We start from the raw sequence: 70,574 nt of genomic DNA, 5'->3' as shown, positions 1-70,574 counted from the left end.
CTGGCAGACGCTGCTGGACCAGTTCTCAGTGAGATCCTGGTCTGGGATGCTGCTGTGTGACAGCCACGTGAGGATCAGCTCGGGCCCAAAAGGCAAGCGCTGGGTTTCTGGTACATATTCATGAACAAATCCTTCAAAAGGAGGTGGCAGCACGTTGTGGTTTCAAGTTATTGTGATTCATTCACTGTAATGTGATCTTTGTAACACGCACCGGACTGGGAACCAAACAGTGGGAGAAGAAATACATTTGCCTTGAGAAGAATTTCTTTAAATGTCCTAAAAAATATAAATGAATGGTCCTCAAGGAATGCCGGAGTGTGGCTGAGCTGCAGCATTACAGAAATTCAGCATTCCTGCAGTGTTGTCAGTGGTCTCTGTGATGGATCAGAGGCATCCATGGATTGATTTAAGATTAGTCCTTCCAACATTTTTAAGACTGAGCAGTGAAATGATTTTGTTGTCCTCATTCCTTAATTTGAGGCACTTAAAAAAAAAAAAAATACTGAACATGAACTTCCTAGAGACTTGATAATTGCTATGAATTTTGCATTGAGGGTGCTCCAGTATAATGAAGATGGTTGGAAAACCTGGAAAGAGGGAGAGAGGTTAGCTGAAGGAAACATCCTAATTGCATAAATCATTACTCCAGGGCAAAACGTAATGAGAATTTTTTAAAACATGAGCTGTCTGCACTAAGACATCTCTTTAACCTCGTGCCATCGTGTCACACCAATAATTGTTAATTTTAAATGAATTCCTCTTCCCCCTCCACGTCACTGATGCTTTTGATTATTCTGAAGAAATCACAACAATCCTCAGGATTGATTTCCCTATAAAAAACCTCTTCTTGGTCCCCTGGTGGGAGCAGGTGACACCTGAGGCCATGCAGATCTCAAAGGGCTGCTCTGGTGTGACTGTGAGGACTGATAGGTACCTTGTGGGATTAATCATTTGGTCACAGTCCATCCTAATTCTGCCATAATAAATACCAGTAGAAAACCCAAATGTTGGGGTTAAATCCCCCTATTGCACATCATCCCCCTCAGTGAGAGCCGTGGCTGTCAGATGCTCCTCTGAGGCCCTTGCCTGGCTCTGGACCACATCTGACCCCCAAGCAGGAATAAAAACCTCCCCCCCAGGACGTGGTGGGGGGAATTTCTGTGCAGTCACAGGTGAACAACTGGAGCAAGACTAAAGAAATGTTTTTATTCAGTAACGTTTGAAAGATAGATTGTGAGAGAGCCCTGGCTGGGGAGGCCCATTCATCCACTTGATGCCTCTGTGTGGTTACTCACTTTTACACAGGAAAAATCGTCTGCCACCTTCAGCTTTTCCCTCCCCACGGGGGAAAGGCAGATCCGCACTTAGCTCACTAAAATATGGCCAGCTTTGGGATTGCTCACGTCTTTACCCCCTGAGCTCGCATTCCTAACCTGCTCCTCCATTCCAGTGATGCCATCACTGGAATCTTGTTCCTTCCCCTGGGGGACGGGGCTTTTTCTCACTTCCAGCACACAAATGAAGCTCTTTGTCTTGTTGTTTTCGCTTTTATTCAACGAGTTGCAGGTTTGATGCAAATCCCATTAAGCTCCCGGTGTGTGTTGGATCATTTTCCTCTTGCAAAGCTGCTCTGCTTTTCCTTCTGTTCCCTGCTAGGGAGAGGTGAGAGCCTCCACCAGCTGCTGTCTGGGCTGGGTGTCGTGCTCCTAATGCTCCTTGTCTGCTCGCCAGCATCGTTTGCAGAGCTGGGATAATGCCAAGAGAGGAAAATTGTACTAAAAAAAAGGTGGTTTAACGTTTCTCCTGCATTTTAGTACCTGTAAATTAAAAACAACCAACCAACCAAAACAACCCAGAGCACTTTACCTGCGTGGCAGAGGATTATGGGGCTTAGTGCAATTATGGGGCTTTAACAAATGGTGCTTTTAATTGCCTTGTGCTCGTCTACCTGGCAGTGATTCAGACAAGGATGTTTCTTGTAATCAAACCTGCTCTGAAGCACAAACCAGGCACGTCTCCCTCCGGGGAGATCCCCACCAGGACCTCTCCGAGTGCTGGAGGAAGGGAGTGGACGTTTCCAGGCTCTGGATGCCCAGGAAGCCTCTTTGCACGGAGCTTTTGGGGTGGCACATCCCAAATGTTGCCTCTCGCTGGCTCCTGTGAGCTGCTGTGCTGGACCAGAACTGCTTCTGGCACAGCACTAAAGGGCAGCACCGGTTTTGTTGGAATTTGTGCCGGTTTTAACACGTCAGGGGCAGGAGAAGAGCCAAGACTCCACCACTTACTGATAAAAAATATAATGCTGGGAGGGTGGTGCTTAGAGGAAAGCCGGTGGGGTTTAGGTCTCACTTCAGTTCCTGCAAGTCCCGTTGCCTCTGGAATATCGGAGATGCTGATGGGTCTTCTCACAGCTCTTCCCAGCCCTGACTGTGTGACAGGGAAGCAGAGTTACAGGGAGGAATGTCAATCACAAATGTGACTTTTTGACTGGGTTGGTTGTTTTTCTAAAAATTCTTAATTTTCCCCAAAGCCACGAAGATTGATCAGCTCCACAATGCCAGGGGACATCAAACTGGATGCTCCCATTGGAACTGCAGTGGCTTCATCTCCCAAATTACTGCTTTTATCTTATTTTTTTTTTTAAGTAATTTCTGACTGATTCTAAAATTCTTGTCACTGAAAGACTGAGGAGTTGTGAGCAGCACTGTAATATTTGCTTTTATCTGTCATGTATATTTTCACTTGCTTGGAGTTAATTTGTCACATATTTCATAATTACTATTAGCCATCTGAAACCTTCTCTGATGCAACGCTCTGCCAGTGTGGCCATTTGCAGTTACTCACTTTCAATTAATCAGATTTTTAAATAAACCTGAAACCCTCTTTTGATCTTTTTCATATTTGCAGGACCTGCCTTTTAGCTTCACCACACTGGATTTTGGTACTTCATTCGTTTTGAGCAACCTTTTTGCCCAAATATCTTTCAAAATATTGCAAAGTCCACGTAGGCTGATTTAATTTTTACGTTTTGTATCTGTTAAATTCTATTATTGAACTGTTAGGGGTTTTTTCCCCCGTTCTTATATTTATCAGTAAAAATATTTCCCAGCTCAATTAATGCTTTGCATTAAGCTACAAGGAGCTATTTAGTTTCCATATGTGCAAGTTGTATTTTATTTAATATTGATTTCTTTTTTAATGTGTGGTTTGTGCTTCCTTAAAGCCTGGACTGCTTTTTTTTACTGGCTCAGTTATGAAAGGCTCCAAAAGTGCACCCAGAGTTGATTGCTTTGCCTTTCAGCCCTGCAGTGCAATTGTTTGTGTTCTGGAATGTTTGGGAAATCTCTCCCTGCCAGATAAGGACACATCAAAGCCTTAATAGTTTATTTTACAAGGATATTTTGGAGTCTTTCTAATCTGCTGGCATGATTGCTTATCTTCTGCACTGCCACTTGTTGAGTGAAAGGATAATCTTCCTTTTGGATTAGGTTGGGAATCTTAGAGCAAAAAGTGCCCATGTGAGAGCAGTTTATTGTTGCTCCTGGTGCTTCTGCTGAAGTTCAGGGAATTTACTGAGACCAGATCAGGTTTTCATCCTGCTTAGCATTAGCTCAAACTCCCTAAAAAGAGTCAGTAAAGTAAAATCAACACAATTATATAGAAAAAGTTCTCTGCCTTTCTTCTAGAAATGAAGGTACAAGCAAAAAATGACAGTGAATCCACGGCAAAATGTTTTCTGGGATTACTGAGGCTGTCTGGGCTGAGATGTCCATTAAGAAATGGGCAGGACTAAATCAAAACTCCACACACATATTCTGATTATGGTGACTAAAAGATGGTTCAAACCAAGCTGTTCTTCAGGGTCATGCTGTGATTCTGAAGTGAAAATGCCTAGAAATGTGATTTTTAAAACTTAATAAAAAACCAATTGGTGATGTTAAACAAAGTCAGATTTTCACATTTTCAGTCCATTTTTGAGAGGTGTCAACAACATCGGAATGTATTTAAAATGGACTTAGAGATTCCACTGGATATAAATTCTATTATTTCCTGGCAGTGGTTTCAAGGATTTGTTACAATGCAGTGGAGCCAAATTCCTTAATTTAAGTTGGATACAGGAAAAAAAGTTCCAGGAGAAAAGCCACAAAAGAACTTTATTCATCAAAATCACCAATTCCTCACACTTTTAAAGCAAGAGTGTCACAAAACCTTTAATAATAGCAATTGTAGGTTTGTGTTTTGCTCATGAAAATACCTAATTGCTAAACACATTTCCAATGACAATCTATGTAATTAGATTTGTAATTATACATTTTGTTTGGTGGCAAACAGTTTGAAACAAAGAAGAAAATGTGATGATGACATTAAATATTACCCAGAAATGCTTTTTAGCAACGCTGCCCAAAGGAGGCCTGATAGAAAGTGCTGATTCTCATCAGAGGAAATATAATTTGTTAAAGTTTGGTGTTCAGGAAGGGAAGTGCCCCAGAGTGTGAGGAGTGAGCAGACTGAGCAGGGATGACAGCAGTGCCTGTTCCAGGCCCAACGCTGCTCCAGTGCCATGGAAACAAGCACTCATCCATGATTTATTGCCATGACTCAATCCAAGCATCACTTCTGCTGTCCTGAACTGAACCACAGCTGGGAATTAGGGTTCACTGGAGCTGATCAGTCCCAGTGCCCCATCCATCTCGCCAGGCAGGTGAGATTAACCCTCCCAATTAACATTCCCAATTAACCAAGGAGACGTTTGAGCCTCTCACAGCAGCCTGGCTGTGCCATGGGGACTCAAACTGTCCCCAGGAGCCACAAACATCCATGTGTTCCATGAGATAAATTGCCCTATTTTCATCAAGTGATAACCACTATTGGCTTGTGTGTTGTTCCAGGATGTTCAGAAAAGTGGGAACAAGCTGCCAGAAAAGTGGATTAGGGGGTGACATCTCTCCACATCCAAGGGATTGCTGACCAGGAAATCCTGCTGGTGCCCAAAGGAGTGGCCCTGACAGCCTGAATGTCATTATTGATGTCCCCACCTTCTGCAGGAACATTTTTGCTCCTCTGTGAATTCCTGCAGTAAAAGATTAATTGTGGAGAAGAACTTGACATGGTGAGAGCCCACCTGGAATCCTGCATCCAGCCCTGGGGTCCCCAGGAAGGACCTGGAGCTGCTGGAGAGAGCCCAGAGGAGGCACCAGGACGAGCAGAGGGATGGAGCAGCTCTGCTGGGAGGAAAGGCTGGGAGAGCTGGGATTGTTCAGCCTGGAGAGAAGCTTTGGGGTGACCTCAGCGTGGCTTTGCAGTGCCTGAAGGAGCTGCAGGAGAGATGGAGAGAGAGTTTGGACAAGGGATGGAGGGACAGGACAATGGAGAATGGCTTCAAACTGGCAGAGGGCAGGGTTAGGTGGGATATTGGGAAGGAATTCCTCCCTGTTTGGAGACCACGAGGAAAACTCTTAAGACAAAGGACAGACCCACGTGTCCACGAGTGCAGGCTGGGCTGAAGGGACTCAAACTCTGCCAGTTCGGATTTACTGAGACTCCAGCCAAAAGTTACAACAAGCAGACACCAGTTCCTCCAGAAAAAACCCTCATAACTGCTGTTATTGATGGAGAGTGAAACCAGGGCTTTGGGATTACTCATCCATCACTCAGGGAAGGAGGCCTGGAACAGCCATGGCCTGAGCACTGCTCAAACACCATTCCATGAGTCAGGCCATTAATTTGTGATGCCACCACGGGAGTGCTTTGGTTTAGGTGCACAGTGAAGGCTCTCGATGAGTCAGGGCTGTGCCTTTCAGTGCTCGTGGTCAGAAATTCCCAAGAATTGCAGGAGAGGAATGAATCCCTCCCCTCATCTTCCTGAATGAAGGCAGAGGGGAGCCTGGCACCGCTTTAAGCACAATAAAACCCCCTGGAATCTGCTCTCACGGCTGCCAGGAGCTCCAGGCCCTGCTTGCTCTTTGCCTTGTTCACTGCAGTTTATACCTGTGTCTAAAACCTCCCAAATCCGCAGCAAAATGGGAAAATCCTGCACGTGGCAAAGCCTCCCTCCAAATGTAATAACCAGGCTCCCCCAGGACCCTGCAGAGGGAGGCGGCCAAACCCCACTGAAAATCCATTAAGAGCTGGGCTTCCTTGAGCCCTTCTGCAAAGCCCAAAGCACACAGGTGATTTCTGGAGCACAAAGCCATGCCCACGACTCCTGCAGTAGTGCCAGGAGCAGGGCTGCTGCCAGGTTTTCATTGCTGCCTCCAGCCCTGGCAGTCTGAAGGGACAGGTAATATTCTTACATCGAGATTAGCTGCAATTTAAAATTACTTCTCCCATTCCCACCTTTTGTTTTTTTTGGCAGTGGTTTGTGTTGAAAAAGGAAGCTCTGAGTGTAGAAATTCACAAGGACTTACTCTGAATGACCAAAATTTGAATTTCAATACCCTTGAGTAACCCTTAAGAGTCCCATAATAATGCTATTATGAGGTTTTAACACAATATTTAAGTTTCAGCAGATGTTTTGTTGTGGGTTATGGAGAACACAGGTTCAGTAATTCTTCAGCACTGCATTTTATAATAATTTCTAACCTTTTGCCTCAGTGCTTTTTGCCACCCAAATTCACTTTTATATTAATATTCATGTAACATTTAAACTGCTTTGTAAACTACTGATTGAAAAAATGTGAGCATAAAGTGAGATAGACATGTCTGGCCACAAATGATGACAGAGTGAAATCTGAATTAATGTAACATTTAACTATCAGTGAGGAAACAGAGGCACTGCTGGCAGGACTTGTTAATGTTGGGCAGGGCAGGTTTCTCAGGTTGTCCTTGTTGTTTTAGTTTAGGAATGAGTGGGGTTTGTATATTTTGTATATTTATTTTGTATATTTATAGCTGTGCCTCTCTCCCCTCTCTGCTCCTGCTGATCCGTGTGTGTCCCCCAGTCAGGACAATGATGAGCCCCCAGAGCCAGGCGAGCAAAGCCACCTGTGTTCATGAGGCCTCGTTTGAAATCATTTACATAAGAGACACAATTTGCAATATTTTCTGTGTAAATTGCAGGGAAATCAAGGATAATTGGGTGTTAAGTGGTTCTGCTCGGTTCCTCGGGGAAGGAGCTGCATGAGAAAAGTCTGCAAATCCCACCCCACTGCAGGCAGGTGCTCAATTCGTGGCAGCTTTGTTGGAAAACTTGATAAACTTTGGGTAATAATAAACAAATAATGTTATTGAGATGTTCCACAGTCAGAACCCCCGAGTTTGTGCATTGTTTTTGGGCGACCTGACACAAAACTGAAATCAGCTCTGGCAAACTTCTGTTTCCTGCACCACGTCCTGCAGAGGGAGGAAGACAAAATCCACCCTTCCCACCTTCCCACCAGCTCCAGGGCACTGGGAGAGCTTTGGCTTTTCCTACCCGCAGTCCTGGGGAACGCTCTTTGTTTTCAAACCAATTCCTTTTATTAAGGTGCCCAAATGCTCCTGCAAATTCAACCCTGCCCAAGGAAGTGTTAAAATCCAGCCCCCAAATCTACTGCTCCTGAGGCAGCACAGAGTAACAAACTGCCTTGTAAACTGCCACTGTTTGGTGTCTTTTCCAAATGCCATCTGCGAGGACTATAATTAGAATATCTCCTTTTCCCCAACTCATTTAACAGCAATAAAAAGATCAAAAAACAAAATTCCAAGCATAAATTTTCTGTAGACGTGCAGCATTAAATGCTTAAAGCAGCATGAGGCAGGAGAAGGATTTGCCTTACAGCTATTTTGTTAACACAGACATCAGATTAGCTCGACATTAGCTCAGGAATGAGTATTTAGGGCAAAACAATAGGTAAGAAATGTCACTGGAACCAACTGGTATTGGAATCTATAAATGTGTACATTGAAGTCCAATTTAGAAACAGCTCATGTTTAAATTTGTGATGTAAAGCAAAGAAGCTTCTACTTGAATTTTCAAGTAAAGCACTTGAACATTTGGGTTTCAACTGAAACTTAGCTAGTGCTTTTCTTGCAGGATAATAATGGCAAATTATTTAAATAATAATATGATGTACTTTATGTAATAATTTTGTGTAATAGCAACCAGCATCCTGTTCCAGCACTGATCACAGCCTGAGAGCTGGTAGGAACCCCAGATCTTTTTCTAGACAAGGTTACAAGGTTCAGATTCCTACAGAATGTCGTTTGAAATGTCAGACACCATTAAATACAAGTCCTGCCTTAAATATTTCCCTGGGTGCCATTAATACTCTCCCAGTTGGGTTCCTTTGTGAACATACAATAGGCAAAACATGAATTTATGGTAGGATTTCTACACATTTGGCTGCCAAATCTCCCAGCTTGACGTTGGCAATTCCAGCCCTGAGAGAATGGGAAAATGCTGGTTGATCCCAGAGATTTTGATGTTGCCATCAGCAGGGCCAGGTCCTGTTTGGAAGGATCCCTTGAGGAGTTATTCCAGGTGCTGTGGGGCAGTGAAATGCTCCTCCAGAGGCAGCACAGTGAAATCCCAACCCTCAGGCACACGGGAATGATCAGAACCCAGCCCTTGCTGAGGTCTGAGCCTCTGGCAGCGCTGCTTTGCCCGCTGCCGGCCCCACCAAGGCTGCGCTCACAGATTTTGGGACCAGCTCTGGGATCAATGTCCCTGTGCTGGCTCAGGCAGGAAATCCCAAGCAGGCAGTGGGGGAAATGCAATTTTCAGGCGCTATCAGCACAGGCTGATTCACCCCAGCGCTGCCACAGCCCCGGCTCAGAGCCGGGCTTTGATGCTCTGCGGGCTCTGATAAATCCCCTATAGGCACGGGGAGGATGGATGGTGACCCCCTGACCCTGTTTGATCCCCCAGCCCGCTCTGCAGATGCAGGAAGGTCCCTGGATGTGTCTGCAGGAGAGCAGTGATGCGAAAGCGCTTCAGTGCTTGAAACTGCCACCAAAACCACAAAGCAAGCGAAATAAACGTTGGGTTTTTCAACGCTGGATTCCCTTGGCTTGCACATTCACTCAGCACGTATTTATTTCCATTTTAGCATTCCCTGTGTTGACAGGAATTTTGTTAGGGACAAAATATTCCAATCAGAGCAGAGTTTCCAGTGAAATGATGCATTTCCTCGGCTGCCCCAGCCCTCCCTTCACTCTCTCACCTCTCTCCACCTTGCTCTCCGAAAGCAGAATTCTTGGGATGAAGCCTGCAGAGGGAAGGCAGTGGCAGCACTGTGCACAGTGACACGGTAGCCTGGTTAATAGATTATTTATTGGCATTAAATATTGATTATCAGTGGCTCCTGCTGGCAGGCACTTCCCTGCTTGCTGCACGAGGAGCTCTGCTGTTCCTGCTGTTAGGATGGGGTTTTTTTTGTAAGTTAAATGTTCAGTCTCATGAATTTTCATGTTTTGGCACTGACTGACATCTGCATAGTAATTCTGCCAGGGAGGTCTGCACGCATTCCACTAATGCAATTTTCTACCTGATGGATTTAAAAACCCCTGGAGCGAACGAGGATGTTTTAACCAAGGGTCCTGCCCTCACTCCACCAGGGAATGCTCGAATTTATGCCAAATTTTATGGGTTTTCCTAAATTCTGTGACCCAACACACAACTCCTCAGCCTGAAGCCTGACAGAGCTGGACATTGCCTGCCTCTTGGGAACAGATTGTGGATGATGTACAAAGGAAGAGGTACAGAAGGAGATGGAACAGCAGGGAAAAGTACCTGAGAAATCTTAATTTCAGAAGAATTCATTCACTCAAAATTAATTAGCACAATGACACGTTAGCGGGGAAGGAATTTCTGAGCAGTTCTGTGCTGTGGATCCAGCGTTTGCACCAGAGGAGAACAAGCCACAGTTATGAGGCAAAACTAATCAAATCTCTGCATTCTGAAAGAAAGAAATTCAGGATCAACTTCTCTTTTTTTGGCTTTTTCCAAAATTAAATGATCCAAGGCAGCACTTTGCAAAAGGCGAATAAGGGATTTCAGTGTCTGCAGTAACATGAGAGAACCCATCAGTTTTTATAAAGAATTACAGTCTCTTATTTCACTCATTATCTGTCACATTTCCTCACAGCCAGAACTCATCCAAATTCACAATTCCCACTGCAAAAATCAGAAGGAAATGTCAAAAATGTACCTCGCACCACAACAAAATTAGACACTGGAATGCCCAGCAGCTTTTCATGGAGATCCTGTGGTTGAAATATTGCATTCCAGTAACCCCAGAGCACTTGAAAAGGTCAGCACACTTCATGGTGATGTTATCATCTCCAAGCTCCTCTGGAATATCAAAATCATAGAGGAAAAATGTTGGCATCTTGACCTTATGGAGGCAAAATGGTAGGGGGGCATTTAATAAAAAAATATTGACGTGTGCTACAGATTTCCAGAAAATCATTTCAGGGGGATCAAGTGGGAAATTTTATTTATTTTTTTATTTTTTTTCAATCAGGAAATGCTTGACTAGTCCCAGGAAATAACTTCCATGGAAAATATTGCTTCCTGAAAATAAGCAGTTTTTTATCCTTTAACTTGGGAAGTCCCAGAGGTGTTTAGCAGATTTCAGCTGTGATGAAATAATACCCTGGGCACAGGGGATGAGGTGCTGCAGATATAATAAAATGAATGTAACTTCCTTTTAAAATGTCAGGATGGCATTTTGGGGAAAAACTGAGTTAAAATTTGTGACAGTGATTTGTGTTTGCAGGGGGCTAAAAGCAACGAGCTCATCGTAGGGCAGCACGAGAGTTCTGATGAGATTAAAATATAACAATAATCCAATTAAATTATTAACAACAGGCTGGTGCTTCAAAGTGACCCTTGGCTCTTATCTTCCCAAGAAATAATAGTGATAATATTGGCATTAAAAGGAGAAGGATTTCAGTGACAGCTTATTAAGGAGGTCTTTGACAGTTTAGAATGTAGATAAAGATAAATATAGTGCTGCACTTCCTTGTGGTGAGGGCTAATAGTCAACAGACCCAGGGAAAGGAAAGGACTCCTGTCAAACCAACCAGGGCACACACTTGCATATTAAAAAAGTGGGAAACAAGTTTTTTTCTGGAGATAGCACCAAGTGGAAAACCTGAACAATGAGATTTTCTGTCACATTCTTGGAGCATGTTGCCCACACAGAATTAAAGTGCCTTTTCTCTTTGAAGCGTGGCGTGTGTAAGGGATTTGTGCTGTTCAAAGGGAAGATGTAAGCAGACTCTAATATCCTAATTCATCAAAGAATAAGCACAGGCTTAAATCCACCTTGGCTTAGCCAAGCTCTCAGGAACGTGTTTACCTGCAGGAATATGCCAGTGACTAATGAAACCAGCAGTGAGTGTTTGCAGGTCCTGCCAGGGATTAGAAGAAACGTCCAAACTTGCTGAAAAGCCATCTAAAGTGGCTCTGTTATTTCTTCCCCGCTGCAAATGCCTTTGAAGCCCCGCTAAGACTCTCTGGTTTTGTTTATTGTTGTTATTATTTAATCCTGGGTTTAGAACTCACTTGATGCTTCCAGCATTAGTATTGAACAAAAGTGTGTTTCTTGGTAATTCCACAGCCTGGGCTTTGTCAGATGCAGCTGGTGTGTGTGGATTCCACGGAATGGTTTGGGCTGGAAGGGATCTTAAAGCTCATCCTGTTCCACCCCTGCCATGGGTGGGGACACCTCCCACTGTCCCAGGCTGCTCCAAGCCCCATCCAGCCTGGCCTTGGGCACTGCCAGGGATCCAGGGGCAGCCCCAGCTGCTCTGGGCACCCTGTGCCAGGGCCTCCCCACCCTCCCAGGGAACAATTCCTTCCCAAAATTCCATCTAAATGTCCTCTCTGTCAGTTTGAAGCCATTTGCCCTTGTCCTGTCCCTCCATCCCTTGACCAAACTCTCTCTCCATCTCTCCTGCAGCTCCTTCAGACACTGCAAGGCCACAGTGAGGTCACCCCAAAGCTTCTCTTCTCCAGGCTGAACAATCCCAACTCTTTCAGCCTTTCCTCATAGGAAAGCTGCTCCATCCCTCTGAACCTGTTGCCTCAAGGTCATATTACAGACTTAGAATATTTCTCTGATTTCTGATGTGTTTTGGTGCACGGGAGTGGAAGGTTCCTCTGTTTCTGACTGAAACATTATTTTATACATTCTGTAAAAAAGCTCTGTGAAAAGGAGCGGGAAGTGTAGATCCCAAAGTGAGGACTGCAGACTTGCCTCCTCCATCCTCAGCGAATCAGTCCTCCAGCTGGAGAGCCCTCCGAAATCCACTCTATCAATTAATATCTCGCAAAGCCTTGCAAAGCATAATCACCTCTTCAAGTGAGAGCTGCAAGCACCACGCTGCCACTGCATCATTCCTGGCTGCTCCCAAAATGAGGGAGCCACACATTCAAACCTTCTATCAGAGGTGGATTTGGCCTCGATAATCTTTTCCTACCTAAATGACTCCGTGATTCTGTGAACTAAATAAACACGGGCAATCTCTTCCCCACAGCCCTGTGCTCGGCCCAGCTGGGGGCTGCTCTCCTTTCTGTGCTCCGTGCTGCTTCCCTGCTCTGCCTTTCTTGCTGTCCCATTTGTAATTTCCACAGCAGGATAATTCCCAAAGTCACCTGTCTGGCTGACCACCTTGGGCTCCTGTGTCTGTGACTCTATACGAGATGTTACGCAGAGATGAGCCGTCCCCCTTGCCAGGACACGGTATTTATAGCATGGCACTAGCAGGTAACCCGTGTGGAGTCACCAGAGCCCCTCTCTCCTGATCTCTGGAGTACTTGGCAGTGTTTGCACATTCTTGGGAAAGGAGAACTTGGGAGCCACAGAAGGCAACCCCAGGGCCTGGTGCCAGGCAAGGCCTGTCCTTACTGCAACCACACGCTGCCCAGAAAACACAGCCCAGGCTCGTGTGACATTTCCTCGGCGTGAGGCACGGCCACAGGGCAGTAGCTCGGGTTACCCGTCCTTCGGAGGACATTCCGGAGAATCCTGGCTGCATTTCAGGCATCTGAAAGACTTCCAGGGAAAGCCACTTTCCTGGAGAAAAACCACAGGTCTGAGAGGCAGGTGGCCCCGCACGGTGGGGCCGATCACGGTGCTCTCGGCTGAGCCACCTGCAGATGGAGGGCGGGGTGCGGGATCGGGGCAGCGGGGGCTGGCGAGGATGCGGGGATGGAGCAGGCGGGGGTGGCACAGGGAGTGCGGACGGGGCTGTGGCAGCTCTGCCCCGGCCCGGGGCGCTCGGGCTTTGGTGCGGGAAGGTGCGGGGTGGAGCGGAGCGCCCCAGGGTGGCTCCGGGGGTGGTGCGGATCGTTCCGAGGGGCGGTGCGGGGCTGTGCAGGGCGCGGCGGGTTGTACCGAGGGGGGCTGCGGGGTGTACCGAGGGGTGCGGCTGTCCCTCCCGGGGCGGTGCGGGGCGTTCGGAGGGGCGGTGCGGGGTGTTGGGAGGGGCGGTGCGGGGTGTTGGGAGGGAGGTGCGGAGGGAGGTGCGGTGTCTCGGGTGGCGGTGCGAGGTGTTCGAAGGGGCGGTGCGGTCTCTCGGGGGCGGTGCGGTCCCTCCCTGGGCGGTGCGGGGTATTCGGAGGGAGGTGCGGGGTGTTGGGAGGGAGGTGCGGGGTGTTGGGAGGGAGGTGCGGTGTCTCGGGGGCGGTGCGGGGTGTTGGGAGGGAGGTGCGGTGTCTCGGGGGGCGGTGCGGGGTGTTGGGAGGGAGGTGCGGGTCTCGGGGGGCGGTGCGGTCCCTCCCCGGGCGATGCGGGGTATTCGGAGGGAGGTGCGGGGTGTTGGGAGGGAGGTGCGGAGGGAGGTGCGGTGTCTCGGGGGGCGGTGCGGTCCCTCCCCGGGCGGTGCTGTCGCTGCCGGGGCGCGGCTCCGGCGCTGCTCGGCCATGCGGACGGGCTGAGCGGCGCTGCCGCCGCCTGTCCCGGGCAAGGATGGCTTCCAATTTCAACGACATCGTGAAGCAGGGCTACGTGCGCATCCGGAGCCGGAGGCTGGGGGTGAGTGCCCGGGGGCGCTTGCCCCGGGGCTGGGCATTTTGCTCTTTTATTTATTTTTTTTTCCCCTGCTGCTCCTTTGTCTCTTTTTGCAAACTGAGCTCGGTGGGTGCATCCGCAGGGGAGCCAGGAAACAAAAAGATGGGGAGAGAGGAGTGAAGGCGCCTAAATATATAGTATGTATAGGTGTGTATGTATATATTTATTTTCTCCTCTCTCTCCCGCTGGGAGCCGGGGATGCTGCGCTGCCTCCACCTCCCGGCGCTGCCCTTCGCTCCGAGCGCAGCTCCGGGAGGGACCGGGGCTGGCGGTGGCCGTGCCCCGGGACTGGGGGTCCCGAGAGCTCCGGGCAGGGCTGAGCTGAGCGCTCTGGAGCCGCTCAGGTGCTGCGGTTCCTGCTGCCAGTTGGGGTTTAAGGTCTTGCCTGGGACGAGTGAGGGTTTGCGGTGTCTTCAGGGCTTTTAGCGTCGCTTGAGTTGCGCGAAATGAAAATTCGCCAAGCCCGCTTTGGCTGCTGGTGTAATTTTAAAGTTGTTTTCAGGTTGTTTTGCTGCCACGGCGTGTTCCCGGTTCCGGCTGTAGGTGCTGGATGTGCCGGGAGTGGCAGGGCAGTTCCCCGCAGTACCTGGGCTGGAATGAGCTCTGAAATTCCTGGGCTGTTCCCCCAGTCCAGGGGCTGCTGCTCCCCTGAGCCGTCCGGGGATGGGACTGGAGAGCTCCATGTCCCTTAGTGAGCCTGGCTCAGGGGGATGCACCTGGAGGGACGCTTTGCATGTATAAAACCTTATCATTTGTGTATCTCCCTCTCAGGACAGGAAAGAAACTGATTTATTGTGTTTATTCCAAACTGATGGGTTGGCAATTCAGAATTTGTTCGTTTTGGTGAAGTGTCTGTGGTCCTCTGAAAGCTTTTGCTGCCTCACTGCAGTTACAGCTCCCATCTCTTGCTGTATCCATGGGCAATGACTTCTCCACAGTTTTGGTAACTTCCATCTCTCCGGCTGTTTTGGAAACAGGAAAGCATTTAAAAGTCTTCCATCAGGCTGGATTTCTCATCCCTGCGCTTGCAGGCACAGTTCATCCTGTAATACTGTGTGATTCTGTGACAGATTGAGGTAATGTCATTCGGAGAGGACCTGTAGTAAATTTGGCACAACTGGTGTGTCATGATTCAGTTTCATTACTGAATATATATCAGTGTTCAGTTTGCTCCAGCATAAAGGATGAGTAAGATTAGACTGTGATACATTTTTCCGTACTGTAACAGTGAAGCTCAATGAACATGTGAATCAGGCTTATCTAACTCTGGAATAGTTGTAAATGCTGTCAGTGCTGGTGCCTTTCCTTTATAAAGGCTTTCCAGACCTCTCTGAGAGTGCTGGTGGTGAGGAAATGTTGGATGCCCTCTTAGGAGATGAGCCTGTGACAGCTGAGTGCAAAAATAGAGAAATGGAGAATGACACCGAGTCCATGGAAATGGAACAAATGTGAAATGTTTCCTTTGAAAGGACAGTTTGGATTTTGTTCCAGTTCCAAAGGTTTGTATCGTTATCAGTGGCTGGAAAGTACAGAAGGGGTGATGAAAAGTGCTTTTGTGAAGCAGTCCAAGCCGAGTCCCAGAGAGGTGCCATGGCTGAGGATAAGCCCTGAGCTGCCCTCAGCTCTGATTTTCCTGTCCTGACACCATTCCCGAGCTTGAGAGGGACCTTGGGAGGTGCTGGGGTCTGGCTGCTGCTGCTTTGGATTTGATGCTGGAGAGGTGACCTGGGCAAACCCTGCTCCATTTGTTGGGAATAACCAGCCTGAGCAGCAGCAAAGCTTTTCTCTCCTGGTAGTTTCCAGCTTGGAATGTTGGCCCAGGACTCGAGAGCAGATGTGGCTGCAGCTTCTTCCTGTAGCATTTTCTGTAAGCTGCTTACAGCCCAGCACCCTGACTGAGAGCAGAAATGGGTAACTATGATCAGTCTGAGTTCTTTAAAGGCTGGACTGGAGTGTGTCCCTGCTCCTTGGTGCACCTTCCTCCTGGCTGCAGGTGTGATGTGACACCTGGAGCTGGCTGAGCTCCTGGCTTGAGCAAGAGCTTGAATTCAATCTCACTGTGTGGCTGATGTGGGCTTGGCTCCTTCAGAGGCTGAAGGATTTATGCCAACAGGTTGTTTTCTGGTGGCTGTGCTGGGGAGGGCTGTGGGACACCCAGGAGCTGCAGGCAGGAAGGGAAAAAATACTTTAGATTATAAAATAGTAACTTTCAGACAACTTTCCCATGCTGTGAAAACATCAGGAAAGATGAGCCTACTCCAGCCCCGTGTAGGATTCCTGTTTAATTGAGAGGGATCTCAGCACTCCCTGTGTGACAGGATGTGAGTGGGAGTCACTGAAATACATTCCTGTATTCTGGTGGCACAGCTGTAATCTGAGCATTGTCTCTCCAGGCTGAATGCAGCTCCTGGCTTTGACTCTGTAACGCTGTGGTAATTCCATCTCTAAGGGAACTGGGAGCAGAGCTTGGAGCCACAAATTACCTCAAGAAATGACTTTCCTGAGTAACTGGGGTGCAGGTGCTACATTTGGAATGAAAGGGGTGCAGAGAAGCAGCTTGCTCAAATCCAAACCTCTTTTAAAAGGAACGTGACAATTCTGGAAGGCCCTACTTTGTAATTCCAAAATTGAATTTAGGCTAATTGGTTTTGCACCTGAACTCTTTCTGCGCACTTGAAACGTGGAAGTTTAATTGAGTATTATTTAATAGAATAGTTTCCATAGCAACATTTGTATCACATGTGTCTTCTGCAGAGCCAAATATATTCAGGAGAAAGCTCACTCTTCCCGATTCTTTCCATCCTTATAGGGAGAAAAATAATTCCCTCAGCCAATGGTGTCGGTCTGTTGTGTCATTAGCAGTGACACACAGGAGGCTGTGTGCTCGAAAACTGCTGACAGGGCACAAGCACAACCTTCCAGAGTTCTTTAAACCAGGAAAAAACCAGCTTTGCTTTGGGAGGAGGGATTCTGTCAGAGACCACCAGGACCTGTGTTTTGGGAAGGAGGACACCCGGTGCTTTGCAGTCACCTCTCAGCTGATTCAAGGCTTTATTTCTGTATGTGAAGCTTTATGGCCTCTCTCTGTCTGGAAAGGCTTTTTTGTGCTTAGGATTTTCAAATCACACCTCGTTCTGTGGTACAGGTGTGTCCTTTCTGAGGGGGAGCGCATCAGGGAGATGTTTCCCAAATGGAAAAGCCTGTTCCTGTCTTTCTGTTTTTGGGGTGGGTGGATGTGAACACACCTGAGCTTTGGCTTTAGGTTGGGCTGGCTCAGCTGAGTGCTCAAATACCAACTGAAAATCAAAACAGGAGCCAAGCTTTGAAACAGAGGGGTTTGTAGCACTGGTGAGCCTGAAGAGCTGTACAAGGGAAAAGGCACCTGAGGCTTTGTGGAGGGGAGGGAGGCTCTGCCAGTACTTGACTGACTGGAAAACATCAGCTTCCAGAAACGTTCTCACTGGTTTGCTTGGAAAAGAGGTGTTCCCTTCTTCCCAGCACAGGGTTTGGCTGTGCTGGCTTCCATTCCACGCTGCTGCTTTCCAGGTGGGATAGAACACCTTCCTGAGACAGCTTGGGATAAAACATGACTGTGCTTTGTGCCAGGCATTGTCTGCTCTGATCACACCTGGCTGCTGTGCAAGTGTTTCCATTGTATTTCCATTTTTCAGAAGCATCACTTTTAAACTCACGTGAGCTTCGTTCTGTGTGCTGTGGTGTGGCACAAGGTGGCTCAAAGCTCTGTGTGTGCATTGTTACTGAACAATCTTCCAGGAGAAATTCCAGGATGGACAGCAAATTTTAAACTTTTGTGGCTTAAAAGTGGTTGTGGGGCCATCTACAGCCATTTGTGCTCGGGTGTGCTCTTCCCTTGAGTTACAAGCTCCTCAAAGCTGCATCTGTCATGTCAATAACTCTTAAAATGTCTTTATTCCAGAAGACTTTTAATGTGAGAGTCTGTGCCATGATCCAGTATAAACCCGGGTTGAAGCAAGGAATGCATTGTGGATAAAAAATAAAAGGCACGGTTGTTTGCACACTTATTTATTTCATTAGAAACAGAACAAATGCAGCAGTTGTGCTGCTTTCTACTTCAGCCAGCTTTCAAACTGAAACTATTTCTGCTCCCTGCCTATTTTCAACATGTTAATTCAGGTTGTCTTCATTTCATGGTGGAGATGCAAGACTAAGACAACTTTGGCTCTCACAGATGGAGCAGCAGCCTTCCCAAGCCTTACAGGTTATACAAGCAGGATAGGAGATGCTGAAATAACTTGAATATTAAAATTCAGGTGAGCCTGTGTTCTGGAAGAGGACAAAATGTTTCCTTTTATAAAAGAGAGGGTTATTAAAATAAGAAAAGTAGAGGACAACAGATGCTGCCGAATCAATATACACAGATTGCTGCTGTTGCAGCAAAGAAACACTTAAACAGTCCTGGCAATCTGTTGTTTGTTAGAAAAGCCTTCGGAAGTATTGAGCTGTGTAAAACAAATCCCACCACTCACTGGACACACGGGATGTTTACAGCTCAGGACAATAATCCAAGCCCTGACTGATGGGTGGAGCTCTCAGAGGTGGGCATCACGAGCAGGCAGCCTGATTTATTTTCTGGCTGCCTCGATTTTATGAGGGTGTATCCTGCGGGTGCGGCTCTGGGAGGCTGCCCCACGAGCTTGCATTACTATCAAGGCATTGCAGGCTGTTAAAAACCCTCATTTGGGAGGATCCACTGACTTACGGAGCCGTGCGAACAGCCAAGTGTCTGTTCCTAAAAATGCAGAGACTCCTTGGTCTGTCTGCCAGGGAATAAAGCTCGTTGAGGGGAACTGAGGGGCAGAGTGGAATTCTTTTTAGCTGGGAAGGAAGTGCTGCTGCCAGGTTTTTGTCTCAGGAGGTCCCTTCCACCTTGAGGTCTGTTTAACAACAGTTCTAATTAAATCCCCAGCCTGCCCTGGGGGCTCTCTGCAGCCCCCTCTGAGTTATGCAGGGAATGATCAGCCTCAGCTGGCTGCTGCAGAGGGCCCTCCATGGAAATCGGGGCTGGCTCCAGAAGGATCTGAGCACCCAAGGTGAGGTTAGCGGGGTTTCAGTGCAGTTCTGGTGTTTGTCCCTGGCGGGTTCCTGAGGACAGATCAGCCCTCCTCCTGCAGGGGTTCAGTCGTGGCTTGTCCAGCCTCTGGAACACTCCTGCAGCCCTGCCTGGGGAGAAGTCAGTCCTCTGATGGGGTCAGATTTGTGCAGGGGAGTCTTCAATTATGGCTTTGACCACCTTTGCTGAGGATGGAGAAACTTGTGCCCCTCCATGTAGCAGCAGGGCTGTTTGAAGGGCCAAAGGTGAGCTCAGCCCAGAGCCCTTTCCTTCCAGCTGCTGCCTTTGCAGGGCCCTTTCCAGGCTGTGCTGGGTGCATGGGACAGGGATTGAGCCTGTCCTGCTCAGGATTGCCCTGGGCACTCCAGGGGAGCATCCCTTTGTGTGGTGTTCTGGACATGGTTTAACACTGATCTGAGCCAGCTTAGCCAGATTCAGTGAAATCCCACTCACTGTGAGGTTTGGGAAGGCAAAATTAACGGTGGCTGTGTCTCCTGTGGGAGATGTGACTGCTGGAATTACAGCAGTGGAATTGTTCCCTCTTTAGCATGACCCTCGTTGAGGACAGAAATTGGATCTGTGTGGGTCAGGTTTCTGTGCTGGATGGGCCTGACTGGCCCAAAACCTCTTAATCACATCAGGGGGAAAGAATGTGGTGTCAGGGGTGTCCTCCAGCACAGAATTAGGGCACTCCTGGCCAGCCCCTGGCAGGGATTTGTAGTAATTCAGTCTTCAGCTGGTGACAGGAGGGAGCTGGGACTGCCACAACTCTGCAGCCAGTTGTTTGTTCCTGGGAAATGCTGAAGTGCTCAAATATTTCTGGATTGATTAAAAAACTCAGTGAAAAAAAATAATTCTTAGGTTTCTGGACTGCCTGCTTCTCATTTTGATCAGTGATTTATTGACATTAAAATTTCACCTAAAATGAGGAGCATGGGACGCTTTCCTGTGTTTGAGTGTTGGGTGAGGAGTTCCCTGTTGGACACTGGCCACGTGCAGGACTGCACTGGGAAGATCCAGCAATTTTGTCCTGTAGGTTGTTCTTCAGGAGGCAGAGCATCAGTGCTGACTGCACACCCTTGTTTTAGATGGGAAAACTTCTGCCTCCTGCTTAGAAATTCAGAGAAACTTTGGCATAAAGCTCAGGACTTGTCCACTTCAGGAGACACATTTGATTGTGGAAAGCTGCAGAGCAATTCAAGCTCTCAGGGTCTGCTGTGCTTGATTTTAATTAAACTGAGTCCTGTGGCAGCTTCATTGAGGAGATCAGTGTTGAACATTGCCAGTGACATGTACTTTGACAAGTTCTGCGTCGCTCTGTTTCTGTGAAACCCTGTGGGAGGAGAGGTAGAGTGGGGAAGAGACAATCTGCAGGACTAGAACCATATGGTGGAAGAGATTTGGTGCTTGAGTACATGTGCCAGAGAGTTAATGTGGGGATTTTAGAGCATGAGCTGTGAAAACGGGAAAGAAGGATGATGTAAGGCTGGGGGAAGGAGAAGGAAGAGTTGCCTGTATCTACATTTGAAGCAGCTTTATTAATAAAACTCTGCTCACCTATGCAGATCCTTTCAGTCTGGAAGTTGGAGACAAGGAAAAACTGAGCAGATTTCTCAGGCACCGACTTCAACCTGTGAGATATTAAGCCCACTGGAAATTCAGAGTTTCAGCAAGCTGCGAGATAAGGTGTTAGAATATATTCACAGATATTAAGGTTTCTTACTGCTCAGAAGTTGTCAGCGGCAGCGGGGATGGGATCCAGAACATTCCTTGGGAAGTTGGAGCTTTCTCCTTGGGCTGGTGAGGGGAGGGATCCCAGAAAATGCCAGTCAAGCCTCGTGCAGCTCCAGCTGGGTACTGGGGCTGAAGCAAGACCCCTGTGGGTTCCCTGTGGCACAAAGTTAATGGGATGAGAGCCCAGTGTCTTTATGGGGTCAGCTCTGGGATTGGGGTTGGAGAAAGGTTTGTCATTTGGGTGCTGTCACCTTGTGTCACCCCTTTTTTTGGGGGAGCAGGGTGCTCAGCCCGGCTCTGGGTGAGGTAAAAGGAAGTTTTGCAGCTCCCATGGTGGAATTACGTTTTGTTTCTTTTAGTATTTGACTTGTGGGAACAGCTTGGAGAAATAAGGGTCTTAATTTGTTCCCAAAGAACCCCACCAAAATCCAAAAAGGACAAACCTCAGAACTATTCCTGTTTTTCTCCCCAGAAGATTATACAGATCATGATTTGGAGTATGATTTCCTGGTTTGATACTGGCCCATTTTAGGAGGAGGAATGGCTTTTCTTGTGCTTTCCAGCCTGTTTTCTGATAAATTACCTTCTGTGTTCTTCTTTGGAAGATGGGCTCAGTTTGTGAAGTAAAACAATCAATTCCAAATTTTTTCCTGAACTGAGTTAACTAGTGAACAAGCGGCTCTTACCCATTTGCTATCTTATTCTAAGGATGTTTTATTGTAACAAGTTTAATGCAAATCTGACCACATCACCCTTTTCCCTTTATCCCAAGTACTTCCCTGACCTGCTGGTTGCAGATCTTGGCTCTCTCCTTTTCCCTGTTTGCTTTTCCTTCGGTAGAAAAATCAGTGATTTCTGGAGGTGTCAGCACCAGCCCTGCAAGGATGTGTCAGGGATGATTGTAAAGGCAGTGAAAGAGAAAGGAAACCCAATTAAAACAGGTGAGATTTACTCTTTGGTGATTCTGATGTCTTTTCATAGTCAGTTCCTTTCCCAGTGTGGAGGAAATTCTCCTGCTGCTGTGCATGGGCATTGCCCTGGGGTGAGATCAGGGATAAATAACATTTTACAGTGGCTGTGGAAACACTTGAAAGAAAGTAACAGATGCAAGGGCTGCTCCTGAGACTGACATCTTAATTTGAGACTGACATCTTAATTTGGTGTTTGTGTAGCTTTAGGAATGCCGTGGAAGATGATGGACTGTTCCATTATCTTTTTGTCTGACTTCATCAAGTGCTGTCAAATACCAGCGAGAGTTCAAGCTGTTGAAATGATTATTGGTGGGTTTTTTTTTGCTTTACTGATAATAATGTCACTTGTTTCAATTCAGAAGATCAACAGGGTAAAATGAGTGGTGTTTCTCCCCAGTAATGTCAATGGAGGAGGTTAAATTGTCCCTTCACTTGCCAAGGAGTGTTTGTCTGGTGAATTATCAATGAATGCCCTGTGTTTGGCAACGGGAAATTTCCTGTGAATGTCTCCAGGAAGGTGAGGGGGGATGTTTGGTGATGTTCCGAATTGACTCGTCCTGTGGAGAGGAAGACTCCTGGCACGGTGCTGTGGTAAAATACAAGTGGCTCTTCCCTGTTAAATGGAGAAGTGCAAATTAAGACTGTTCTGCTAAGCTTTTATAGACATTTTTAATGCAGCTTTCTCGAGGTTGGATCTACCTAAATGTGAATGAACTCCTGAACTCTGTCTTTAATTAGTGCTACACAGCTGGGATGTGAGAAATTCACACGAGCTGGGTTTGTCCATTTGAACTAATGTGGAGATCAGCCTGGAAAAGTGCAGGGGAGCTGCAGGAGCTGGTGGAAAAGGGAATTCTACCAGGGAAATATGGGCTCTGGAATCCTCATTTTATTCAGTGTTTCTTTAAGTCAATATTAGTCCATTCCTCCAACTCGAAGGAAAAAAAAAACCAAATAAACAGGAGCTGCCTGTCCCTCCTTGTGCCTCTGGGGGCTGAGCAGAGGGGCAGGATCACTCCAGATGTGCTGGGGAGAGGGGCAGGATCCTTCCCTGAGCAGGCACTGAAGTGTTTGGGAAGGGAAATCCATTCTGAGTGCCAGGAATTTTCCCTGGAGCAGCTTTGAAGGCAGGCCCAGCCCATTCAGCAGTTCGGGAAAACTCCTTCCCTTGTTTTCTGCAGCTCTCAGGTGCTCCTTCCCCCGATTTCATGGGCTGCAAGTCCCTCACTCCTCCCAAAACACTGCGTTTGGTGAAGTCCAGCCTGCAGTGACTCGCTGGGAGCACGATTTGCTCTTTCATTTTAATCTTTCACTTTGATTTTAAAGCTGCTCCCCAGCAGCCCGGGGAGTGACCTGTGGCTGCAGAGCTCTGATGCCAGGAGTGAAGGGGAAATGTGGAAGGAATGAGATAAATTTACCTTGTGCTGGGACAGTGCCACGGACTCACCTCCACACCTGGAGCTGTCTGCAGGGATGGCATGAGCTGTATTTATTACACAAAAACCTCTGCTGCCTCCTGGAGCTTGCAGGTGAAGAATTGGTGAATGGCAGGGGATGACGGCAGGCCAGGGATGGGAAGTTATTCCGGTTATCCCATCTGTGAGTGAGGGGCTTGCAGGGCATTTGTCACCCTCAAGCAGCTCCTAACAAGCATCATGAACTGAGTTTTGCAGGTGGGCAGCAGGTCTGGCTGAGCTGCTCAAGGATGGAGGAGCTGCAGCCCTTCTCCCGTGTCTGCCTTTGGATGCTGGCAGCTTAGTGCTGGAAAAATCACTTTACTGACAGAAAGGCTCCATTCATGTGCAACTTCTGCCCTTTTTTTTTTGGTCTCCTTAGGTGTAATCTTAAAATTACAAGTCCAGCTCTGAAATGCAGCTTCTGCAAATGATTGTGTGCTCTGGGGGGTGAAAACCTGAGTTTGTGAGTGAGCCCAAGTGTGGAGCAGATCCCAGCTGTGCCTGCTGGGAGAGCATCCTGCTGCCCTGGCTTCAGCAGGAGTGTCCTTGTCAGAGCTGTGACTCTCACCCAGAGCAGCCTCTTGCATCCCATGTCCTAATTAATGAGCTCCGTGAGCTGCTAATGAGCTGTGTCAATGCCCTTTGCCCCCCATAGCCAGTGGAATTCCAGTGACCAAATCAGGTACTCTGCGACACAAAGGAGTAATTCCAAACCCTAACTCACTATAAACTGTTCTGCAGCTCCCTAATCCTAAAAGGTGCTGATTCCCGGGATTGTGCCGTAGCCTGGCCCAGCAGGATGGCACATCCAGCTGCAAATCCAGCTGCTGGCAGCACGAGCTGCCTGCACAGAGCCCGGCTTTAACCTCCAGAGAAGCCTTCACTATTTCTTCTCCCTGGTTACAGTCCCAGGCTGATTCTCTCCTATCCAGTTTCATGCCCAGAATTAACTGTGCCCGTGTACAAAGCTTAGCAGATGTTCAAGGAGCTGAATCTGATACTTAGCTCCAGCCTGGCTGCTTTTTTTCAGCTGTCACTGGCAAGGGAGGGTTTCTGCTGGAAATGCTTCTTGGCTCTTCTTTTGGAGTGGCTCTTCTCTCCCCTGATGGCCTTAAGCAGCCCTGAATTATAACCTTGTCTGTGTATGATTTATAAAAACCCCAACGAGCCAGCAGACCTGTACTTTGAAGGCTGTAGGTCCATAAAAAACCAGCCTGGAAGTGGAAGGATATTTCAGATAATGCTCTCTCTAATGATACCATGTCCAACTCATCAGTTTTGCAGGGAGAGCAGACTCAAGTCTTGCTTTTAATGTCTTTTAGGTTGCATTTAAGCAGCACATCCCAGTGTGCAGTGAGTAGAGGAGGGAGAGAAATGACTCCTTTACAGAACACTTGTGATATTCCTGTGGGATAAGCAAGGTCTAAACCCCAGCCCTGCTCAAAGACATTTTCCATTATCAGCTCTCACTGTCCAGCTCCAGGTGCCCCCCTCCTGGGTGTCCCTGCCCCTCGAGGTCCTCAGTGCTGCTTCAGATGGCTCCCCTGCCCTGTCTGAACCACAGAGTCCTTGCAAAGCCCTCCAAAGATCGTGTGCCAGAGGGATTTTACTGGTGCACTGCTTCATCACCTGGCCAGGATCTGTAATTAAGGAGCTGCTGAACTCCAGAATTGCAGCTGCTGGGTCCATCAGCAGTTTGAAGGGGATGTTGCTGCTTTATTGACATTTGCAGTGATTCACTGGAAGAGGCTCTTGGAAGCTCCCAGGTGTCCCTTGAACATTGTTTTACTATCTAATCCTCCATCAGGCTGGAATATCTCAGCACTTGCTCCCTGCCCTTCAGTGAGCCCGGTGCCTCTGGGATCTGTGCCAGCAGCAGTTTGGGGGAGCATTTCCCCCTTTGTCCGAGCCAAGGACTGATGGCCAGTTTGGAGCAAAATCTGTCAGTGCTGCTTGTGTTTCCCTGTCCCAGAGCACAGCGTGGACACCCAGCAAAGCAGAGAATCCATCCCTGGCTTGTCAGCAGATCCTGGGTGAGCTCTTTTGCCGTCTGCACTCAGATGTTGCTCCCCAGCTCCCTGCGTGGCTCAGACAACGTGTCACAGACTTCCAGCTGCTCAGGGGGGTTTGGCAGTGAATCTTCTCTGTGGAATCAATCCTGTGTAGTCCTGAAGGACCCAAATAAATGAAGATGTAGAACAAAGCTGCTTTCTGATTACTGTGTCAAGTGGGAATGTGTCTGTGGGCTCAAATCCAGCTCTTGGGTGTTTGAAGCTAAGGTTGGAGGAATGGCTTTGAGCCTGAACCATTTACAAAAATCCCACTTCTGGTTGATGTAATTCCAGTCGGGAGGGGAGAGTTTTTGAAGAGAAAAGACTGATTAAAATGCCTGATGTTTCAGAGCAATAGGAATCTGTTGTGACTTGCATTAACACGAGTTAAAGGTGCACAGGTTCCTAAAGATCTGCCAGGCACTTCTGTGTGCACTGGCCTTGCAGCAAGTCCTGGCCAGTGCCAAAGCTGGGGTTTGTAACTTGAAAAAACCTTTGCAATCCTGAGCAACATTGTGCATTCTGAATGCAATCAGAGACAAGATTACAGCCTCATTCCCTATTAGCAGCTGTGGATGACTCTCATGTCAAATATTGTTGGTGGAGATGCAGCCTGAATGAGGGGAAAGAGTGAGGTTTATTCTTCCCCAAATGTGTTCTCGGGGGGGAAGGAAAAATTGAGATTTTCTTTAGTGCCCAGGAGAAGGAAATAGCTGGATGCAAACCAGCCTTGATTGATGCAGTCACTATGGGCTGATGGCAGGGAATATGGCTCACTCAGAACACATGGAATGGGTATTCTGGGACAGGGAAATCGTCTTGTTGCCAAGAGCGTGGATGGCTTTGCAGACAACACGTGGGCAACTCTGCTGCTGATTTTACACAGCCACTGATCCACTCTCCAGGGATCATTTAAGTCCTGCCGAGCACAATTCCAGTTAGAGACGTTCACAGCCATGGGATTCCATCCAGTGATCCATCTATTTGTAATTGTTCCATGCTTATTTTGTGGCGTTTCAGGCTGAAATAGAGCTGAACAAGCTGCCAGTGTGGGGGGACATGGGCATGGGCTGGAAAAGGAGAGAGGCAAGCCGTAATTTAATGGAGGAAATAATTCCAATAAAATAGTTTGTGAGCTCATGGAGAGGTTGTGGTGCCTTTTCTAGGGTCACACAGTCCCATTCAGATGAGAGATAAACCAGACCTCTTGGTACCCAGAGCTCTTTACTCGAAAGCAGCTCTCCAGTTTTCCATGGGGGACAGCTTCCTGATGGGGATCTGCTGCCTCAGACACGTCTGGGGAGGGGAGGGGATGGAATAAAGGAGCTGCAATCTGTCTCTCTTGGCACGGCTTCATTTTTCTAGAAGCACAGCAAAATTCTAGATCCTGTCCCCTCACAAATTTCCTTTGAAATGACAACAATTTCGGGGCTCATCTCCCACCTTTTGACTCAGAAGTGACAAATTAAAGCCTTTTTTTCATGAATAGAAGAATGGAAATCCAAACCCTGGTGGGCTGCCTGTGTGAAGAGCTCCCTTTGGAACGACCTTGGACCTGGAATTCCAGCCCTGCCAAAATCCAACAAAACGCTCAAATCATTTTCCATCTGCAGCCTTCAGGGTGAGCTTCCTACCAGCCTTGGGTAAAGTGGCTGCATTTTTTTCCTCCAAAAGGTAAAAAAAAAGGGAAATTTCAGGAGAGACTGAGGAATTTCTCAGGCATTGTGCCATGCCTTTGCTGTTTTGTGTGTTTCTAGAGGTTACTGGAGTCACCAAAGGCAAATCCCTGGCAATATTCCAGGGTTTCTGGAAGGGATCCCAAGCTGCAGGAGAGAACGTGCAGCTCCTGCTCTGGAAAAAAGCAGAGTTTGTGTTTATGTGATGGCGAGTTCAGTGTCCCCGTAAATGCAGCTCATCGGAATGCTTTGTTTCAGGGCAAAGTGCAGAAAAACATTCCTTCTGGATCCCTGTGAAATAACAAACAAACAAGGGTGGGATTGTTTGTTTTGGTAGTCAAGTAGCTGTGCTTTCGGGCAGTGTGGTGGAGGCCACATATCTCAGTTTTTAAAACAGCCAGGTTTAAACCCCGGCCTTTGAGATCAGAGAAACAACCTTCCCCCCTCCAATTTCTACATATTTGGCCATTTTCAGATGGCTTTTTAGCGTGGTTCCTGAGGAAAAATAGTGAGGGCTGGGGCAAAGAAATTCAGATTTTAGCTTCTAAATTAAAATACTTTGTTTCTAATCATGTGGAATATTCTATTCCATTCTTACTGTGTGGAATAATCTGTGTTTCATGTACAAAGCAGAGCATTTTAGGCACTTGGAAATCCAGCCCTTGGTGATCTTTTGCTCAGCTGAGGAGGTGAGGACTGCCAGGTCTCTCTCCCACCCTCATTTCCAGGATGCTCCAGGGTTTGGGTCATCATGTAAGACATCAACCCCTGGTTTCAGTTTCCCTCTCTGCCTGAGAATATTCTCAAACCCCGAAGCTGAGAAATCAGAAGAATTTTTTCACTTTCCTCAGCCAGATCCATCCCTGGAAGTGTCCCAGGCCAGGTTGGATGGGCTTGGAGCACCCTGGGATAGGGAAGGCTGTCCCTGCCCGTGGCAGGGGGGATGGGTTGGTCCAGTTCCAGCTGAGCTCAGGTTTGCTGAGGTCTCTTTCCAGCCCCAAGGAGGGATGGGCATTCCTGGGCATTCCTGCCTGCTTGGGAAGCTCCGAGGGGCAGGAATCCCGATCCTCACATTGCATCATTCCTTTGAAGTCACTTCAGTTGTGGTAATGATTTATATCAGATCATCTCTGGAGCCAAAAATAGAACTGGCTTGATGTGACCTTGGCCGTGCAGAGCCTCTCTGGGAGTCGGGTGATCCACTTCACAAACAGCCGGGATAGTCCCCTGGAATTTCATGTTGTTACCTGCTCCGTGGCCTCCTTCAAGCTGAACTTTTCAGGAGAGGCCGTAAGGAATAGATGCTGATTTTTGATACTTGAATTAAATCCTGAGTTGGACTTTCTCAGAAGATCTCAGAGGGAGACCTTGGTGGGTTTCAGGTGCTGTGCAAATGCCAGCTATTCCTGCTCTCCCCGCACATCAGCCCCCGATTTGCTGTTTGGATTCCCTAATCACTGTCAGCGCAGGTAATTACAGCACCACTTCCAGCTAATTCCTATTCACGGAGCAGCAGGGAAAGTGTTGGCTTGGGGGATGAGTGAGCTCAGTGTTTCTGATGGAATCAGCACCTGGGAGCATTTGGGGCTGGTGCTTCGTGCTGCTGGCAAGCAGCTGTGGCAACACAAGCAGCTCGTGCAGTCCATGCCTTCAGCCTGAAGTGCTGACACGTCTCAGGCACAGCCCTGACCGTGGTGGCACCAAAGACCTCGTTCCTTGCTCTGTGGTGGAGCTCAAAACAGGGTCTGGGATTCACTCTTTGTCCTGGGCACGGCACTGACAATTTTTCAGTGCTCCCAGGAGGGTGCTGCCAAATTATTGGTGGAATCATGGAGTGGTTTGATGGGAAGGGAGCTTTAAATCCCACTATTTTTATTGCTTTATTGCTGGAGATTCAGGGTTTCCTGCAGTTTATGCTCCCTAAAGGTGATGCTGGGTGAGTTTTATGTACTTGGAGAGCACAGAGGTGGGACAGTGCTGACAGTGCCCATTCCTGGTATCTCCACCATCCCATTTTTGAAGGTTTTAAGCAGTGAGGGTGTGTCTATTCTTCTGAGTCTGTTTGTAAGTACAACAGCAAACGATTACTGAAGGGTTCTTCCCTTCTTTGGGCTTCTAATGGCTGAAGTTAGAACTACAGGGTTTTGAAAAGCAAAAGGGCTGAATACTCAAACTTTGGACAGTCTCTTTTGGGTGGGATTTTGGAGATTATTTTTCGTTATCAGGTGGGAAGAGATGATGTTGGCCCAGCAAACCAAATTCTCAGAAGGCAAATGTACAAAGTCTCTCCCAGCAGAAGTAGGTGCATATTTAAATTGTGGCTTTGGTGTGAGCTGTAACTGTGGTCAGTGATTTCTGAGCAATCCAAATCAAACCCTTGCATTAAACAGAACAGGCTGAGTGCCCAAAAAGCTGGAAAATGGGAAGAAAATCCTGATCAGTTCAGCTGGTGCCTGGCATGGGAGCAGCCTGGCCTTGAACTAAATGCTCCTGCAGCCACGTGGGCCAGGAGTGTGAGAGTCCGTGTGTGAGATGGGGTGGGAAAAATGATACAGCTGGGAGAAACAGCTAAAAACTGGTGAAAGAAGCACAGCCAGTCAGTTAACAACCCTTTGTGGGTTCAGCAAGGGAGTTACAGCTGCTTTTCATGAACATGAAGAGTTTTTTGACCCAGCAGGGGTCAGAGGATAGAGCTGTTTTCCTGTTGGGAGCTGCCTTAGTGGGGCAGTGGGATGTTGTGATGGGTCCCATCACTGCTCACCCCACTGAATCTGTGCTGTGAGTGCCTTGCTGATGGCTGGTCTGATTATTTTTTTCTTTGCTTTTGAAATCACACTAATTTCGGTGGCAGTTTTGATTTATTTCGAAGCTACCAGGTGTTACTTTGGAATTACTGATGAAGTGTGGGCTGTGAACAGTTGGCAAGGCTTGTAATTCCTGCCTTCTCTGCAGGCAGTCTGAGCTCAGCTGAGAGCTGTGGCTCTGAATGCAGGAGCACGGCAGAGAGTGCACCAGAATTAAGGGATGGCTGGGAAGATTGCAGGGAATTGTGGCAGGAGCTGGAGAGATGAAGTGGCTTCGTGCTGTGGTTGGAAAGGTGTTTTAAAAACCACTCTGCACAGAGCCTGCCCCAAATGACTTGAATTTAAATTCAATTAGACCCTGGGAGCAAAATGACAGAATGGTGCTGGGTTCTGCAGTTAAATAATCTGCTTTTTCCCTTGTCAGTAATTCAGTTCCTGCTCCCTTGTGTTACCCTTATTCACAGCTGATGCAGTGTGTCACCTCTCACTCAAGAGTTGCTGGCTGGATCCAAAGGAACAGGATGTAGCTCCCCAACAGCTTGGGCTTGTGCTCCCTCTGAACTTCTGAGAGTCCACAGCTGATTGGGGATTTAACTTCTCTGTGAGTACTGGTGATATTCAGGCCACTGAAGATGCCAAGTTTATTCTTCTGTGTCTCTAGATTTACCAGAGGTGCTGGTTAGTGTTCAAGAAAGCTTCAAGCAAAGGGCCAAAGAGGCTGGAGAAGTTCTCAGATGAACGAGCTGCTTACTTCAGATGCTACCACAAGGTAAGGCACAAGGTTCTCTCAAACTGTTTCTATCTGATGCAATATCAAGAATAAAATCCAAAGTTTTGTCTATTAGTTGGCCTGAAAATTGAAACTTTTTTAACTCTTAGGGTCCTAAAGCTGTTTGTGTGTGCTTTCATTCAGTGGAGGCAGAGTAAACATTCTTTGTAGCAAACATCTTGCTGAGTGAGTGGAGAAGGACTTTATTTTTAAAGCATTTGGCCTTTCCTCAACCCTTTAAAATCACATCTGAAATACTTCCCAGTGGCTCCTGCTCTTCGTGTTTACAGTAACATGGAACACGGGACATTCCCAGGAACATGGGAATTCAAAAAGCACTTGGAGGTTCCCATTTTCCTGGGAATTTGCCTCTGTGGGAAGACAGGAGCCAGCTCCAGACGTGAAGGACAGCATGGACCTGGTGTGAAAACCTCTGCTGAATTCACTGGTGTTACAAGAATGAGGATTTTCCCTTCAGCCACTGCTCTGGAGTGATGTGCACGTTTCATATTCACCTGAGAATTTCCGTGTGTCGTTCTCCTGGGCGTGGAGGTGGAAATGAGAAACCTTTTAATTCATAATAATTGTTAGCAAAAACTGAAGGTTAGCAGTGATGGGCATGAATTCCCAGGAGCTTGAAGCTGCTCTGCACTCATTTGGACAGACTTTTAAGAGGAAATCCTGAGGGAATCCTGTCTCTGAATCCTGTCTACGTGCCATGGAACCTGTAATCGATTGGTCATAGAACCCGTGGCTATTTCTAATAAGTCAGGCCCAGAAATAGTTAATTGATGTTTATATTAAGCAAGTTGCAGAAGTAATGAGGGTTTTTTTCCCCTTTTTTGGGAGAGGGCTGCACAGAGCCCTCTGTAAGAAATGTGTGAGAACTTCCAGCTCTGTGTGAAACACTGCATTTATGTTATTATATCTGTCAATTATTGATGCAATAATCAATAATTTGTTGTCTTGTCCACTAAATTAATGCAATATATGAGCAGCACCTTGGGTAATGGATATGAAATCCAAGAGGAGCCTAAATGAGACTGGAATTTCTCCTCTTTCACAAAATTCCATAGGTCAGCACCTGTTTGCAGGTGTTTTACCCACCAGCAGCCTGGACCTGCAGACTCAAGCACCATGGAAAGCCTCACTAGCTGGGAGGGATTTTCACTTTTAGGCCAAGCTTAGTCTCTACTTAACAGTTACTTCATTTCAAGCTATTGCTTCTCCTTTAAATTCTGGGTATCTCTGGTAGCTGATTTGACAGGAATGAGTGATGATCAAACTCCAGAAACCGTCACTGGGGACTTACACACAAATTTTGTGTGGTTTTTATCAGAACTTTGCCCATCACATGGAAAGGACCTCAAAGGTCATCCAGTTCTACCTTGGGGACACCTTCCCCTGTCCCAGGTTGCTCCAAGCCCTGTCCAGCCTGGCCTTGGCCACTTCCAGGGATGGCTCTGGCTGATGGGAAGTGGAAAAATTGCTGACTTTCTGGGGTTCATTTGGATTTTGAGAATATTCTCAGGCAGAGAGGGAACTGAAACCAAGGATGTTGAGTAAGGCTCTTCTCTGGTTTAGAGTTGTCAGCTCTCCAAGCTGACAGGTCCCATTTATTTTTAACAAACCTCACTGAGAGGGAGCTAATGAATATTAAATGACATTTCTGGGCAAAATGTACTCATTTACAAAGAGCACAGGTGGATAAAAAAGAGGGTTTTTTTTAAAATGAGCCTTGTAAAATGTGTGAAATTCAAACGTGGCAAATGATGGAGATTCTGAAAGTATTAAATATGAGCTGCTGGAAGAAGTGAAAAAAGAGCATGTCCCTGCTGCTCTGTGTTAGGCTGTAGTTGAATGATTCTTAGGAAAACTAGAGTTAATTATTGATAAAAACACCCAACAAAGAATATGGCAGAGACTTCAACACTCACTGCATGTCACCTGCTTTTTATTTATAATATTGGTGGGATTTTGGTGCTGAAGCCATTGTGCAGAGGTCTGGGGTGGTCACTGCTGTCGTGCAAGGGTTGGTGGTGTGGAGAGGCTCTGCTGTGATAATTCTGGTGCTGTCACTTGGGGACAGGAGAAGTTAATCCTGCAAAAAAACCCCCAAAACCCAGGCAGACCTGTGAAGGTGTCAAGTGTGCCACGAGCCTGTGCTAGTGAAGGGTTCAGGGTGGCAGATGAGAGCAAAACCTCACCTGCACATCCCCAGGGTCTCAGGAACACACTGTCAGCAGGATGCAGTTTGTTGGGTTTTTACTGGAGTATTAAGGATTCTACTGGCACATCACGAAGTCAAAAGAAATAAGAATTTTTTCCTTAAAGTCAACTCCTACCTGGGCTCTGGAGTGATTCTCAAATGCTGCTGAAAGCAGCTAAAAAAACTGAGGAGCCCTCACTCAGCCCATCAGTCTCGGGAGAGGTTTAATCCATCATAAAACTGTAAAGGGTAGAAAAGGAAAATGATGAATGGAGCTAATTTCTCAACAGCCCCTGCCTCCTTCACTCAAGTGTTTCCTTCTGAGGCTTTCCTTTTTCCTGGGATGCATTGAACTGCTGTGTTCCTTTGATTTGTTGGTGCAAAGGGGCTGACAGGGCCCTGGTTGTGGTGGCACCGTGGTGGCACCAGTCCCTGGGGCTGAGGCTGGGCAGCAGCTCCTTTCTTTGCCCATCTGAATTTTGGGTCCCCAGCAGTGCCTTGGTGGTGCTCCTGTTATTTTGGAGAGTCCCATTTGTTTGCATTTGAATGTGTCCCTGTCTGCAGCTCTGCACCAGGGCCTGAGCTTGGACATCCTCACCACGGGAAGAGCAAACCAGAAATAAATACTTTTTTTGGTCTAATATTAACCTTAAATCCTTACTAGTCCTGCTCTGCTTTTTAAAAGTGGAAAGGTCACAGTGTCCTAAAATAAAGGTCATGTGAGAACAGTCATCTGTAGCTGATGGAGTAAACTGGGGATTTGCACACACAAAGCAAATTTCCCACTTAATTCCTTTGGTCCCACAAGGGAGGGAAAATAATTAGGATCCAGGCTACAAGGTCTACACAGAGAGTTGCTTTCCAGGTGACTGTCTGATTTTCACTTGTTAAACGTAAATAAGCAGCCACAAATTGCCACATGCTTGAACAAAATACTACTGGAGGAAGGAAGAAATTCTGATTTCTTTTGACTTTGTGATGTGCCAGAAGAATCCTTAATATTCCAATAAAACCCCAGCTAATTGCACCCTGCTGACAGGAATACACCGAGTCCTCGAGGGGTTCTAAGTTTTAATCCCATTGTGTTAATCTTGCCTTGAAACAGCAGAAGTAATTTAAACAGTCTTCCTGTCTGGTTATGGAATAATCCATTTGGAAAATTGGACTGTGGAACTTGTAATTGTTTTCCAGGCAAAACTGTATCACAGCAAATGAAATGTTTCAAGTCTGACCACTCTGCTAATAACGAGCTGTTAAACATTTATTTTAATGAATGCTATCACTTATCTGTGAGCGAGGCGTCAGGTTCAAGGCTTTCAGAGAATTAAAGGAACTTCTCAGGGTGTTTTGGTGTCTCCACTAAAATTCCACCTAGTGGGGCTTGTGGAATATTTGTGAGGAAGAGAAGAGAAGAAGAAGAGAGAAAAGACAAGAGAGAAGAGAGAAAAAGAGAAGAGAAAAAGAGAAGAGATAGAAGAAGGGAAGGGAAGGGAAGGGGAGTGGAACTGAATGGGCTTTAAGGTCCCTTCCAACCCAAACCCTTCCATGATTCCATACAAAATTTAATCTGTTATTTTTACTTAGCAGGTTAGAGATGTGCAGGCAGCTCTTACCAGCAGGAGCGAGCAATAACATTTTCCGTTAAATGCTCCCCTGGGGTTTCCTGGGGAATATTTGATTTGTTCTCATCACGGGGCAATTTTCAGTGAGCTAAGACAGAGCCATGAATCCTTAATTAAGATGAAACCCCAAAGTGCTTGGGAACCATTGAGTGTGGCAGTTGTGGAGGCAATAAATATAACCCCTGGTGTTATGCTCTGAAATGCTCCCCATATTTGAGAATTATGCACTAATTCAAACAATAGTTGGAATGCTGAGGATCATTTTTTAGGAAACTGCTTTTTGGGCATGTTTTTGATGGGAATGGGAGAAGTGGAAGAATTTTGGCTGAGTGGATCTGTCAGGCTGAAGCTCTGCTCGTTCTGTCAGCTGGGAAATGACTGATTGATTAATCCCTGGTCCTGGTTCAGAACTCTCTCACCACACAGCTCTGCAAGTATTTTAGTTTTTAATCTAATCAAATGCATTTCAGTTATATGGATTGTCATCTTAATCCAAAGGAGGCTCAAAAAGGAAAAGGAGGGGGGAAATATGCAAAGGGAGGTCTTTAAACCTTAACAAAATACCATTCTTCTTGTCATTTCTCTGCTAATACAGTCTTAGGTCTGATATTTGTGGTTTACCCCTCAGTTTAGAATTACTTTGCTAAGTGTACGTTAGTTCCTGATTTCAGATAAATAAAACATACACGGATTAAACTACCCATGAAAACACTCGTTTTGCAAGAGCCTGGCAGGAGGAGAGCTATTTTAAAACGCAAAAAAATTAAAAAAAAAAAAAGGAGAAATAAACCAAACTTCAGCCTCAGTATTTGCAGGTGTTTGGTGCCTGCTCCTGGCCGGGTTCCAGGAGCGTGGGGGTGTTTGCAGGCTGCCGCCCCGGCAGTGTGAATTCCAGGAGGATGTGCCAGACAATTGGGACCATCTGTTGTGCCAGGGGAGCAACAGGGAGGCTGCTCAGCTGCCTGGGCTGAGCAGGGCATGTGCTGGGTGGCACAGCAGGTCAGGGATCCTGATTTTTTCCAGAGGACTGCTCCCCTGGGAGCGCAGGTGCGAGGTGGAGCGCTGGCAGCAGGAATTGCTCCTTGGATAAAGCTCTGGATCATGCCAGGAGGGACCACTGCCTGAGTGGAGAATACCCCTGGAGCTGGGAGAGGTGGAGGCAGCCTCAGCCTCGATGGCAGCTCAGATGCCGTCAGGTGAAGACTTGGAGGCCCCGCTCTGTGAAGAGCCGCCAGGTGCTTGTGGGGTGTTGTTTTCCAGACACGGAAATCGGGTGCCACGAGATTGTGCCCAGGATGGAAGGAGTGGAAGCTGGAAAGTTGGATTCCAGCCACTCTTCCGCAGGGAATCATTGGTGCCCCTGAGTTCGGAGAGTCCCAGAGTGCCAGATTGTCCATCTGTGTGTGCTGCTGAGCACCCTGAGCCGTGTCACAGCACCCTCAGGACTCCTCTGCCCGCAGGCAGGCCCTGGGATATCCAGCAGGGACGCTCAGACAGGAGCTTCCCATTAGCAAAATTCCAAGTCAGCCTAAATCCTTCATTGCCAAAATGTAAGTTCTGCTGACTCAGAACTTACATTCCACCCAGGGCTGGAATTCATTAGCACATTCCCTTGCAGGAAATGCAAGTGTGCTCGGCCTAAATGTCAAGGTGGTTGCTGTCCTGGATGGGGAAAATCTGGTTTTCTTTCCCCTTGCATTCGAATCCTTTCTTGGCGTCTGAGGAAAATACCTTGGAGTGGAACTTGGCAGCTGTTTGTGCTTGACCTGCCGTGTCCCAGGGAATGGGTCATGACAGGTCTGTATTTAGCAGTGAGTTGGGGTCTCTGGGGGATGTGCTCCCATCACAGCATTTCCTGGAAGAGGGTTAAAAAAAACCTTTGTGCAAAATGAAGCCCAATTATCAAGTCTCAGTTTTGACACTTCTCAAAATCTTCAACCTGGAGGCTGGAGAAACCTGAGTTCCAAATTTGGCAGCTCTGCTGGAGGTTCCCCATGGGATGATCCTTCCATTATATCCTTCTGCTGCTGCCCATGGGAGGAGGTTCTGGACATTGGCTGTTATTTATAATTTTTGGGGAGATGTTGCCCATGAACTGCCTTTTGTTCCTCCCATTCACAGTAGGAAAAGCTTCTCCAGGGTCGTGCTTGGAAGTGTGATTAATTTAAATAAAGAATTCCCCCTCAGCCAAATTTCGGAGCATTACTCATGGGTTGTGAGGGTGAAAAGTGCATGTTAGAAATATGAAATCACTGTGTCATGGATTTACTAAAGCTGTGTACAAGGTAATACCTTTTTTTTTTTTTTTGGGGTATAAAAGCTATTTTTCCAATTATTTTTGGCAGCCAAGCAACAGAACTCTGTGTTTACAGTCTGAATCTTTAATGCTAAAACACTTTCTGATAATGAAAACTGTGATTTTATTTTTGTTTGGTTTTTTTTAAGTGGACCATTCTAACAAATCCTCAACTTTCCATCAAAAAAAACCAAAAAAACGTAGAGAGCAGCTTTTCACCATTGTTTTTCCCTCCCTGCTGAAAGCTGTGCTGGAACTGGGAGTGCTGGAACTCCACTTGGGTGAATCCTTTAGATTTCCATCTCTCCTCTCTCTGGTTCTGCTGCACCAGGTTGGTCTTTCTCATGCCTTTCGTGTGAATATTGCTCAGACTGGAGGGAGCTTTGGTTCCACCTTTTTCTTGGCTAAAATTCCCATTGGGATGGTGATGTCTGGAGGTGAAAGAAGTGGAGGACGTGGCTGCTGCATCTCCCAGGGCTTTCCCATGGAATTTCCGAGGTGATTCCTGGCAAGGCGGCATTTCCTCAAGAGCCATCACGGAGGTTCAGAGCCTGTTGATGCTGTCCCACCTTTTTCTCCCTCCTTTCCCTTCTCACCTCCCCTTGCCCAGTCAAGAACGGACAGATCTCTTCCCAAGCTCCTCATTAAAATCCCAAATTGTGCTTTTCCAGGTCACAGAGCTCAATAATGTGAAGAATATCTCGAGGCTGCCAAAAAGCACAAAGAAACACGCTGTGGGCATTTATTTCAGTGATGACACCTCCAAAACCTTTGCCTGTGAGTCAGGTGGGTGAAACAGTGACGCTCCTTAGAAAAGCTCAGAGCATTATTGTGAAATTATAAATATGATGTACCTACACAGAGATTTTCTGGGCATTTATACAGAGCTTGAGGCAGATGAGTGGTGCAAGGTGCTGCAGATGGAGTGCCTGGGAACACGAATCAATGACATTAGCCTTGGAGAGCCTGACTTGTTGGCATCTGGAGTAGAGAGGGAGCAGAGTGGTAGGTACAGAAATATTGACCTTTTGAATTGTTAATTGCTTTATTTTCAAGCCTTTTGGACTGTATGTACAGATATTGGAAATAAAGAGGAGCAAAACTGTTTTTCCAAGCCCTCCTTCCTGGTTTGGGGGGGTTGGTTTTGGTTGTTCAGGGGTTTATTTTCGGCTTTTAGTTTCAGTTGCTGCCAGTGATAATAAATAAGTTAACTGGAATTATTTTGGAGTAGCACTTCTCTTTCTCAGATGAGTTAGTTGCTCTTGGAGATGGGAACTATTTGTTGTGTGGGTTTTTTTGTGTGATGTCAGTGACTGAGGCTCTGTAAAGAGAATAATAAATAACAGTAATTGCATGCAAAACCTGACTCCGTGGCTACTCCACTTTCCTATGCAAATGAGCTCATTACCTGCACAAGCAATGTATTTATTCATGCACACAATGTTATGAGCTGTTTGCAAATATCAGGATTATGCTGGCACAGCTCTCCTCAGGCTCTGAGTGCACACACAAATATTTGATGCCCTTTGGGTGCAGCATCTGACTGCCCCAAACGTGGAGTTTGTTGAGTTATTGGAAGGAATTCTTTGTGTGGGAATGAGCAGTTCTAAGTGGAAATAAGATCTTGTGTTAGAGATGGAAAATAGGAAATTCCTTGAATGACTTCCACGTTTGCTGGGCAGGGATTTTAGACTAACCTTTTGTTTTTCTCCCAGAGAGATTCAATGTGTATTTGATGCCATCCCCTAATTTAGATGTGCATGGGGAATGTACCTTGCAGATAACATTTGAGAATATCTGTCTTTGGGACATCCAGAATCCCAGAGTCAAACTCGTCTCTTGGCCATTAAGTGCCCTCCGGCGCTACGGGCGGGACCCAGCCTGGTTCACCTTCGAGGCAGGGAGGTAGGTGGGACTTTGTTCTCTTGCTTTGCCTTCCTGGGGGTACTTGGACCATTTCCAAAGGGTTTCCAAGGATAAGGGAGCTGATCTTCAGCCAGAGGCCAGTCTGGACCCATTCATACAAAAAAACTCCAATTAAAATATAGAAACAAATATAAACCCCCAAAAAACCCCAATTAAAACAGTGAAATATAAACTAAAAAAAAAAAAATCCTCTGTTAAAAATACTGAAACAAGTATAAACCTAAATAAAACCCCTCTCCATCCCAGCTGAATGGAAGCAGTTGCCAAAGTGCCTGAAGGGTGTGGGAGAGCTGAGGTATCCCCAGGGATGCCGGGTGGAGGCTGACAGTGTTCTATGGTACTGTATGGAGTTATTCTTAAACAAAGCAGTCAGTGAGCCAGGGGTTTGGATGGAAAGATCTGGGAAGAAGAGGTGAGCATCGTTCCAGAGTTCGTACAAGGTTTGGGCGCAGAGTTACGGAGTTTTCTCAGGAGAAGTGGAGTTGGATGTCGAGGGCAGTGGGTGCCAAGTTGTTTCCCAAAAGCAAATGAAAGGAATGAAGGGACTCCTGTTTTGCATGGATCTTTTTGACAAACGGGTTTATAAGAAAGCTGAATGGAATTCCTTGGTTTAGAGGCGTTGCTCCTCCAGCTCAGTGGTAACAAGCTTTGGGTGAAGCTGGAGCAATATTGAACTGAGCCATCAAACCCTTGTGAGGAGATACTGGAGGCATTATTTGAGATAAGCACATTAGAGAATTACAGCAGTGAAGGGGAAGCAAATCACACAATTAACTTACCTGGAAAGGGAGGAGGCACTCAAGTTTCCATCCTCCATCTTAGTGCAGGATTTAGCCCTCCTGGGGAGGGGAAAGGGACACGTTTTCCTTTGGCTGATCATGCATTAGCCATGACAGGACAATGCATTTGGGACTCTGAGGATTTGTATTTGTTGTTTCAAGGGGAAGACAAAAGTCTGCAAAACTCATTAAAAGTCCAAAGGGGGGAGACAAATCAATGCTGCCTGGCACAGATTCCAGATAGAGCCTAAAGAGAAAAAATCTGGGTCTTGTGCAGGCACTCTCCAGAGCTTTCACACTTGTGATGGAACAGCTGAGTCTGTTTGGAGACAACAACACAAACATGGCCTGGAACAGTAAATGGCACGAGGGCTGCACAGAACCACAGGCAGAGAGGTGGAAATAACTTTGTTCCCTCTTCAGCCACCTTTGTTTCCTCACTCCTCGTGCAATGGCACTTTTAGAGCAGCACAGGAAGGTGTTGCTGGTTCGTGGTGACCTGGAAACTTCCATCTCCCACGTGGATGCCCTGTGCTCTTGCCTTGGCAGGATGTGTGACACGGGAGAAGGGCTGTTCATCTTTCAGACCAGGGAGGGGGAAGCCATCTACCAGAAGGTTCACTCGGCTGCCCTGGCCATAGCAGAGCAACACGAGCGGCTGCTGCAGAGCGTGAAGAACTCCATGGTATGGGCCTTGTTGGGATGGGGATGGGGATTGGGATTCCACACTGGTCATCACCCAAAGTTGTGCTGCTTCAGGGGGATTCTGATTATTATTATTATTAAATTCTGCTTGATTATAAAATTTAGGGCAATATGTATAACTGGAGTTCCTGTTCAAGGATAACAACAACAGGGAAAGAGAGTCCTCAATGTCTGTGGGTGCAAAGTTATCGATAAATGTGAATTAATACAGAGAAAATCAGCTCCTGTCAGTGCACAGTCTCATTAATTTCCTTTGATTAATCAGCACCATGAATTTGTTTGGAAGCATTTCTCATCAGTCTGCTTGCAAAATGTGGCTCCTGCTCAGTTTTCCATTTGCTAAGTGGTGTCTGTGCTCCGAGGATGGTTTGGGAAGAATCAGACAGGTTCCCTGGGAAGAGCTTGACACTTTGCTTGATTCTTTCAGAAACATGAGAAGAGCTCACCTGCAGCCAGCAGTGCTGCTGGTTTGCCCTTTTCCAGTAAAAGATCATCTAACACCATCTTTGCTGGGTTTTACTTTCTTCTTTAAAACCAAGAACCTCTTAGTTCTAGTTAATGAAGGGAGCTCTTGTTCAAAAATATCTAAATTTGTCTTCAGTGGAGACAGATGGATAGATGAGACAAGAACTCAACAGTGACTAAATTAAGCAGATTAAAATTAACCTAGGCTAGGTCAGCATAACTTCAGTAACATTTGTAGCCCAGCAAGGTCAGAAGGGATGGAGGAACCTGTTGAGGGAACAATTTCATGTTCAGAAAGCAGGGATCAGTTCTGAAACGACAGTGAATAGGTCTACAGGCAATTCCAAGTTCGTTGGCTTTGCATTTCTGGAATAACGTCTTTAATAGATGATGTAAAATTTCCATCTCACAAGTGCCCATAGACTCAGCAGATGCAAAGTTGCTGTAGATTTCAATAGGCAGCAGCTGCACAACCTCTAAAAAAGCTTTTTCACAAACACTGTGTCCCACCACGACCCCTAAATCTAATTTTGTAGACCCTGCAGTGCCAAGGGAGGGGATAACAGCATATTCCAGCTGAACTGAAAGTCTTGGAGCTCAGTAGCAGAATACAATTGTTTCAGCTGAGTCCATATGTCCTGGATATGAGTTCCCCACATCTGTCACAGAAATGTTGAAATACTCAGTAGGGCTCTGTGTCTTCTCTGGGGCCCAAGCATTTTCAGGTTTAGAAGCTCAGGCTGAGCTCTGTTGTATCAGGTGGCTTTTTCTGCTGATCACAGAATATTTGCCAAGAACCTCTTTGTTCAGATTGATTGATTTCCCCTGTATTTTTCTGCTGCTTTTGAACACCTCACCGAGGGCTTCATTCCAGATCTTTGCCCTTTTTTCTAAGCTGTCTGTATTGTTTCTGTCTCCAAGAATTCCTTACCCTGTGTAAATTTTTGTATTAGTGAAGCTTGAGCTGTTACCTACAGAAAGGGCAAGTAAAGGAAGAAGGTAGGAGATGTGGTGGTGAGAAATGAAATCCAGTGAGTGTTTTCTCTTTGCTCCTGGCATCCTGACCACTGCCACATCCATGGGGGGATTACCCAGGGCTGAGGGGAAGGTTTGATTAAACCACCTGAGGGCTCCTGTGCAGGGAAAAGGAGAAAAGAAAGGGAAAAAGGGAGTTGAATATCCCATGGTGATGGACTGGAGCAAAGCTGCCAAGGAGTGCTCTGACGTGTCTGGCACCTCCTGGGCTGGAGCCTCAGCCTGGCTGTGCTGCTGAGGAGCTGAAAGAGAGCTCTGAGCACGTCTGGGACACTTCCACAACTTATTTTCAGTGAATCCACAGCTCCTCCCTTTTCTCTTTGAAAGGGAAGAGCGAGCTGCCTTTGTTTAGTGACTGTAAATCCACTCTGGTCATTGGTGGCTCTTCTCCTCCAGGTTTCTCTCCTTTCACTTTCACATTGCCAGAGAATGGAAAGCAAAGACCTGTTCAGGTTTGATTTTGAAACCAAACCTAAGAAATCTTCAATCATCTTTCTTTTCTTTCCTTTTGGAGCCATGGTCACAACCAATCTGAGAGAATTTCAGTGTGCAGGGGCTCATTTTCCATGTCAGTGCCAGGTGCTGCTGTGGGATGCAGCCAGGGCGAGTTGTGCCTCCTCCTTCTGCTGCCACAGAGACACGAGAGGCTAATTGTGCAAATGAAATCAATCACCATTAAAGCCTCCTGTGCTCGCAGTCTGAGGTGCTTTGATGAAATGTTGTGTATTCAGGACAGAACATGCTAATTTTTGTCCTCAGCTGTGGTTTTTTTCAGCTTTCTCCCCTGCTGATCAAGTTCAGGAGGGGCATCTCCTCTGGGCCTTCTCTGTGGCACTGTTCAGCTTTGCTCTGGCTGTGTCTCTGGGGTTTTTCCCCCAACACAGCCTGTTGGTTTTTGCTCTCCTGCTGACAGCAGAACCATTCTCAAACTGCCCCAGCTCGCTGTCCAGCTCCCCAATAAATGAAACCTCCAAAAAACGATACCTGCAGCTGAGCATGCCCTCCCCACGGTGCTCTGCTGATTGGCACTCCCTGGAAAAGATGCCATGGTTTGTTTCCATGGTGCTGAGGTGTGTGGTGACACTGCAGAGGGCTGGAGCTCTCTGATCAGTGTGGTGTAGGTGGGACCTTGCCTGGGGCAGTGATTCACATCCAGCTGATGTGGAGGTGGCTCCTGTCAGAGCAGGACTTGAGCTGGCTTTGGTTTGCTTTAGTTTTAAACTAAAGTTTTTTTATTAAACCAAATTCCAGTTCTTTAGCTTCCCGTCACAGGTGTCCCTGCACAGAGAGGAGGCTGAAGGTACCTCTGAATAACTTGGAAATGTCTCCTTCCTTCTCTATGTTTGCTATTGGGTTTTGCTCCAAAATACACTGATTTTCTTGTAAAAGGTTCTTTCACCTCTGGTTTTGTGAAACCAAAATTCAAAACTTACTCTTTTGTAAAAAGCTGTCTTCATAAATTAGAAAAGTCTAGGGAAGCTTTGGTATGTTTGAACTGATGTTTCCCTGAGCTTTGGGAGGAGAGTTTTAGCTGCACTGTGAAGCTGATGATAAAATCCAAATACTTCTATCAGCTTGTACCTTATTGAATTAATGGAAGCAAAAGTGCCTTAAAGTAGTCAGCTCTCATGTGTTAAGTGCAATGTCGATAACCAGGGGCTGTGATTATGTAAGGAAAGGGAGCTGAGGGCCCTGCACGAGGGGGCAGTGTGGGATGGGGCTCCCAGCAGGGCAGTGCAGCCCCTGTGCTCTCCTCCCAGCGCGTCTGGCTGTGTTCCTGCAGGGAATCTGGATGGAGGATGCAGTTCTCCTGCTGCACTCCTGTGCCATCAGCTGGCACCTTCCTGGGCTCTAGGGGAGGGAGGTGAATAGAAAATGCTTCAGAATTAATGAGAACAACTTGTGAAACACTCCCAGTGAGGTTCTCCGTGTGCCGAGCGGGATCTGGCTCTGGGAAGTTGCAGGTGTAGCCGGGCAGCCCCTCTGGTGGCAGGGGAGGATCCCAGCACTGCCCTGCCTGCTGCTCACCCCCGCTTTCTGTTTCAGCTGCTTGAGTTAGGACTGCCCTCGGGGGCAGCAGGGCTTGCCCAGGAGCAGGGCAGCACCAAGGTGAGCTGGAGCAGCAGCAGTGGGACCTAACCCAGAGCTGTGTGCCCTCCTAACCCAGAGCAGTGTGCCCTCCTGTCCCAGAGCTGTGTGCCCTCCTGTCCCAGAGCAGTGTGCCCTCCTAACCCAGAGCTGTGTGCCCTCCTGTCCCAGAGCAGTGTGCCCTCCTGTCCCAGAGCTGTGTGCCCTCCTAACCCAGAGCTGTGTGCCCTCCTGTCCCAGAGCTGTGTGCCCTCCTGTCCCAGAGCTGTGTGCCCTCCTAACCCAGAGCAGTGTGCCCTCCTGTCCCAGAGCTGTGTGCCCTCCTGTCCCAGAGCAGTGTGCCCTCCTGTCCCAGAGCTGTGTGCCCTCCTAACCCAGAGCAGTGTGCCCTCCTAACCCAGAGCTGTGTGCCCTCCTGTCCCAGAGCTGTTTGCCCTCCTAACGCAGAGCTCTGTGCCCATGCAGACTAACCCGGGCAGGGGGGAGTTCTGGCTGCTTCAGTACCAGTTCTTGCAGTGGTTGTGCTGTCCCAGACAGTGTTCCAGCCTGTCCCTGACTTGCTGTCCTGCCTTGCAGCTGCAGCTGAAGATGAGCGAGCGGGCGGTGTCGCTGGGCACCGTGGTGCCCCTGCCCCGCAGCGCCTACTGGCACCACATCACCCGGCAGCACAGCACCGGGCAGCTCCTCGGCCTGCCAGGTAAGGGGCACTGCCCTGCCACCTCCCCAGAGGGTGGCACTCAGCCTCGGTGGGGACAAGGGCATGTCCTGTTTGGGATGGACAGCTCGGCACAGGGGGTGTGCCGGCGTGGTGTAACCCTAACCCTAACAACCAGGAAAAAAAGCCTTAAAGGAGATATTTTTCCTGGTTCTTTCTTTCCGACACTAGATGGGGCAGGCAGCACGCGGAAAGCTCCATCCGGGGGAGGGATGGAGGATGAAAGCAGCGCTTCCATGCCTGGTCAGAGCTGTTCCATGGATGAGGGCATGGGAGGCGGAGCTGCTGGTGGCACAGTCTGTGCACTGGCCTTACTGTGCCCTTCCACGGAGCCCTTTATTAAACCAGGGCTGAATTCAGGAATTCAGCATGGAGCTGGCATGAGATAAATTGGCTGTGTGGGTACAAACCACTTGTTTTATATTTAGAAAAATATCTTGCTTGTTAGACTGGGAAAAAAAGGATCTAAAAGAGCATTTTTACATTCTAAATGAAAGTCAGAACTTTGAAAAAAATAATTTGCTTTGTACAAGTTTCTGTTCTGAAGGTAAAGAAAACCTGTGTGGATATTTCTGAGCTGGAGCAGCAGATTGAGCAGGGATAGATTTAATTAAGTAATCTCTAGCTCCCATATTCCCGTGTGTCAGACACTGACTGAGGTGCCTGTGTGTAACTGGGGTTGTTCTGTTTTTTCCATCTGGCTCTCCATGAAGACGTTTCCAGCCCAGTGAAGCTCCACCGCACGGACACTTTTCCAGCCTACAGGGCAGAGCATCGATAAAGATCTGGGAAGAACTTTACAAACTCTTTGTCTTCTGACCAACTGCCCCAGTGGATGAGTGGTGATGACAAGCAAGGATGGAAACGCAGAGCAGTTCAGGTTGGACGAAAAATTCTTGCAATACAAAGGATTTTTTAAACTTTGCCCAAAGCGGAAACTCTTCCGTGGATATTGGAGAGAGGAACCAAACCACCAAACCCTCTGGTGTATCTTTTATATCTTACAGCTGGACAGAGGAGAAATCACTCCCTAAACGCTTCCCACTGGTTTTGTATGATAGGATTGTTGTAAATATGTGAGACTCCTGCTGTAGTGTGGTTATTTTGTCTCCTGGCAGCTGTGTGTTCACCGCTGTGTCACCCTGGTTTGTGGCAATGCTTCTCTTTAGTTATTCCCATTATTGTTACCCTGTTTCTGATCTCTGGAATGGTGGCCAGTTTGAAGCAGCTCTTGGATACAATTTTTCCTGTTTGAAGACTTGATTGATTTCTTTTAAAAGAATCTCCTCTTTCCTGTATTTATTTCCATCTCTGTAAACATTGAAAATAAATAAAAAAGTCCCACTTAGTTTGTGGTGCAGTGTTTTTTGTCATTCAATTAGCACAAGCTAATTTTCTTCTAGGACAGAATCATGGTCTGGGGCTTTGAGTTAAAAACAGAAAAAGGTAAATGTTGGATTTCCACGTGCAGGAGTGTTGTAGGAACAGAGCTGGAGGGGAGGGAGGCTCTCAGGGAAGCCAAACCCTGGCTGTGGTGAAGGTAAATGTGTTTCTGAAGGAAATAAAATCAATCTGCCATCGCTGTGGAAGGTACCCCACAGTGCAAAGATAAGCATAATTTATTGTAAATAAGGATTATGTTCATTCCGGAGCTGAACTGCTCACACAAACAGGGATTGAAAGGCATGTTGTGACTAATAGCCCTTTATCTTCCAGGTTTACTCCTGCTAATGTATTCCCTCCCGAGCTGGCAGCAGCTGTTGTTTCATCAGGGATATGACAGTTCAGTAAATGCTTTTATTCACCTTTCACTCATGCAGTGATTGATAGAACGCAGCTATCTCTGGCTGAACACTCCTATTACAAAGAAGACCAAAAAAAGCCACTCTAACCTTGGCCTTTAAATGAAGAGTGGTTAAATCAACCAGCTCTGAGATGATTCTTTCCAGTGAAACTGCCTGGGAAGGCTGGGAAAGCAGCCTGGAATCCACGTTGCTTTGAGTTATGGGGGGTGTATGACACAGGATCGAGGAGCTGCTTTGGTTTAATTTTTGGTACCAGCACACTGAGTTATCTTTGCATCACTGCTGCCTCAGAAGGCCAAAGGAATGAGGGAATTTGCTGCTCCTGGAGTGAATGGCTTTTTGGCAAGGGCTGCCTGTGTTTGGAGCTGGCTGCCAGGTGCTGTCCATGGATCCTTGAGAACTCCTGGTCTCTGTTTTCTGCCCTACACATGGACCCTCCACAATAACAGCCCCTCACAAAGGGGTTTTGAGCTTGGGCTCTGTGTAAAAAGGAGAATAAAAAACAATTTACAGACTGGTTTCAATTGCTCCACCAAATTCCAGCACAGCCTTTTTTATATCCTTCAGCCTTGTTCTTTCTTGAACACCTCATGGAAATGCCAAACCCCTGGACCCTTTCATCCCACAAAATCCATGCTGCAGGTCAGAATAGTGGAGACAGAAGGTTATGTGTTAGGGGAAGGAGAAAAAGGGATCAGAGAGGAGGTGTGGAGCTGCTCACCCCACTTTTCAGATCCATGCTAAGAAGTTATTCCAGTTTTTGAGCAGGTCTGAACCAGCAAACTGGAATAGCACAGTGGGTAGAGGGAGAGGGTCCAGACTGCAGCAGAACTCTGGGTAGTGATCCTAAAATCTTGGAATCAAATGCATTAGGGAAGAAAAATACAGATCTAATATCAAGACTTCCCATTATATTTCTTTTCCGTAGATGTTTTTATTGCAGGTAACAAAATGCGAGTGGAGTGATTTAAACAGCACAGAGGTCAACACAACTGCTGGAAATAAATCCTGGTGCTGCTGGGAGAAATGGGATCGGTCACATCATCTCCATCTCCATTTAAAGGGACGAAGGGACATGGATTTGCACCAGGACTTGCTAAAGTCGCTCAAGACCTCGAGGTATCTTTATCATAGTTCAAAACTTTTTTCTTAAATAAAGGAGATCTTCTATTTTTTGCTTGACCAATATTTAATAAAGCAATATTTGCCCCCTGGAGGGAGGCCAGTGTTTGAAGTGGGTTTGTTTAGCACTTGTCTGAGTGAAACACCTTTATTTTTCCAGCTTGCACTGCTGTCAATGCTTATTCCTGTAATTGTGAGTGTTTAGCTTTCCTTTCCCTTACACCTTACAGCAGAAAAGCATCATTAATATTTAAGTAGGTGAGCGTCTCTCGAAGTCTGTGACTTGCAGCCAGATTGGCATTAATTTCAGTAATCACACAGATAAAATTAATTCAGTGAGAGTTGTATCTGAGCCCTGTTGCTGAGCAATTGTGGGCAGTGCGTAACAACCCTGCAGCCTGAGGCGCTGAGATCAGGGGCAGGATGTGAAATCTCTGTGTACTCATTAACTCTCACAAGGGCAGACTGATCTTCTGTTTCCATGAACACTAATGAAGCATTCTCTGATTTTTAGGGAATATTCTGCCACTACCACGAGCCCTGTAGTGTGTAAAGAAAAGCTGTTTTCAAACACAAGGCTCTCATTAGAAGCTGGGCCTCGGCTCTGTTGATTGCTCCACACTTCCTGCGTGGATTTACAGATGCCAGGGAGAAGTTTGTTGTGGTTGCTTTCTTTTTAGTATTTATTGCCTGTGGGTTCTGTTTCTTGACAATCCAAATGTAGGGAGTTAGGTGCTGAGGCATTCAGGGTGCTTGGTTTGTCCATGAGTGTTTTCCCAGCTTTTAAACACTCTGGGAATCTCGCAGGTAAAAGGAGGGAGGGGCTCATCTGCTCTAAGCCATCACAAAAAACCCGTAGTTTTTTCGCGCTGGTGAAATGAATTTTTGGCTTTCCAGCGGTAGGATGTGAGAAAATCCGGGGAGGGAATAAGCAGGAGTAGTGGGAGCGTTCGTGGCTCCGTCGGGCGCGATCCCGGAGGCTGCCGCGGGATGCCAGCCTTGTCCTGGGAATGGGATCCCCGGCGCTCGGGACTGCCCCGGGACTGGGGCTTGGACAGAAAACTCCCAAAATGTTTCACACGGGGTTTTATCCCTGCTTTGTGGCGCCTTCCAGCATCCCCTGCCCGCGCCCCGTGCTGCCCTGGCTGCCGCAGCGCTGGGCACGGAGGGGTGATCCCAGTGGGGTGATCCCGAAGGGATCGTGTGGCGTGGGAGGAGTTTCACGTGCTCCCGTGAGGAATCCAGCGATGTCCATCCCCATGGGCCCGGCTTTCCAGGCTCTATTTCCAAGCTGGATTTCATTTTCTCCTTCACTCTTTGCTGCCCCGTCCCTGGAAGTGTCCAAGGCCGGGCTGGGACAGTGGGAGGTGTCCCTGCCCATGGCTGGGGTGGCACTGGATCATCTTTAATCAAGTCATCTTTAATCAGATCATCCTACCCAAACCATTCCATGATTCTGTGGCACTTAATTTTCCACATCCTAACAGTGGGAATGACACACCTGCAGTCCCCAGGAGAACCCAGCAGGAAAAGTCCTGCCATTTTCACAAACAATGGGATAAGGACCACATAAAACAGTGCAGGGACGTATCTGGTCCTACTGGACAAATTATGTGTTAAAGGACACATATAAAAACGAGATTTAATTACCTGTGCTCATTAAGATGCTTTGATTGGGGTTTCTTTTTGGAGAATTGCACCCAAGCCTCATTTAAAATCTGGCAACTGCCTCAGTTTTGTCTCTCAGATTTCTGGGCTGACTCTCCCTAACCTCATGTCCTACACTTTTATATTCTGCTGTGAGCTTCACAAATCTGCCGTTCTCCAGCACAGAGGTGGACATGCTGTTTATATGAACTATTTAAAATCATGCCTTTATCAAATTACAGCTTCTAATCAGATATTGTCTGTACTTTGGGATGACTGGGTAAAGGCTTTTATAAAATGACAAAGAGAAATTCACTTGCTAATGGGATTCATTGTATCTTTTTGACTGAGTAAAGAGATAGGCTGTATATGGACCAAATGCTACACAAAACCTGTTGTTCATAAAACTGGAGAAAATAATTGCATAAATACTTATTTCTCCTTCATGTGGAGTGACTCAGCTGAAAGCCAGCCAGGATTAATGAGGTATTTCTGGCACATTCAGTAAAATGAAAGTGCACCTACATAACAGATAAATGCTATCCTGCAGTGTAGGGAGGGAAAAGGTGGCAAAATTGGATTTATAGCTCCTCTGCCAGCTGTGAAAGAGGAGGAGTTGGAGTGACCTCTCCCAGCTGGAGCTGCTTGGGAATTCTGCTCTGGAGTCTCCAGTGGGTTCATGAGTAACCTGCCCTTTTCTTCATATATTTGCCTCAAAATGAAGATTTCATGGGCCTTTTCATTGTAATGGGGGTAGGGTTAGAGGCTTTCTGTGTATTCAGACCCTGAAACGGAATCCAACCAAATCCATCCTTTTCTCTCTCCAGAAAAGCAGCAAATATTTGCAAGGAAATTCTTGCTGGGGCAGACTTTTGCTGACCTTTTGCAGTGAGCCAGGAAGGATCGATCCAAGGCCAGGATCCACCTGGAGCAGCAATATATGGAGTAAAAATTCCATTTATCTTTGTTTGGAGAGGGTCTGTTATTTCCAGTATTTGTTTACCCCACGTATTACCCAATTCAGTGATTTACACAGTGAAACAAAATCAATTGGAAGTTGCTTTTCGTTTGCCACATGTGACTGGCCAATCCTTGTGGAAAATAGCTCCAGTTGTGTGATCTGTGGTTCAAAGTGAGAACAGAATGCTTAATTAGAGTTTAATTACCTTGGAAGGTTTGACACATTCTGATTGCTTTTGTTTCATTCCTTTCCTTGCTCAGAGGTCTCTTTTGAAGTGTCTTTGTTTCAGCTGATCCAGGTGCACAGGTTGAGCCTGCAGGAATATTTTCCCTTCAGTCTCATGCTCATGTGTGACCTGGTAGCAAGAGAAAGGTTAAAATGGGCCTGATCCTCAGAACTGATGGCTGAAAGCCTCAAGAATTGGTTTACATAGATGAGTTTATACAGACCCAGCTGTTGTGTTCTAATTCAGTTGCTGTTTTTAAGGCCAAAAATAGGGTTTATTGAAGAACTGGGATTTTGGATGCGGAAATCCACCAGTTACCCACCACCTGCTCTTCTGGCACCCTGAACTGGATGAAGGATTTTCCCCCAGGGCAGCCTAAACTCAGCTTCCTGGTCTAACCAGCTCCTAAGATGCCAGTATTTTGCTGGATATTAAGATTGCATCAATCCCAAACCGCAATAATTTGGGTGCTGGGGTAAAAGGAAGCCCCTTGATTTAGATCCTTGTCTTTAGATCTTTGTTCTGGCCCAGAGGGAGTCTAAAAACTGCTCTGCTCCAAACGGCCCTCGGGTTTGGGCAATGTTGTTTGGGTCTGGCTTTTTGTTTATTTAACTGGAATTGGCTCCCAGGTTTCCTCCACTGGGGGAGGGCAAAACCCGAGGCAGGAGCAAATAAAGGGGAGAATTTTGGCAGCAGTGCCCAGCTGTGCTGGTGTGGGAAGATCCCTGGGCTGTGGGGGAAGCCCTGCCTGACCCAGACAGGAAACAAGGGGAAGGCAGGAATGAGAATTCATGGACAGATTCTCACTCTGAAAATCTTTGCAACTGTTCCAGTATCCAAAGCACTCTGGGGTGAGAGTTTCACTCAAGTTTGGGATTAAGGTGCAATTTAAATGGTGTAGAACCAAACCTTTCATTGAGCTGTTACTGATGAAGGAGTTGATTGTTCCTTATCTTTCATTATATTCCATTTCTGCTGTGCAGGGGGTCACAACAGAGTCTCTGAACAACCACTAAGGCAGAAGCAGCTGATGCTCCTAAAATCACACCAGATTCTCCTCAAAATTGCTGTGAGTTGCTTTTTCCTCGTTGTTGTCTCTGAATTTTGCATCCTGCTCTCCCGGCCATGCCTGGAATTTTAATGGCCTCACAGTCTGGTGTCTATTAGGGGTTTTATTAGTATTAATATGGTCTATTTTTCCAGCTGTCTGCTTCGTTATATTTAATTTCAGAGTGGTTCTGAAGTCCAGGCTAAAGGGGAGCTGAAAGTTCATTTGAAAGCCATTAATAAATGCCTCACATTGGGTTGTTCCTGCAGAAAAGGCTCCAGCAACCAGCTCCTAAGGACTCATCTGACTGACTCCCAACTTGGAAAAGAGATTTTAAACGCATCTCAGCACTCTTTTAATGCCCAAATAAAAGGTTTTTCAGGGCAGAGCACCTCACTGTTCAAACACACTGACTGTGATCTGCAGCTGAGTTTGCTGTGGGCTCAGAGATCGACTTCCCACAAAATTCCAGAGGTTTTCTACAGAGGGAAGGACTGAGACATGAATTCCCCTTTTGCTGGAAGATCCATGTAGGGACAGGCAGGTGCTGGGGAGCTCCCAGCTGATAATTGACTCACAGAGCACTGGGGAGGTGCTCCCTGGGATTTACGTGGGACATAAAGCTGTGCTCAATCTTCCTCCCTCCCTCTCCAGAAGATGATTTAAGGAATGAGGAGAAATACGATGCTGGGCCCCATCTGGCTGCTGCAAGGAAGGGCTTTATTGTTCCTTTAATTAAATACCCATTTTCTTTGGAGCCCAGAGTGCTTTCCCTGTCCTTGTCAGGGCTGCCAGGCGGGCAGAGTTACAGCTGCCACTCACCTTGGAGCAGGAGAAATTGTGGGAAGCAGGACACAGCGCAGACAAGACAGGGATGTGTAATTCCTGCAATGCAGCTTTTAGCTGGACGTGTGAGAAGAAAGAAAAAGCCTCTGTCATAACACACTGGTTGTGCCAGATACAACTTTGATCCTGGGATGTGCTCAAGCTCACAGTGTCAGAAAACAGCCCTTTCCCAAGATGCAGCGATTTCCTGCTTCCCTCCTTCCTGGCACCCAGAGAATTCTGAGGGAAACCTTGGCCAGAGGACTGGTGTGAACAGAAGTCTTCATTAATTTTACCTCAGACCCCAAATTCTCCCTTTCTTAGACAACAGCTTCTTATCTCTGGCATGTTCAAAACCAGAGCCTGAGATCTGAACCTTCTGCCCCAGGTTTGGATGAATCCCTTGGATTTCAGCAAACCCTGGTCTGCATGGCACAGAACCAAACCAAAGCACAACAGTTTGGAAATTCCTGCTGTTCTCTGGGGGCAAGCCCCAGTTGGTGTCTCTATTTTTGGGATGTTTGCCTAGTTCTGTATTTCTCTTAGCAGAGTTTTTTCTCCGGCAGCAGCAAGGCAACACAAAAGTCATCTTTTACAATTTCCACACAGGGTGGGAAGCTTTAGATCCTGCTGGCTCCTTCCAGCAGCCCACAGCCAACATTTATCTCCTGACTCCTCTAATAGGATGCGACTCCTCGTGGCATCAGGTTTGGAAAGGCTGCAGTTCACTGGGTGCATTTCATCCCCTCTGCCCAACGCTCAGGCATTTTGCAGAGATTGAATCTTTTAAAACCCAGTGCAGCCTCCTGGTGAGGGGATCTTCTGCCAGAGGCTTCTCCAGTGCTGCTGCTCCGTGGTGACCTTGCAGGAGCCCATCGGGGATGAACATGCAGGAGCACTCAGAGTTCCTCAGGGTCTGGATTTCAGGGAATTGGCTGCACTGCCCTGTGCTGCCTGAGAGCTGCTGGAACCAGCACAGCCAGTTCCTCGGTTATTTCACTCCTGGTGACTGTGAAAGTCCGCAGAACACGCTGATAACTTAAATATCCATTTCCTCTCCTCACAGAAGAGATGGAAGATAGGATTCATTCCGTCAGGGAGGCAGCCGGAGGGAATTCTGAGCTGTCAGCCCGAGCAGTGCTGGCTATAAACCATCTCTGCCCCACAAGTATTTGTGCCATTCCTGATGAGAGCCTTCAATCACTCCCACTGGTGCAGGACAGGCAGGAATATCCTGGATTTTCCTGCCTGAATGGACTGTGCAGCTATCTGTGTTCTGCACTTTTGTTCATTCTTTTAAATAAACAAGATTTGTGAGTCCTGTGAGGAGTGGCTGAGGGAGCTGGGGGGACCCAGCCTGGAGAAACGAAATGGAATAAAGATTTGTAAATACCACACAGGGAGTTTAATGCATTTGAATTAAACACTCCTGGTCTCTGCTGTGCCCACAGTGTGCACTTTGTTTTTGCCCGTGGTCAAACATGGACTGAGGCAATTTAGCCAAAGGAATGAAAAGCAATGGGAATCTGCAGGGTGCCAATGATCCATGAACACCTGTGCTTGTAGGCCCAACATTCCTGACTCTCTTTGCCCTGCAGCAAAACCATGAGATCCAAGCAGAAGTGTGCTGAGATGCTGCTCTCGAGCCAGCAAACTGCTGACTACCTAAAATCAGCTGCTGCTTCAATTATTCTTGGTAGGGGGATGTAGCTGTGGTTAAAATAGGTGTTAAATTGTCCCTGCAAACAGGAAATAAAAAAAAAAATTAAAAACCCAACATGCTGGGACAGAAAAATCAAAGCAGATGATTCTGCTTCTCTGATTAAGCAAGGTGAGACAACTGTTTAAAGGTGTGAAACTGGGGTTTAGAATGAGAGATCTCTCTGGTAAGGCTCTCACCTGCCTGGTCTGTTTAGGGGTGATGTTGGAACATTTCTCACTGTCCACTCTCCACTTGTCTTCCACTATGGAACCATTCAAATACTTCTGCAAAGTAGAGTTTGGAGGGCAATATCGTCCTTAATCAGAAGAATAAACCCCAGACTGTCCTGCCAATGCACACAAATTTATTTTCCCAATATGCAAGGTGCAGAATTGCTTGCCCAGATATTCTTCCTGTTGCTGATCCCTTTCCTGTGAACTCCAAACAATCGCAGCAGATGGTGAAATTCCCTGTATCACCTTGGAGCAAGGCAGCAAGTGCTGACTCTTCCATTCTGCACCAGAGCAGCCTGGGACCCCAAGGACTGCGGCAAGGATGGAGCCGAGCCAGAGCCCTGCTCGTTGCAGAGATCTTTGTCCTTCCAAGCAGGGTTTTCCCCTTTCTTCCTTTCCATTTTAGTTGGTTTCAGGGTAACCTGTTCCTCTCTCTGTGGGGATGCTCTGCGTAGGGCAGTCCCTTGTCCCTAGGTTTGGTGAAGTGTCCTGAGAGCTCGGGATTGGATTTTAACAACTCCAGCCCAGCTTTTCCCCTGACATTTTGAAGCTGTTGCTCTCAGAAAGTGCCTCCTGCTCCTGTTCAGCCCTACTGGAACAAAGCTGGTGGCATCAGGGAAGTGTTTTGTGGAGAGTGAGTTATGGAGGCCTGCCAGGTCCCAAAACTGTCCTGGGTGTCCTCAGAAATGTGCTGGATATTTATGGCCTCCCTTAGCAAACAGATGGGACTCAGAAATGAGACTCAGTTTGGGTTCATGGAGGGGCTGTTTGCCTTTTCTGGGTGCTGCCAGGATGTTTTGTGGAAATGCTGGATCTGTTTTTAAGGGAACTATCGAGCATGAAAATGTTGAGAAAAAAGGAATTATTTTAAAGGTAACAAAGAGAGTAAATGTTTGAGGATATCAAAATACTCCATCATAAAAAGGGGCTTGGCTTTGCTATTTTTAAAATATTTGTCTTAAATTAGGGGTCAAAACTTCAGTAAAAGCAACACAGATCAAGGCTCTTACCCTGTGCAGGTGGAGATGTCATTGGCCTGGCCAGGATCACCTGGGCTGCCCACCCACCCTGGGCCCCACAGCCACGTTTAGGACAGACCCTGGGCTTTCCAGATGTTTTTTGCCTGTTCTGGGCAGCTCTTTGCTCAGCCTCCTCTGCCTCTGGATCCCAGGTGCTGCTGCCCTTCTGGGATGTTCCTGGAGCTGTTTGGGGACCCCTGTGAAGGTGCCTCTGTGCTGTCCCTTTGTGCTTTCACCCTCTGCAGAGCTCTTCCACTTGGGCTGCTCCTGGACAGAGGTAAAACCTCTTTTAAAAATAAATTATACTGTTGCCTCAGTCAAACTTTAACTTCCCATCTGGAAATGTTGCACCTGAATCCAGCAGGATCTGGGGTCCTCAGCATCACCCCTCCACTGAAGTGCTGCTCTCCCCATTAACTTCTGTCACTTCAGCTGTCACAGTTGAATTTATTCACTCCCAGGAAAAATATTTATTTGCCTTGCCTCTGGAGTGGGAAGGCAGTGATTAGCCAGGCAATCAGGAGATGTTGATCTCCATAGAAATCCTATCCTTCCTGACATGAATGGGAATTATGTACCCTTAAACTGTATTAGTTCCACTCCTTAGGCAGCCACTGTGCAGGGAGACAGGCGAATTTAGCAGCCTCATCTGCAGCCAGAGAAAAGCCTGCACTAATTTTGGTGTGCGTTGGGTCAGGGCAGGAGTCTGAATAATTATATCTGCAGTGAGAGTGAAGGAAGACCCCTTATCTTGGAGCTATCTCACTCTGGAGATGCTGGAGCATCACTGCTCAAAGCAGGCAGACCAACAACCTGCTCCAGCTTTTGGGAAGTAGATTAAAAGGAAAGGATGGATCTGATTGATTCCTATTTTAGTGCTGAATACCTGAAGGCAGCAATGTTCCTTGAGCTCTCAAGGAATATCTCATTATTTTGTGTTTCTTTCTCAGTGTGTCCGACTTTGTGGATATTGTTGTTCCTGCATTGGAAAAGAAAAATCCACTCAGATGTGTTTGACTGAGAAATCTCCCCAGGAAAACAGAAATTATTCCAGAGGGTCCATCTACATAAGCACACATAAATTTAGTTCTTAAATATGTAGTAGAGCCTTTCCCCTGAGGAGACTCTGGAGCTGTGCAAACATGTAGCAGTAATTAATTACAAGGCAGGAATGGATTCATGTTGCATAGGAGGACTAATAAAACAAAATGTGTGTAACCAAGTGGTGTCTGTAGGGTAAGGGGAGCTGGGCAGGGAGCTCAGACAGTGACAGGGAAATGTTCAATATCCTATCAAAAGGAAAGTGCAGGATTTCATCTGAATGACATTTTCTGTATGGAACAACTATTTATTTTCACAGCTCATATTTTAGATGAACAAAAACATTTTATTTCCTCTTGCCCAAGGGAGCTGGCTTTATTGTTGCTGCTGAAAAAGCCATTTCTTCTTTTAGGAATGGCTGCTGAACATATTATTGAGGTTTGAGTATTAAATATCATTGCCCTGCCTGTGTGTGAGCTGGAGATGGGAACGAGTTCCTGAAAACACCTTCTGTGCCCTGTTCTCAGCCTTTTACCATTTCAAGGTTCTGCCCCAGCCCTGCTGCACCTCAGCCTTTCTCTGCTGCTGTTTGATGCCTGGTGCAGCAAAGATCTCTAAATGATGTGCAGGTGGAGGTTTAACTGGAATCTAAAACCCCGTTGACAAGCTCCAATCTGATTTACCCTGAGTCATGCACTAAGCTGAACTCCCAGGGAATCAGGGTCTGGATGCAGTCACGGTGTGTGGAGGAGCCACTGCCATGCCTGTGACTGTTTTAGCCCCCAGTGATGGGAAGATTTGATAGTGTGGATTTTAATTTAGGGTATTAAAAGGGGACTCAAGATCTGGATATTTAATGTGAGAATACCAAGAGGAAAAAGCCATGTGGGGCACTGAATCCAATTAATTGCAGTGGGAGGCAAGCACGTGAGAAGATTTTGGTCTGGAATATCCCTCCAGAGCAGAACATCTGAATTTCTGCCTCCAAAATCCTGGCACTACAAAGCACTGCAGAGGAGGCACAGGATGGGCTGGGAAGTGCTGTGGTTATCCCTGCTTTTCCAGGCTCCTCCTGCCTGGAGGAGAAGGGGAAACCCAGCATTGATTGACTGCCTGAGACCCCCTCCGTCCTGTCCCAGGGCTGGCGTTGCAGTTTCCCAGACATAAAGTTCTTCCCCAAGTTATAGTTCACAGCTCCCTAAATATCTTATTTAAATGGCTTCTTTGCTCTAAATATTTGCTTTCTGACTTGTCCACAATTTGAACATTTCATGAGGTCAAAGCAGGACACTTTCTGGAAACCAGCTCAGGACTGCAGAACAAATTATTTCCACTCAATTGAAAACCTAGTGCAGATTTTTTTTTCTTACTCTTTTGAGTATAAAATTCACTATTTCTAATAAAGAGGGGAAAGAGCATGTTTAAAAATCAGGCACGTGGTGTTTCCACCTGGATGAGCAAATGGGAGGCGGACTGGAAAAATCTAATTTGGATCGTAATGATGGGTGCAACAAAAGGCAGCGAAGAGCAGAGCACGGAACTTCAGGGGAGCTTTGTCAGCTCTGATTTTAGAGTGTCTGGATTAGTTGTGTGGATAAAAAGCAGACTTCATTTTCCACTGGGGTAAACTCAACATCTGCTCACCGAGCTCATTTTTTAAAAACAAAATCTAAGTGGAGTACAATAATATCTTCTGCCAGAACCCTTGAGGAGAAGGTATTTATATTGCTTGCTGTAGTGAGGGAATAGAGTGTGAGGTTTAAAATATCCTTTCTTCTGTTCCTGAGCAACTGTGGCACTTTGCCAGCTGAAGTGGTCTTAAAATCCTCTGCTTTTCAGAAACTGAGACCTGCTTGGCCGTTTTTGCCCCTTTCTCTAGATGTAAAGTGTCAGAAAACACAAGGAGAGCACCGGGCTGGAGCTGCTGGGGAGTGTCAGCATTTCTCAGGAAGGTCATTGGAGAGGAAAGATCCCATGGCAGAATCCCCCTCCTGCTCCCCGAGCTGCTGGCACCTTTTCAGCAGATGGCTCTGGGTTTATCTGCTTTTGTTTGTGCTACAAAAGCAGAGGGGAGATGAAGTGGGGAAGAATATCCTGTGGTTTTCTGCAAATGTTCGCTACAGCAGAACTTTTTCTCAGCACTTTCTTCTCCTAGCATGAAGACCCTCGGAAGGAAAACATCCTCTGTGGTGTTTGCACGTCTCTAAACTGCGGGAATGAAGGGGATTTTGATTTTATAGGTGCCTATTTGTACTCCTAAGTGACCCATTTATTTTAGGGGCAGGTTGCAGCGTGCACTGAACACACATTTGCATGATGGAATGTGTTATTGGGCTTCCAAAAGCTTCTTGGGCTCCACAGTTGTTTGTGAGCACAGGATCCAGTGGCTGGAGTTGGATCCTGCAGCAAGAATTCCTGGAGCAGCTCCACCAGCTGATGCTGGGAAATCTCTTGGGGGATTAGACGTGACAGGAGTTAGGCTGTTGTCTTGCTGGTATGCAAAAACCAGTTTTAGCTAATTTTGCATTACCGTGCAGAAGAAATCCTGTGACTCCCTGCCCACAGGTGAATATTTGCCCACACCCCCTGGTCTGTGCCACGATGGTTTAGGAATGAAGCAGAAACTCAGTGATCACCTCCACGTTGTGCTGCTCAGAGTGGGGTTTAAAATGGAGATGTTCTGTGGCTGAAATACTTCAAAAGAGCCCTGCTGGCTGATCAGACTCGAGTGGTGTTTGTTAGAATTCGTGCAAACCTTGTCCTGGTTGTGTCTTTCAAAGTTTTCCTGTAGCCAGTGAAAAGAGATTGTTTCAGTCTGCAGCACTGGGGATGCTGGATTCCCTTGCTGATTGTCCATTCAGAAATAGAGGAAGATTAAAATAATACAGTTAATTTGGTCGTTCCCCTCCTAAAGGAATGAGGGGCACATCAAGGATTCAAGGAGGAAGTACAGGTGCTCTCTAAGGTTGTGCAGGTGCCATCATGTCATTTTTGTTTTGATTAAGTCAAGATGTGCCTGATGCAATCCTTTCACCATAATTTTAGTGGATTTTTTGGCTGAAATATAGATTAGCTGAGCCTGAGCTGTGGCAGCATTTTCATGGCCTTTTTCTCCTCCACTGTAAAGTTTCATATGCAGGGAAGTAAAAAAAAAAAAAAAAAAAAAAAAAAATCTTGTTTTTTTTTTCTTAACTTTGTAATTTCCTGCTCCTTCCTCAGCCCTTGCAATAACACATCACAGTGTCAAGGCTTGATTAATTCAATGAATTACAGCAGAACTGGAGCTGTCAGGAGGTTGCCAGTGTGTTTTGATTGATATTCAATTACTTTTCATGTAAACACCAATGATTTTAATGTCCTTATGTTCTAAAGTTATTTATGAAACAAATTTCCTGGAGGAAGAGCTGGAGCTGGTGCTGCTGGGCTGTCACACACGTGGCATGGGGGTGATTGGGGTGAAATGTGCTCAAACACTTGGAAATTTGCTCACCAAAGGGACAGGGGGTGAAAAATCCTTGAGGTTGTGTCCATCAGAGCAGTTTGTGCTGCCCGGGGGGGAGCCCATCCTGGCTCCAGCTTTTCTCATTCCCTGTGCCCCCTTATCAAGGGTTTGTACATCCCTCTGGTCCTGCCCGTGCTTTGGTACCTGGACAATGGAATATTTTAATGAAAAAAGAGCAGAAATGAGCCCCGAGCTGGTTGTGGAGCCCTTATTTCCATCCCTGAGCAATTCTCAGAATAATTCCAACACCAGCAGCGATCCCACACTGGCCCTTCAAGGACTCTGTGCTTTATGGACCCTCAGTGGCCAAAGTGGCCCAGGCAATAGTTCCTTCTCCTGAAAATCCCACCCCAGGGAGAGCCTTGCAAATGTTAATTTAGCACTTGGGAATAAGGCTGAATATTGTTAACTCTGGGGACGGATTTTCCGGGATGTCCTCAAAATGTCGATTATTAATAAAATATAAATTAATTTTGGACCTTACACTCATAATAAGCAAAATGATCAGGAATGCACCTGCAGTGGAACTTGGAAAGGGAAACTGGGATGTTCTGCACTTGTTGATTTTTTCTGTTTTCCGTAATGAGGTTTCTGTGAAACTTTAATGAGGTCAGGTGTTGCCAGCTTTATTATCAATTCCTGGTCAAGTTTGGCTTGGTGTGAAATAATCTGTGTGCACCAGTGCCAAAGAGAGTTAGGAATCTGCAGAGGGCAGGACCACCACAGGGTGATTTTTTTGGAAGACTTTGGCAAAGAGGAGTTCACCAGCTTCCCAGGGAATTCCTGATATCCCACTGCAATCTGCAGTTTGCTTCCTTGGTTAAACATCACGTTTCTTACTCCAAAGTTTGCTCTCTAAATAGATTATTTTGCCATTTAAAAATGCTTTATACAGCTTTGGGGTTAACCCACTGGTGCATTGCGTGAATTTGTTGGATATCCTGGAATTCTTAATCATCATAAACCTTGGAGGACAGATTTTAGACTTGATTTGGAAATAAAAGAAGCTGAAGAGTTTCATTTTCAAGTAGCTCCTGACTTTTTTGTTTCAGCTTTTTTTTCCCAGAACAAAGGGCAGGTGACCCTGAATAGATCCAGGGAACGCTGAGGAACGCAAATATCCCCAAATATCTGGGTGCCATCTGCCCAATCAGATTGTTTCCTGCTATTACCATATTTTATAAATTAGAGATCTGTGTATAAACGTGGATTTAATGGAAATTTAACAGCACAGCAATGAAATGCAAACGCTTTCTGAAGGGCAGCGTTGCATTCCTGATGTTGCTCGAGTCGTTCAGGAGCCATTGGCAGGAGTGGAACTCTCAGGTAAAGCACAGCGGCTCCTCTGAAGGCTCTGCTTGGAATCGGCTGAGGAAGATAAATTCCTAATTGCACTCATTAGGTTTTACAGCGCTGGCGGAGATCTGTAGGTACCTGACTCCCGGATGGGGTTGGGTCACACAGAGGCTGAGTTTTCATCTCGTCTGTGATTTCCTTTCTTGGTCTCTCACAAATGCTCCAGGTGCAGGTGACTTTTTCTGGCAACTGCTTCGTGTCAGCTCCGAATCTGAGTTTTAAAGCTCCAAGCCAGTGAAAAGCTGCAGACTGCCCTCAAAATAAATGCAAATATTTGAGGAGGGCAGCTGGGTAAAAATAGAATTCCTGAGCTGAAGAGACACAAAGCTGTACATGCCCCAGGCTAATAAATCACCCTGACTCTGGATCAGCTCCCAGATTATTCCACAGCAATGGAATCAATAGTGTGAGAACGAGGGAAAATCTGCTGGTAAAAAGAAATGGCCCCATAAAAGGGGCGACCTCCCCCCACCTGCATCTGCTTGGGAGCCAGGGATTTTAGGGAGGCAGTGACAATACAAACGTCACCAGTTGTTACATTTGTTGGATTATTTTAAACTGAAATTAGGCTCTTTTCTTCTGGGGTTTGGTGAGAGGGTTCCCAGACCAAGCCTTGCCTGAGAGAATTCACTCGCTGGGGCCAAGGGGCTGCGTCTGAGGCAGGAAAATGAAATTATTTCTGAAGGCAGATGAGCTCTCTGGTGTGCCATAGCTAGGGGGGGTGTTATTAACTAGAAGAGTTGCAATGTGCTATCTACCCAAAAGGTTAAAAAAGGACTTGCTTAACTGCAAATGTGTTTGCTTCAAGTTATCCATGTCTGATGTGAAAGAGGAAGGAAAGAAGTGGAAACAACCAACCCAAATTTCGTGGGAATACTCAGGTGAAAATCACCTTACTAATGCTATTACTGTCCAAAAAAGGAGTAGTGAAAGCATCCCTGTGCTGTCAACGTTGTTTTCTGCACAAACACAACCACTATGGAGAAAGTTCACTTTATCCCAGGCAAAAGCAGCACAAGAAGTAGAGATTTTATCTGTGGGAACTCATTCTGTGTTGGCTGAGGAAATGTGAAACCCGGGGGAAGTCTCTGTGTTTGGGGAATTGTCCTTTTCCTGCAGGGATTTTGTGACTCCACCTGAGGTGAGTTTATATTTGACTCGCCAGAAAGTCACTTAGGCGTGACCAGAAACTGGTCTGGTTTATTCTGGTGATTGAACACAACTTGATGGTTTGAGAGATGCATTTTTCAGCCTAAAACTGCAAAGTCAGACTTGAGGAATTCCAGTGTATAAATGGTAAAGTTCCAGGGTGTGATCTGAGCTGGGCCGGAGCACTTCTCTGAGAAGAACCCAGTTTTGTGAGCTGTTCCTAACACACTTTAACACTGGCTGGCTTTATTCTCACCTGCTTATCTGCATGCAATTCCCCTCCTCTGCTCTCCCTGTAGGGGTGCACAAATTACCTGAAGGAACTGATTTAGAAATTCTGACTTGAAGTGAGCCATGAGGCCCAAAATGACCCTTTCTATCCCCCTTTCATTATCTCCGTGCATGAAGGGCTGATCTAAAGTCATGAATTAAATGGGAAGGCTCCTACTGGCTTCAGTAAGCATTGAATCAGAGCCTAAAGGCTGGGAATTAAAATCAGTTCAATAATAGTTTTCCTGTGGCTTTCATTATGCAAATAACCCAACATTTCAAACACCTTCAGGGACTTCTGTGGGGTAAAACCCAACCAAATCCAAAACCTATCTGTGTTTCATATTTATAAACATCCTCTTTTTGATTTGGAGCTCTACTGACTGAACTGGTGTTGCTTGAATTGACTTGCAGTGTTTCCAATCCATCTGGGGCTCAAAGTCCTTCAGCCTTTGTTCTCAACTTATGTTAAATTTCATCCCTTCCACCTGATTTTTCTATTAATCCTCTGTATAAAAACCTGCCCAAAATGATGGTGATATAACCCAAGCTATCTGATCAAACTATTTGCGGGGAATTTTATATTTGCAGGATTTATCCTCAAATATTTTCCCGTGGAGTGGCTTCATCCTTTCCCTGTGCAGTGGCTTCATCTGAGATCAACAGTAAATGGAAAATTTAACATGTTAGGCTCTGTCCCTTCTGCTGTTTCCACACCAGCTGGTTGGTGATTTATTATTGTTAAAGACAGGAGAGTAACATATGCTGTGATCACTTAATAAAAACCCCGTGGAAGCAGTGATTTAAATGCATTAAATGATTTACATCCTGACAGATCATGTGCTCCTCTGGTAGGAACTGATGGAGCCACAGCAAACTCCACACAGCTCTGCTGATTTATGTCTGTCTTAACCCCGAGTGATAAAACCCAGTTTAATTTTGCCTGAAGTGAAATTCTTATGAAGTGCCCATCTGTATTGAATCAGAGTCCCCACAGTTTATATCTGCTGCTTCACCAGCCTTGTTCCCAGGATTTCTGGTTCTGAATCCACCAGACTGGATATTTCTGTTGATATTGGGGGACAGGGCATGTGGCAATCATGGACAGAGCCACACATCCTGGGGATGAGGGAATACAATGGCACTTGGCCATTAAAACTGGGTTTTCTTGCCTTGTTTAATCCTGGGCTTAATGGCCCAAATTGACTGGGGCCTTGCCTGCCCACTTTTCTTGGGCAGTTAGGTGGATTGTTCAAGAATTTGCTCAGAAGTTATTGAAAGAAATGTCAAATTACCAATAATTGATGTGTATGTGTAGGTTTTGTGGAAAATTCATGACACTTAACTTCTGCTGGATAAGAACTTCCCAGCTTTGCAAAGGTGCTGTGGAATTAATCGCAGATATCATTGGAAAAAAGTCCTCTCGGGTGGGTTTTGATCAGAGATCTGGTGAATCCACTGACACTGGGAAGGGAGATTGTTAATGTTGTGTAGATATCTAAGACAGAACTGCAATCCAGGGTGCAGTGGTCAGTGCCTGCTGTGATGGTCTCAACTTTGTTTCTCTGTGATTCTGCTAGAATCAAAAATTACATGCGATTTTGTGGCATTCTTCAGGACCTTGGATTTAATGCTGTCATTTTAGGGTGGTAAAACAGCAGAATACTCAGTTTGCATGCTCAGGCCTTCCTACAGTGTAAGGAGGGGAGCTGACTATTTTATTTATTTCAAAACTCTGTCTGATATAGGGAAACTTTTCTGTGAAACTGTGGTCCTCACTCCCCCAGTCAATACATTAAATAGCAAAAATATCTGAAATTATTTTTTCCCTTCAACCTTGCTTTTACACCAAACTCTTGTACTACAGACAAAACTATGCCTGTTTATTTTAAATAATCATTTTCTTTCCATTCCCCCCATCCAGGTGTATTTCCTGTCATGACTTACTGGGTTGTACCATCTTTGAGCTCCAGAGTTCCTGCAATCAAGGACCAGTTTTCCCTCCTCGTCTGCAAAGCTTTGTGCATTGCTGTGACACCGAAAAATATCAGAGCAAAGGAACAGAACTGACTCAGACACTTGATGGCTTTTGCTGTAGTACAAGGAATTAACTGAGGGAAATATCAAACAATGTCAAAATAACTTCTTGTGTGTTCTTGCACTTCAAACACTTTCTTTTCTCAAGGCTTTGTGCAGTAACTTATTAACTGTTAGGGAAAATTGCTGCATTTGAGTGGCATTGAGGGCTTTAAAATAAGCTGTCAAAAGAAGCCAAGAAATTCAGTGTGAATGTATAAAGCTAATCCTGCACAGCCTACTGAGAGACCCTTTTAAACGTGTACTTAGTGTTTAATGGGTAAATGGCATCAAATTCAAAACCCACTGGCCTAAACAGGCTTTGAGTTAACCTTTATTTTATGGAACTCTTCTAAAAGGGCAACTTCCTCCAATAGGTGTGATTTTATGGGCTACTAAACACTGAGAATTAACTTAATCTGTTACATGGATAAAACAACCATATCTGGGAGGTTTGGGCCTGATTCAGAGTGGAACCACAGCCCAAACATTGGGGTCTTTCGCACAAAACCAAGGGCAGCCACAACCTCTCTTAATTCCAGAATGTTTTGTTTCTGAACCTCCTCCTGCTGCATCTTTTGTGTGCTGGTCTGATCTGAAAGTGTTTTCTTCCCTTAAAATCACTTTAAAAGCTTTGAGGGCAAAGTGCTGTAGTTGAAATAAAATCGTTTTCAGTTTCCCTGCTCATTTGATGCCCAGAAAATGTGTCCCTCCAGTCACCAGCTTTAATTAAGGTGCTGTTCCAGAGGAACACATTTTCAGGGACTGTCACTGAAGGCAAGGATTTTAAGGCTCCTGCATTGTCTTGATTTTGTGAATGGGACCTATTTATGTGAAAATTAACTTCACCTGCAAATAAATACTCTTTAAAACAGCCGGGAAATCTGGGTTTGGGTGACTCTGAGCAAATGAGAGAGCAGCTTTGTCTGTAAAGGACAAATTGTGTTTGAGCAGTGCCATAAACTCAAGGACTTGCCACTTTATGATTAAAGCACTGCGAGGATTCGATGGGAGGGGTAACAATGGAAATAAGGAAGCTCTTGCTGCCCAGACAGCAGCAAGGAGACCCTTGGGTGACCCCAGCCTTGCCCTTAAATTACCTCCCCACACTCTGGGGGTGGCCGTGGTGGCTCTGGCTGTGCTGCCTTCCTTATTCCAGGTCCTGCCTGGAAATTGCCTCCTGCCTGGAATGACGGTGACCTGCTGCCCCAAAATCAGGAAATTGGGCTCGCATTCCTTCATCCTGACCATGTGCTGCTCTGGCAATAGCAGCCAGCCAGACTGCGGGGCCCAGCCTTAAGGAAAGAGTCTGAAAGGAAATTAGGTTACCAGGAACATAAAATTGGCAAAAAAACCCCACCAGACAAAAAGTGAGACGTTAGAGGCTGTTTATTAACTTTTTAAAGTTCCTGGTTTAGTGTTTTGTTGGTGTGTGGAATTTCTGCTGAGTACCTGAGCCGAGGCATCTTGGAACGGGTACCTTAAAGACAACAGAATTCCCAGCTTCCAGATGGCTCGGGACTGGATGTGCTGGTGCAAGGAAAAGAAATCTGCAACACCCACTCAGGGCTGTCATTAAACCCAGAGCATTAAAGCCGTGGCAAAGGGAAATATCCAAGCAGTGTCCGTTCCCCCAAGCTCTGAGCAGGGTTTGCAGCAGCAGTGGGGGAAGTTCGTGCGCTGATCCCGCAGCAGCTGCCGGGCTGGCTCTGGGATATGACAGCTGCAGGGAATGTCCAAACCAAACATCCACTCAAGCAGTTAAAAAATAGAAGGAATCATCCTGGGGGGAGAGGAGGAGATGGCCAGAGGGGCGGGAGGGTGGCAGGGAAAAGGGAATTAGAAGGACTCGGAGTGGCTGTAAAAGACAGCTGTGTGGGGTTGGATGTGTTTGCTGTCAAATCCCATTTTCCTCCCAGACACACTTGGCTCGGGGTTGGGTGTAATGATTTCATCCTGCTCACAGGCAGAGCAGCTCTGAGATAAACGTTTCTGTTATTGCCATAATATATCCAATAACAAAGAAACTCAGCATTTTCTAGGAAGCTTTACTTAAAAATAATTCTTGGTAGTTCTTTCTGTAATCGCTCTCCTGTGCTTGCAAGAGGCTCCCATGGATTTGTTAATTACTGCTGTATAAATTAGGTTGATCTGATCACATGAATTTTGAGATTCTCTCCTGAAGTGGCTTTTTGTTTACCTAAAACTGAACATTTAATCTTAATTCACAATTAGGCTGCTGTTAACCTTTGCATTTTCCCTCATCATTTTAATTTAGAAGGATGAAAAATTTTCCCCAGCAGTGAAATTTCCAACTTTCCAACTTTAAAGTGAAGGAAATGAAAAAAGAGGGGAAAACCTTTTCACCTGGTAAGAAACTGTGATAGATTCACCTCCAGCTCAGATGTCCAAATCTGCTCTGTGCCACTGAAGCCAATTGGACAGGAACCACAGAATTTATTAAAAAGCATCTTCACAAATGCAAGCCACAGTCTCAAAACGTAGATTAATTTCAATTAAATTCTTGTTCCTATTGCCAGGCTTCAGAATGAGATTAAAGCACAGTGCTGTGATTTTGGGGGAGAGCTCCCTGGGTTGTAAACTACTGGTTTTTAACTGGATGAACAAAGAATTTATAGTGCTGAAAATCTGTCACCTTTAATAGCAGGTTATTCATTTATGAATTTAAAATCAAATCTCGCCAATAAAGCTAAAATGGAATGTGGGTACTGTGATTAAGGTGTTTATTATTCAACTAAATTAAAGGCATCATTAGGAGGAAAAGAAAGAATTCAAATTAGTTGTTGCAGTGAACAGCTTTAAAAGATTTTAGCTCAAATATTAGTAACTATTGGTTGTTTCTGCCAGCAGAATTTTGGTTTTTAAACACCAGGAAGTTCTTCCAAATTATTCATTTCAGGAACTTTTTTTAACAAGAAGGAAGAGGTTTAGGTAATTTTGGAGTGTCTTGCACAAAGTCTGGCACTAATCATAATCCTCTAAAGGTCTTAAAATATTCACTGGGTTGGGACTGAATATAATCTGTGGTAAATCCACCTTTCCCAAAGTGGTTCCATGTAAGGAATATTCTATATTTCCATAGCTGTGTTTGCAAACTGTAAATGGTTTTAGGTGATTTTGAAAACTCAGCCCTTGGAATTTGAAAGTACAGAGTGTTCCATATTTTCTATGCCATATACTGGTAAACAGGCTGCAAAATTTTATGTAAAAATAGATTTAAAAGCAAGTTGTTGGAGGAAATTGAAAATCTTATCTCAGTAAATATTAAGATATGGTCCCCAAATGGATGAAAGGATTCTCTATAAACCCTTAAATGGCTGGGGAAAAAAAATCCTAGATCCATAATCTCTTGCAAAGTTTTCCTCTTCCCCTTTTAGTGTATTCTGAGAAACAATCAAATCTGTGCCTGTAAACCACAAAGTCATTTCCTCATTGCCAGTCAAGGTCCTAATAAAATCAAATAAAATAAAATAAAATCTGCTTTGTTTAACAGCTTATAAATCTATTTTTCCTCCCACTGTAATGGTGTTTTCAAAGTAAGCTCTGGCTGGTTGGAGAGAAGAGAAACCTCAAACCAACAAGTCTCGCACTGCTCTCTGGAGTTATTTGAAATTAATTCATCTCCTAAAATATGTATTTGTAGTGCTGAGTTATAATATTTAAATGTCAAGTATTATATGTACATACACACACAAATACAGATAAAAATACTATTTTTTTGCCAAATTCTTGTCAGTTTTCAGCTGTGTCCTGTTCAGTAAATCACTTGGAATTGTTGCTGCAAAGCTGCAATGCACGGATTTAAATAATTCTTCTATCCCTCTGTCTGCCTTGGGTAATGTTTGTTTTCAAAGCCCTCTGCTTCATTTCCATTTCAAATGAAATTATTATGCAGAGTTAACTGGGAAAACTTGAGTGGATTAAGAAAGAAACTGATGATAAATTAGAGTTTGGATCACAGGGAATTTCAGTGTCCAATCCTATCAATTGCACACGTGTAGTTTCTTATATTCCTGCAGACAAATGCATTTAACATGCTGACAAGTTCAATTTCCTCGCAGCTTTATTACACAAATCATTTATTACAAGGAAAAAATGTCAAATTCCTCCTGCTCTCAACTCCAAGCCTGATTTTGAAGGAAAACACAAGGGAATTAGCAAAAAAAGACAATGTTTGGGTTTGATGAGGCACCAGCAATGCTGCTTTCGTCCCCAGCACTCAGGGCCATCACTCTTTGAATTAGAATTCAGAATTTCTTGTGGCATTTGTATCCCAAAAACATCTGAGCTGGTTTTGTGGATTTGTCTTTCCCATCCATACCTTTCAGAAATTTGCCTTCGTCACCATCTGCCAAATACAACAAGCAAAACTCGCTCAGATGTGCCAGGAAATTTGTCTGGTGAACCACCCATGATGTGAGTGGATGAAATGTGGGTGGATGAAATGAAACGTGACTCTAAGTTAAGCCATTATGTCATGGTTTTTGGAGGGTAAATACCCCCATGTGGTTAATTTAGTCTGAATTCTTCGGCTTCGTTGTGCTGCTGTAAATTGATTTTCAGCTTTAATGAAAATTCAGAGCGATTTTTTTGTTGTTGTTCCAGCGCTGTCTGTGATTCCTCCTTGCATGAGAATCAGCTATCAGGTGGTTTTTGGGCTGGGTAGGACTGAAAATGCGTTGCCAGGTGCTTTCCATTTGCAGAAGTTTTTGGATTTATGTATTTCTTGCTTTGTTGTTCTGCTATTCCCACATGAGAGGCAAAGCAACACCTACCAACGAGTGTAGAAACAAAAATATTCACTGGGAGCTCTAAATTTCACAAACCCCCCCTCTGATTCACAAAATCATTGAGTTTTTGGGGTTGGAAGAGACCTTAAAGCCCATCCTGTCCCACCCCTGCCATGGCAGGGACACCTTCCACTATCCCAAGCCCCAACCTGGCCCTGGACACTTCCAGGGATGGGAAAAATTTACTTGTGTGGAAACTTGACACCCAAACCCCTCATTTATAATAACAAATTATCTGATCACTGCAGAAATAAAACAGCAACACCAAAAAGATGTTAAATAAAACCAGCAGATTGTGAGGAGAGCTTTTGGTAACATTCAGCTTTTGTACTGCAGTCATCACAGGGGGAAAATCTTTAATAATTCAGGTAATATTTTAGTATTTGATCTCTTTCTACCAAGGCTTGTAAGTGAGCAAAGTTCAGCCAGTGAACAGGGATAATTAATTGAAATCTGACCTTGCTGCTGCAATCACTTGGCCTTTCATTAGCAGTGACAGGCATGTCCTTGGAAATGAAAGGAAAATTGACTTCATTCAAATCTGGGCTGTTCAGTCATTCGGTTGTGTTGAACTGGGTGGGTACTGAAATACCCAAATACACTTAATGTCATTTCAGTTCAGGGAAATTTTTGCTGACTTCTTAGGCCTTTGTTTTTGCCTTTATAATATGGATTAAATCACTGAAAGCTGAATTCAAGACCAGATTTTTTCCCCCCAACTTTTTAAGGACCCAGCATTTGTACCCCGCTGAGTTGGAATCACTTCAGGTGTGTGATGATTTCCACGTGTGTGTTGTGAGGGTATTCTCAGGTGTTGCTGAGCTCTTTATAAACATGATTAAGGAGCTATTAGAAGTCCAAATGACAGAGAATTAAGTGTCCTTTGATCCAGCACTGCCTCCCCAAGCACGTTGCCTTCAGAAATGAGAGTTTGTTGCTGAGATTTGCCAGCAGCAGGAGCAGCCCAGCACAGAGGCTCAAACACTTCTTAATTGTCATCACTGCTCTGCTGATTTGGGAAACACTTGTTCCAGCCCTGTTCTGTTTCATGTGGCACAGAAACAGCTCCCAAGTGCTTTAGAACATGAAAGGGAGGCTGCTGCTGGATTTCACGTCCCTGCTTTGGGTCTTTCATGAGTGGCACTTGAAAGAGGAGGGGGCTGAGGGCACCGAGCTAAAATGTGAATTTGTGTGAAACCCTCTCATCTCTGACTCGCTGTGAGGCTCTGGGTGCCTGGCATTGAGCAGGGGAGTTCCAGCAAAGAGTGGAGCTGCTCTGAGCTCCAGCCTTGCCTTTGAACACCTCTCACCTCACAGAAATGAGGGGGAATTTTGACATCCCTGTTCTCTTACAATGTCCCCACTGTGGTCTCCAGAGGGGTCCCTT

General features: G+C 46.1%; 1 protein-coding gene across 3 annotated transcripts; it reads left to right on the top strand.

Moving 5' to 3' along the window:
• Positions 1-13,779: 13,779 nt before the first annotated feature.
• On the top strand, positions 13,780-45,738 carry DOK5 (docking protein 5). 3 transcript variants are annotated; one of them, XM_019284500.3, is made up of 9 exons: positions 13,780-13,964; positions 30,447-30,554; positions 37,353-37,467; positions 37,567-37,686; positions 38,436-38,586; positions 39,936-40,071; positions 43,638-43,700; positions 44,256-44,376; positions 45,108-45,737. In XM_019284500.3, exons 1-9 carry the CDS (start codon positions 13,899-13,901, stop codon positions 45,173-45,175), a joined length of 948 nt encoding a protein of 315 aa, XP_019140045.3. In that variant the 5' UTR covers positions 13,780-13,898; the 3' UTR covers positions 45,176-45,737. The 3 variants fall into 3 exon arrangements, with proteins under 3 accessions (XP_019140045.3, XP_019140044.3, XP_010395097.3); XM_019284499.3 differs by having other exon boundaries at positions 13,781-13,964; positions 38,397-38,586; XM_010396795.3 differs by lacking the exon at positions 43,638-43,700 and having other exon boundaries at positions 13,783-13,964; positions 38,397-38,586; positions 45,108-45,738.
• The last annotated feature ends 24,836 nt before the right edge of the window (positions 45,739-70,574 follow it).

Source organism: Corvus cornix, chromosome 20, assembly GCF_000738735.6.
Source record: "Corvus cornix cornix isolate S_Up_H32 chromosome 20, ASM73873v5, whole genome shotgun sequence".
NCBI lineage: Eukaryota > Metazoa > Chordata > Aves > Passeriformes > Corvidae > Corvus > Corvus cornix.
This window is presented reverse-complemented; position numbering and strand designations above follow the sequence as displayed.

Coding starts and splice junctions, on each gene's coding strand:
- DOK5 (XM_019284499.3), top strand. CDS start 13,899: ATGGCTTCCAATTTCAACGACATCGTGAAGCAGGGCTACGTGCGCATC. Junction 37,468..37,566: donor AACCTTTGCCTGTGAGTCAG/GTGGGTGAAACA, acceptor GCATTTATACAG/AGCTTGAGGCAGATGAGTGG. Junction 44,377..45,107: donor GCAGCTCCTCGGCCTGCCAG/GTAAGGGGCACT, acceptor CTCTCCATGAAG/ACGTTTCCAGCCCAGTGAAG.